The following is a 72,089-nucleotide window of genomic DNA, read 5'->3' as shown; positions in this document are numbered from 1 at the left end:
TAATGTTCTATTTGTAGAGTTTTGGGTACTACATGACTGGCTTCATTTCCGGAAAATGGTAAGATCAATTAGACATGGGAGAGTACAGGAAAATAATGGATTCACAAGCTTTGTTGCTGAAAGTAACCACCCACTGCACCAAATACAGAACAATCAAATGAAACCATTCAAAGGAGCCACCCACTGTATCGAATGTACTAAGCTGTCGATTTGAGAAAACTGAAGGAGAAGGAGTGGCCTTTTATGAGTATTACAATTCATGTTCACTAAATCTAAATCAAACCGAGGAACTGTGTTCCTTCAGAGAGAGAGAGAGGGATAGGCGCTGCAAAGAAGAAGGAAGAAAAAGAAAACGAAATACTCTGACCTAATTTTTCTATATATACCACCACAGATTAAACCCTTAAATCCAATGGTCCTTATTACTCGGTACAAACGGGACGGTATGGTATGGGACATGCATAGGACCGTGTACCTGTACCCCCTAGAGGTCGGTTCTCAATTTTTGGACCGGTACCTTTATCCCCTTCGTCGATTCGGGACAAAAATAGGCACGGTTTCATTGGTTTCGGGACGGTCTATCGGTCCGGCTCGGTTCCTATGCACCCTAAATTTTTCAAAATGCATTTGGTCTTCACTTTCTTTTCCCGACATCACAAAAATAAGACATACCAATGATATCAAACATTGGTTTTATATATGCATGTATGATAATGATATTAGAAAAGATATTACTAAAATTGTTGGTATTTGGAATTTCAGAAATGATGTTGTTTTCAATTATGTTAAGCCTGATCCTTTAGTCTTAATTAATAAGATTCTAAAGGAATATACGAGCATTCCTAAAAATAAGCCAGTTCTTAGAATCATAAACCATGATGATTGCTTAGATTCTGATGATTCAAGACATTATGATTGGACTGTTTGTTTTGATGCTTCCTTTAAAGAAAATAATAACACCATCGGATATGCTATATCACTTTTTGATGCTACATGGAACTACAGAGCAATCAGAGCATGCTCCAGCTGGACAGCAGTGCCTTAGATGCTGAAGCAAAGTCATTTCTTCAAGCTCTCAAGTGGATATTAGAAGAGAAGATTAACTCCTGCGAGTTCATAAACGACTGCAAAAACCTTGTGTCAACGATCAATGGAGATAATACTTATCAACCTCATTGGAGAGAGCTAAACAATATCAAGAAATGCAAAGAATTTTTTACTGCTTTAGTAATGTCTGGTTTAAATTTAGAAGTAGGAATTTACTCTTTTCAGTAGACAAGTTAGCAAACGAAGGTAGGATTTTTTGCATCAAGAAATTTTCATCAGATTGTTTAGAAAATTCTGTTAAGATGCAGATTTTGGACAAATTAAGAAGGAAATCCTTTCCTATCTTAAGCCTTGTAATTCCAACTTCTAGTTAATTAAATCGGCTTTGTCTATCAAAAAAAAAGAGGATTGGTACCTGAATTCGACGTTAACCGTCAAAAACCAGATTTGACCAAACAACTTTTCTGTTTTTTATTTTATGTATTTTTTTAAAATTAATATTCATTAATTATCTGGCTTCCGTAAATGCCCTCACTTTTGTAAATAATGCTACACTAGCAGTGGATATGAAGCCCCAATTTCACACATATCTTCCACAATTAGTCACGCAACTAGTGTGTAATCCGTGTTGTGCACCGGGACTGGTAGGAACTGTCATTTTGTGTGGCGGGGCTTCGCCCCGCGCCCGTTACCCAAATGCAGTTAAACAGCTGCAACAAAAATCTTGATTAGTCTGATTATTTTTAATGGATACCTGAAACTATATTTTGAGAAAGAATGCTATATGTATAGTTTAAAATGATTTGCACAAAGCGAAAGTATGAATTCTATATACGTCTATTATGTACACCTTTGACATATTGCAACAACCTAAAATTTTATTTGAAATGTAGTCAAGCCGGAAAGGATTTTCAAACATCGTTGGTTGATCAATTACCAATATGTTCACCATTGTCCATCCCGCACCATCAAAGAAATAAGAATTTAAAACACCAAATTTCTTTTAAATTGTTTGGGTCTGGTCTAAATTAACATGAGAACAAATCTTAAATTATAAACTACACAAGTATAATTGAGGCATAAATACCATCTAATAGTTTAATAATTGTAATGAAATCCATTTAATCAAAATTTGTCACAACTTAAGCCTAAAATTAATTCTCGTCCTTAAGTAATTACAATGAAATTCATTTAATTCAAAATTGGCACAACTTAAACCTGAATTTGATTATAATCCTTGAAGCCTAGATATCAAATTCCATATTTTTATATTTGTGTGTAATTTTTCTCATTGTGTGATAATTTCTTTTTGGTTGGATTAATCAGCGACGCTGTTTATTTGTGTTTCTTGTTGTACAATTAATAATTCTATTATTGCCTAAAAAGAAAAAAAACATCAAAATCTCATATACTAACCAAAAAAGATAAATAGATAATATAAAAATACATGGAGCGCAAATGCACAAAACTTTCACTTTCATAGATTAACCGCCAAATGAGGGGCAAATCTGATAACAGCTTGAGAAAAATTAAACTTTTATTCCTTTAAGTATAGTAAGTTTATTTTCATACATAAATTTTAATACGGTGTGGTGGTACTCAGAAACAACGCCAACCCACTTGAACTACATTGCCAAGAAATGAAGAAAAATAGCAACATAACCGGATGACCCTCTTCGTGGGTTTGTTTTCTATTGGTCCACCAACAATGTCGGCTGATGCACCTTGCTTGAACACTGCATGATCCACCAACAATGTTGGTTGATGCACCTTGCTCGAACACTGCATGATCAAAACACCTACATTTTCTAGAAAAGTTTAAATAGATCAGAGACAGTTGGGCTAGTTTAACAAATAACTATCTCCTTGGACGATGTTGCGCATAAATTTTCCTCGTACTTCTCAAAAAAATATATGCTAATTTGTTTTCCAAGTAGGTAAATTATTCTCAACCTAATGCAAAATATTTGCTCTATTACACACTTATCAGTTTCTTTGTTCATTTTCTCATCAATCTTGCAGCCAAAAATCCTTCCATATGTTGGATAAAAAAGAGCACATCCAAATTCATTGATCTAAATTAACATAAGAACCAAAATTTGTCAACAATAAGATAAAAACACATAGCTATACTCTATCAACTTCTTTGACCATTCAGTACCATCAACATGTAAGCTTTTCACCCAATACTGTGAATTGTTATAGCCTTGGTGATGTTGAATCAGTGAGTCAATTTGCTAGGAGATTAGATATATCTAATGACGGAAAATAGTTCAATTGTTTTTCATCTGAAATATCATGAGGCAAACTGAAAATATAGTCAAGAAATCTTAGATTTCCCTTGTAACTACGAATATATTTCATAGTTCTAAAATTAACACCAGGCCATGTCGAATCAGTATGTAGGATCCCACTATTTGCCGATGTTTGTAAGTCGTATTTTCAAGTAAATTGATTTTGCACTTTACAAACTATAGATGAGTATAGATGAGAACAATTTGGGGTTTAAGCATCTCAACAACCAACAACAGATACATAATCACAGAGTATTTTAATATCATTTACTTAGGCAAGAATTTTCCTTTTACTCCAAAGAAACATCATGACTCCACTATATTACATCTCTAGTTATTTAGGCAAAATCTCATGGACCATATATAGAAATCCAAAAGAACTAATAGAGCTCAATCCCCAACCGGTGTCATGACGTTAATCCTGGTAAACTGGGGGTCAATCACCAACCCGTGTTATGACATGATTCAGACTATCTATGATTAAAAATCTAAATACAAATAAAACTAAATGAGACTGTTGCAGAAGGAAAAGTTGTTGGTTCTGTTGAATGACTAATGTACAAAAAGAAATATATGTACAAAAAGAAATACGATGGTTCTAGACGTTTTAGAGTTTATATTGGTTATCAACCACGTATATCTGCATGTATTTCTGATGAACGACTACAACTGATTTTTTCAAATTTTCTTACCGTAACTTTCTTGCCCCAATAAAATCTTTCATAAGCAAGATGCACCACGTCAGTAGTAATACCTTTATAAGCAATAAACATATCATCATTGGTCAAATTAGCATGTTTAAGAGCTCGGAAAACAACTTCTCAACATATTAGTACATCCTATAACAAACAGAAAATAGAGCTTACTATATCTTTCGTCTAACCCGTGCTACGCACCGGTTCCGGTGAGAATTGTCGAATACTGCGACCGGGCTTCTCCCCGCTCCCGTTGCCTATATGTATTTAACCATCTCCAAAAAAATTCTTGATTAGTCCAGTTATTTCTAATGAATAGAAAGCTTGATGCCCTTTAGTATTTAAACTTTTTTTTTATATATAATAAAAGTTTGCTAAAATTTTTTTTTAGTATTTTGTGTTAGAAATACTTAAACCATAAAGGAATATCAATTCTAGACACATATAACCTTTACAATAGCAACTAAAAGGCACCAACCGAATATTTGTATATTTCTATAGCTAAATGATTTGCATATGATTTTAAACTAAAAAAAAAAAAACTCATACCGCTATACAAACAACTTCATTGTTATTGTTTGAATTGTAGTTAAGCTGGAAAATATTTTCAATATTGTTGGTTGATTAATTACCAAAATATTCACCCTTCATCCTAATAACCCTCAACACGTAAAATTTAAGACGGACTTTAAGTTTTCTTGGTCTGATCTAAATAAACATGGGAAACAAAAAATAAGCTTAAGTTAGAAACTATACACATTATAATTGAGACATAATTACAGTCTAAAATATTAATAATTATAATGAAATCCGTTTAATTCAAAACTGTCACGACTTGAACCTAAATTTGTTAGTGTCCTTATTGCAGTGAAATCCATTAATTCAAAATTAAATTTAAGTCTCATATCAGAAAAGGATTAACAAAAACCAAGATAGAAAGTCAAGTTATCATATTTTTCCATTCTTAAAGAAAGATTGGGCACAAAACAGATTTTCCACGCTTAAAAAGCAGTTTGAAAAATAAGAAGCCTTCTATCATACAAAGAGTCCCAATAAAGCAAAACACATATATAAAAGCTTTCATCAAGTCAAGATTATGGTATATTCCAGATGGTCCGTTTAGCATGTATCACATTGTCGAAAGGATAATATTTAACCGCATAATTAGTAACTGAACCTATAAAATGATCATTATTGACTACATATCTCGTATTAGTCTTCTAGCATGTTCCCGAACATATAATTTAACCAAATATGATAATATTTATACTCGTAACTAACTCATCAGAACCATAACTATCTTTAGTTTGACTAAACAAGTAAAAGTTAATCATCTGATCAGAACCATCATCAAAGATTACATTATTTTCTTAACGAATAGCAAGATCATCAAAAGTATATGCAATTAAGGTGAAACCAATCGGATTACAAAAAATGTAAACATCAAGCGCAAAAAAATTCCAAAAACTTCTTTTCAAAAAAAGAAAAAGAAAAATCCAAATTATGTTGCAACGTTTCAAATAAAAATCACATTTCTTAAAGTCGTGTTTGCGGCAGCAACAATTACGATGGAAAATGGAGCAATGACTGGAAGAACTTTCTGAATCCACACCACTTGAGAGTCCACGAAAACACAAATGAATTAATGCATAGAAGATAGTGATAATGCAAAAGACCAAAATGTTTCTCTATGAAAATTATAAAGAATTATGTATCGAACTTATATATCGTATAGAAAAGCATATAATTACAAATTTGAGGAGCCTATTAAAGTGTTGTCGAGGCTGAGGTACAAACAATGTATATTGCATCTCTAGCACAGACTTAAACTCCACCACTTACCACAAATTGCCCTTACAAAAATTCTAATATCACAAAAATAAATAAAATATTTTTAATCTTTTAAGAAATAAACTTGCAGGCCGAGATAGGACTCCTGGGGTGAAAATTACCACAACTTCGTCCAATTTACTACGTTTCTACTTGGTATTAGGACGAAAGTCGTACTAAGACATACAGTTTGATATACAAATTGTTCACAAAGGAAGAAAAAAAGAAACATTTTCCCGGCATGAGTTTAGTGCAGTAACACCACCTGAGATCAGTTATAATACCTATCACCCCACTAATACTGCCCTGAGCACCGGAAGCAAAAATGAATCTCCTCCCTACATAACACCTGTACCATTAATTTAAAATTTGAAATGGAAAACAAAATTTTAAATTACACCATTCGCTCAATACAAAATTTGAATTACATCAATTTACCTTCTAACATCATACCAAACCACCAAGCTATCTAAGTGTCCACAATATCTAAATCCCGCTGCATTCAAATGACTATATGGAACCAATCTAGCCAAACACTACGATAGCTGGCCAACACCGATGTTCATAGCATTATCTAAGAAATTTATAAATATAAAAGATTAGAACAAAAAAGATTATACGAACCAATTTTGCTTGTAATCGCACCTTGGTGTCTCTACGTACTACAAAGTTCAAAAGTGCATTAACCAAGTTAATCCATAATTTTAAGTTCATTTAGGCAAACAATTCGAGGGAAAGCAACTGCAATTGATGACTACTAACATATTTGAACCCGTGGGATAATTTCAAACTGAATTTTTTTTTTAATACCAACTTCCCATTTAAGAACCAAAAAATAAAAATAAAAATTAAGAACACCCCAAACCCTAGTTAGTAAGTTCGCGAATGATTCGCGAATCATTCGCGAATTTTTCCGTATCACGAATTTTACCGTCTTATTCGCGTACGTTTGCAACTCCGAACCCAAGTCGCGTATTATGTGGTCTTCCCGGATTATTCGCGAATCGTTCACGAATTTTACGTATCCCGAATGATACGTCCGCTTAATTCGTCATAAATTCTTTAGCTTTTACTTTTCAAAGACTCCACTTTTTGGGCTTTACTGCCTCCCGAACATACACGACCGAATATTAGACGTGTTGTAATTTTTATGAAACAAAAACGACTGAAGAGATTTGAAGGTGAAGGTGAGAGAGATCTCAAACTCACTAACCAAGCATCTAAACCACCATACGACGTCCTCTTGGATAACTAATGTTGTATATATTATTAATATCATCATATTGAGTTTGTTTTTTCCTTAAATAACTCACACATATGCATAAAAATTGGTCTATGACCTTATAAATACAAATTATTTGTTATATATAGATACCGAATTTTCAGAGCCGAACTCACATTTATAAATCGAATTATACACGTACGTATGCCGTTCCGAATTAATGACGAATCACGTCCCGTTGACCGAATTTTGGACCGAATCTGGATTTTACAAAACCGTATAATACTCGTACGTTTGTCGTTCCGTACGTTTGCCGAATCCCGAATTGCTAACTAGGCCCCAAACTAAGCCTCACTTATATAAGAATAGCTCATTAATACATAACACTACCCGAAGCGTCTTCTTCTGTACTTTGTATATAAGCAAGAGAAAGCGATAAAGCATGCTCTGCCACGCCGTATCTATCATTGTAAAAAGCAACAATTCTAGGTTGTAAGCAAGGTAGTCAATTTCGGATTTCGGATTGTCTCGGTCGACACCGAGATACTGGTACAACTTTGTCTTGGGGAAATTCCGTTTTAAAATCTCGGTTTCATATTTTATATCCTCGTATCCATAATCACTTAAAAGAAACATAGTATTAGTAAATCTGGTTGTTCACCTTCCTCATCATCAACACTAAATAATAATTTTAGCTCAAGAAATTCAAACACAGCAACAAGCAATAATACTAGTGAGTGAATTAATCTTTTTAATTTTTGTACGTGAGATTAGTCCACTCAATTTAAAAAGAAAAAAAAATCCGGCCAAGACAAATCAATTCCGACCGAAAAACGCGTTTCCGGCCGAAATTTTCGCAAAGATTTCGTACGGCCGAAATTAACAAAATCGTGTCTTCTTAGACCGAAATCCGGAATTTCACCCTAGGTGTGCAGAATCCTTCCACTCAACTAAAGTTTTTGTCCAGAATTCTCACAATTATTGGCGGGAAAGAAGCACATATCACATAATAGAGCAATACTTCTCCATTCGCATAATAGAGCATATATATACATATTTAATACCACAAATTAGAGAAGCGAGACAAAAAGACAAATCAAAAGCTTTTATAATAAACATTATGTAAAGGATTAGCAAGATTGAGGGATAGTACTAACATCAAGACAATCACATTATTCCTATATATTATATATATAAAGTCAAGCATCATATATTAGGGTACTCTTAGCTTTTTTTTGTCTCCCCATCCAATGTCCACTTATTTATACACATATAGAATACTCCCAGGCAAACCTTCTCTTTTTTAGTATTGGGCATTTTCATTTGCTGAATATTCTGATTCTGATCGCCTGATCGAGGTAGAATGTAACCTGTAAATCTAATTCAACAACATTTCAGACGTAAAGTAACGTAAACCGTCTATAAAATATATACATTTGCACTTTGATATGAATGGAACATCGACAAAATGACCATGTTTGTCGTCCTTTTTGACAGCTGCACACATATATTTAAGCCACTCTACGTAATGATTGGCAGCTCAAACAAAAATACAGAGTTGATATTACAATATAGCATTAAATCATTCATCTTGCACACGTCTGTGCCTTACACTATCCATAACAGAGACATGAAATTAACATAATGTCACTTCCATACACGAATAGACCATTATGTACGTACGATAGCACATGTTTTAAAAATAATGGCCATTCAGCTTTATTAAATATCAAGCTGGTAGAAGTTGTACAAATAGTTCCATGCCTAAAAATACCTTAGCACTTCTAAAAGCCACATAACTGACGTTAATATTTGTGCCTTTGTCTGATCCAACTCTCGCTCAAGGTCCTAAAACCAAATCTGTGAGGATTGTTATCCCAGGTTCGTAGGGACTTCATCTACCTGCAAATGATGTACTGACGAAATTATTTTACTATGCAGAAATCAAGCAGTTCGCCATTAATAAAACAAAAAAGACACTCACCATAAGCAAGTATCGGTTGTTTCCGCAACAAATAGATCTGAATATCTAACCTCGCAGAGCAGGGATTTAGGAAGCACTGTGCGGACTGCGGATATCATTACCTATAATACAAAAACAATTCGTTAATTAATTTATTAAACCTAGCGTTTTTAGGGGCCACTCAAAAGGAATTAGGGGCCAACAATAAAATAAAAAAGGTCACCCAATCTTAAATTGTGTTCACCCCTTATCTCCCATATTTCGTAATGACAAAATTACCCTTCGATATTCGGTAGTTTGAGCAGGATTCGGGTGATAAAAAAATTTGAGGGATTTTTTTTTGCTTTTTCGAACTTTGGTACAACCATAATCGGTAGTAAAGTGTGTTACTTTAACTTCCGAATGTATATTGGTCCCAAAATGAGATTTTTCCAAAATCCTTTAATTTTCGACTTTGGTACAACCATAATCGGTAGTAAAGTGTGTTACTTTAACTTCCGAATGTATATTTGCCCCAAAATGATATTTTGCCAAAATCCTTAAATTTTCGAACTTTGGTACAACCATAATCGGTAGTAAATTGTGTTACTTTAGCCTCCCAATATATTCATTTTTTGAATCTTAGTACTACCATAATCGGTAGTAAATTTGACTTCGGAATGTATATTGTCCCCAAAATGAGATTTTGCCAAAATCCTAAAATTTTCGAACTTTGGTACTACCATAATCGGTAGTAAAGTGTGTTACTTTAACCTCCGAATATACTAAATTTTCGAATTTTAGCACTACCGTAATCGGTAGTAAATTTAACTTCCGAACGTATATTGGCCCCAAAATGAGATTTTGCCAAAATCCTAAAATTTTCGAACTTTGGTACTACCATAATCGGTAGTAAAGTGTGTTACTTTAACCTCCGAATATACTCAATTTTCGAATATTAGTACTACCATAATCGGTAGTAAATTTGATTTCCGAATGTATATTGGCCCCAAAATGTGATTTTGCAAAATCTTAAAATTTTCGAATTTTGGTACTACCATAATCGGTAGTAAAGTGTGTTACTTTAACCTCCGAATATATTCAATTTTCGAATATTAGTACTACCATAATCGGTAGTAAATTTGACTTCCGAATGTATATTGGCCCCAAAATATGATTTTGCCAAAATCCTAAAATTTTCGAACTTTGGTACTACCATAATCGGTAGTAAAGTGTGTTACTTTAACCTCCGAATATACTAAATTTTCGTATTTTAGTACTACCATAATCGAAAGTGAATTGTGTTAATAAGTGATGCTTATTATCTGCCGATTGTGTTCATGGCCTCAAATTCAAATTTTCAAAACATAACAAAAGTTTCAAAATTTTCTACTTTCACAATCGGTAGTTAATGGTGTTCATTATCTATCGATTGTGCGTAACTTTTTGTACAGAGAAGTTTAATTTTTAGAATCAAGAATAATCGGTAGATATCGATCAATTTACCTACCGATTATGGTTGATGTTCTTAAGAAACGAAGAACATCAACCATAATCGGTAGGTAAAGTAGATTATTACCTACCGATTATGTTTCTGCTAGTGTAAATCCAAGAACATCAACCATAATCGGTAGGTAAAATAGATAGTTATCTACCGATTATGTTTCTGCTACTGTAAATCCAAGAAAATTTTCGGATCAAATTTTTGATTTCAAGTAATCAAATCCTAATTTTGAATCACAACTACTATCATCTATTCGTTTTGTTTGTTGAACTCCTTTTTTTCTTATGTTCTAAGTTTCAACTTTAAGGTTAATGAATTTTGAGTTTTAATTTTAAACAATCAATCATAACATTTGTTTGATCGATGATCTTTGTTTTCAATCAAAATTAAAATGATGGAAAAAAAATTCAATGGGTGGAAAAGAGAAGAAGAAGTGGAATGATATGATTATGAAAATAAAGGATATAGGTTTAGATTTAGTATAAAGGTGAAGGACAATATAGACAATTTTTTATTTTTAAGACATCCCTTAACCTCCTTCAATGGATGGGAATAAAAAGGTGGCCCCTAATTCCTTTTGAGTGGCCCCTAAAAACACTAGGTTATTAAATATCAAGCTGGTAGAAGTTGTACAAATAGTTTCATGCCTAAAAATACCTTAGCACTTCTAAAAGCCACATAACTGACGTTAATATTTGTGCCTTTGTCTGATCCAACTCTCGCTCAAGGTCCTAAAACCAAATCTGTGAGGATTGTTATCCCAGGTTCGTAGGGACTTCATCTACCTGCAAATGATGTACTGACGAAATTATTTTACTATGCAGAAATCAAGCAGTTCACCATTAATAAAACAAAAAAGACACTCACAATAAACAAGTATCGGTTGTTTCCGCAACAAATAGATCTAAATATCTAACCTCGCAGAGCAGGGATTTAGGAACCACTGTGCGGACTGCGGATGTCATTACCTATAATACAAAAACAATTCGTTAATTAATTTATTATTGGAAAACTGTATAAAAACTTTTTTATAATGTTAGTGATCTTGTGAATAATAAAACACAAAACTTAATACATCAGTTTATGCTTCTAAAGCTAATTTACCACATGCCATCCCTAGATCTCGAATTCAAACAGACCTTTGGAGTCTTCCTAGAACCAATGTTTTCACAACCTTTTGAGTCGCCTGTTCTGGTGAAAGACCATTGATGGTGTAATAAAAATCTGGAGGTGAATTTTTGAACCAAAAACAAAGACATTATTAAAGAACAATGTAAAGATTAGTAAAAGATAACGTTATTTATTGTGAACCAAAATACATACTCTAAAAATAAAATGCAATCGTCGAACTGCTTCTCAATTCTATCCACCTCCGTTTCCCATGTGCCTTATAACAAGTGTTGTCAAACCAGCACTTAGTGTTTGCTGCACGGAACAACTCAAGGGCTAAATACAACTCAAGGGCTAACATCCACTGCAGTACAAAATGGATTGAGCATCAGACACAATTTTTTAATATAACTATCAAAGGGAAAGAGTTTTAACATTCAATAATACACGCTGTAAAGCAAACAATATTAACTCAATTTTCTGGAACGTTTCCACTCTCTCACTTTTCTGGAACTTTTCTGGGGTGTTACACTTGATTTCTCATAACCACCACTCACCATTTGTTAGTACTCTAAATATACGTTGGTGTGCTATCTTCCCACACCTTCCTAACAGGACCCTTCTCCACCAATTGATCCAAAAACACTTGCAATTGGCGACCCAACATGACATACTTTATACAATGAAAAATGGAGACAAAATACTCGGAATTTCTGATTTTTTATTTTCTAACTGGTTGTGAGCCTGACAGAAAATAGAATCTTACATTAACTGGTTGTGAGCCTGATTTTTTAGAGTCATTGACATCGTATCATTAGTTAGGTTATAAACATTAACATCGTAACAAAATCTTACAAGAATCCCCACACTACCAGAATCTATTTAAGGATTCACAAATATCCAAAGCAAAAATTATAGGTGGTCATTGTCCAAATGTAGCGGTTGCGAACTTATTTTTTTAAGCTTTCGGCATGTAGTCGATTTGGATCTTAAAAAAAATAAAATAATTTGAGCAACACTTAAAATACAGAACACTCTATAGAGAAAAAAATGATAGTGATTTTTTTTATAACACGTAATAAAAACCTTTAGCTCGTTATATCATAAGAATTATTTCATCCAGCTCAAAAGTATTACCACTGTCCTTCGTAAATAAAATTAATTTACAATCCCATGCATTCAGTTAAACATGCAATTAACTATAACTATATAAATTGCTTATGTAGACTTTGGAAAGAACCTAACCTGAATAGAAGTCAAACAATGAGCATATTTTATTTCCCGAGATGCAAGCACCAGACCAAAGCTGTACACACCCTTTTCATTGTCACCGTAGATACAAAGATGTGAACATGCAACTGAATAGAGCATGCTCACAATCCTACCTCAACATAACAAATAGGAGAAGCGTGCGGGTGAAAATGCACAACCCAAAACGACCGCCTTGTCATCAAGATAAGGATTGGTACCTTCTTTTATTGTAGTGCAATATGTTCAGCTAGATCAAAAATTCAGATGTCAAATGCACAGAAATGTCGTTGTCATATACCTGTACAATCTAAAAATTTGGTTATATTGTCAATTTGAAAGTACGCGTACATATAGCAACAATAAAATTTGTGTTGTGGTATTTGAGAAATTCCAAATGGCTCATGAGTAAATATTTAGTAGGCTGATAAAAGAGAATTATCATATTCTTCACCAGTTGTTGCTCGTGGTGTTGCTATTGCTTCAGAGCTGTTAAGTTTAGATCGCTCGTGGTTAGGATCTACAAATAACCAGACAACAAAAATGAAAACCCTAATTATACCTGCTGATGTTTAGAAACCCTCACCCAAAAAATCCCAAAAGAAATATAATCAAAACATAATAACATTGAGAAGTAAATTAAAAGAAGCAAACCCTGATTTCTTTCTGATTCCAATTGAGAAACCGTTACCTACAAAAAAATAAATAAGAAGCGGAATAAGTAGAATCCAAGAATAGGATAATATCTGATCAGAAAAAGAAATAAAAAAAAACAGGATGATAACCAAATAAAGTAGACCAGAAATTTCAAAGAAAGCGAGAAAAGAACACCCTTTTTACCTGGCAGGCTTCTCCATTAGAGATGAAATTATTGATCGGTCATCTAGGATGCAGCAAAAGATCGGCTTCTCCATTAGAGATGAAATTATTGATCGGTCATTTAGGATGCAGCAAAAGATCGAAAGAAAATAAACATGAGCGATACTGGCAAGATAAGGACGATGTTCGATTAACCACAAACTGACCTCTTTACATATAGACTTAAACAACCAACAAACAGTTGGATCACGATGCTCTGTCTCAATTATATAACAAATGTGGTCGTGCGTATAAGCATAAATTCACCATATACATGGTAATCATTCATGTGTTACCAATGATCCTAGTAAAGGGGTTTGGTTTTTAACCTGCATGTATGGAACCCATTATAAACCATGAAAAAAAATACTCAATGGTCTTTAATTAAAAACCTCAGTAATTCTATGAACAAACCCTGGGTAGTCATTGGTGATCTAAACATCACTTTTTCCCCAAGTGATTGGAATTATAATGAAAACAATATTTCCCCTAGTGATGTCCTTGACATCATTAAAGACTATGACCTTTTCGATTTAGGTTTTTGTGGAACTCCCTATACTTGGACTAGTAACAAGCATGGAACTGGTCATAAAAAAAAGTAGATTAGATAGAGCTCTGGGTAACAGTGATTGGTTTTTAACTTACCCTGATTCTTGTGTTAGTCATCTTCATCAAAATGGATCTGACTATACTCCAATTTTGTTAGATTTATCTAAGCAACATAATGTCTCTGGAAGAAGTTGGAAATTTTTTGAGCACTGGCTCAAACATGATACTTGTTTAGAACACATTAAATCGGCTTGGTCTTCAAGCTATTCTGGTTCTCATGCTTTTATTCTTTCTAATAAACTATCTAACACCAGACACATACTATCTCTTTGGTGTAAAAGTTCTTTTGGAAATATTAACAAGCGGATCTCTGAACTCCAGAAAGATTTAAATGATCTTCAAGCTGCAGATGTGAACAGTTCAAGTACAGAAAGGGTTGTCAATCTGGAAGGAGAAATCAGACAGCTTAATGATATCCAAGCAAGTTCAAACAGATAGAAGGCCGGAGACCATTTCTATAATGATATGGATATGAACTCTAGATATTTTCACCTTCGAATGAATCGCAGGAAAAGTCGAAATAGGATTGATGCTTTACGTGCACCTGATGGCTCATGGTGTAATGACAGAAACTCATTAGCAGATCTTCTCAGCAATCATTTCAAGAACATCATGACATCCTCTAATCCTCCATATAACCATCAGTTCTTACAACACATTCCACAATGTATTTCGGCAGAAGATAACGAAGACCTAGTTGCAGTTCCATCAGAGCTCGAGATACACCAAGCGCTTATGACAATGCAGCCGTGGACTTCACCGGGCCCGGATGGCTTTCCCCCTGGATTTTATCAAACTCAATGGACTCTGGTGAAAGAACATGTTTGCAAAAGTGTGAAATCCTTTTTCCATTCTGGTTTTATTCTTCAGCAAATAAACAACACTAGAGTCTCACTAATCCCTAAAGTACAGATTGTAAGCAAACCAAAAGATCTTCGTCCAATCGCATTATGCAACACAATATACAAGATTATCTCAAAGATTATTTCCTTGAGGATGAAGAAACATCTGAAAAACATTATATCACCCATGCAATCTGCATATGTTCCAGGAAGGTTAATCTCGGAAAACATCTGTCTAGTTCAAGAGATTGTTCAAGCGATAAAAAGAAAAGAAGGAGTTAGTGGCCATCTTGCCCTTAAGATGGATATGTCGAAGGCATTCGACAGGTTGGAATGGAAATTCTTATTAGACGTTCTCAGAAAATTTGACTTCTCTCACAAGTTTGTTCAGCTTATTTCTCAATGCATCTCTACCACACATATTGAAGTTATGCTGAATGGATTACCAACTGCAGCTTTTAAACCCACACGTGGTATTCGAAAAGGTGATCCATTATCACCTTATCTATTCATACTAGCAATGGAGTCTTTTCCTAGATATCTAGCATACTGTGAGAAATCTGGGCAATTGACAGGTATGAAAATTTCTCGATCTGCACCCAAGATTAACGACTTTTTATTCGCAGACGACTGTCTCTTATTCTACAAAGCTAATGAGAGGCAAGTTCAGAAATTACTTCAAGTGATTGAACAGTTCTCTAGTTTTTCTGGACAACTGATTAACTTCAATAAATCAGCTGTTTATTTTAGTTCTAATCTCGAACCTGAAGTCTGCCAATCTATCAGTGGAAGTTTGCAGGTTAGATATCTCAATATCTCAGAGGAGAAATATCTTGGTCTCCCTTTTTTGTAGGAAGGAGAAAGCGCATTCCATTCTCTATTCTTTGTGATAAAATGGACCACAAAATCTCTAATTGGAGTGGTAGCAACATGTCTGAGACGGCTAGATCAGTAATGATCAAAAATGTATCTAATGCGATACCCATTCATCATATGACTAGTTTCAAGCTTCCAGACGTCACAATTAAGAGAATGAGCAGCAAACAACAACAATTTTGGAGAAACAAAAAATCGTGTAGAGGAAATCATATCATAACCTGGAGAAGAACTCAAAAACCAAAGGAAGAGGGTGGATTGGGCTTTCGTGATATGCATATTTTCAACAGAGCTTTACTTGCAAAGTCAGGATGGAAACTAAGTTCAGATACAGATTCCATGATGGTACAGTCTTTGTAAGATAAATACTTTCAAGATGGAAATCTCTTCAATCTAAAGAAGAACTACAATACAACCTGGTCATGGAGAAGTATGTCTTCAGAGCTGAAATTTGTTCAAGATAATAGCTGCTGGTGTGTGGGTAACGGGAAAAAGATTTTGATTTGGAAACATAAATGGATTCAAGAATTTTTTATTCCTCCAATTCCTAAAGATGGGTGTACTTCTTATTCTCAATTCACTTATGTTCATCAGCTTTTAAACCAATGCAACAATACCTGGAATCTCAGATTATTGGAGGAATTGTTTGAACCTAATACTGTCAGACTTATATGCAGTATTCAGATTCACTCATCTCAGGATGACAGACTAGTGTGGTTACTTGAGAAAAACAGTGTTTTCTCAGTAAAATCTGCATATAGAAAGATGTACGAAGATACTAATCCGACTGAAGCTGTGGGTCCGAGATTTACAAAGATCTACAAGACACTGTGGAAGCTGCCTTTATTTCCCAGAATTCGACACTTTCTATGGAAAGCGGTTTCTTCTCTACTTTCTATAAGAGATGTTCTAAGCACAAAAATCCCAGGCATAACAAACATCTGTCCTTTCTGTGAGCAACATCTAGAGACCCCAGCACATGTCCTCCGAGACTGTAATCTCCCCAGGGCAGTTTGGTTTTCCATTACGGGTTTATCATCAACTCAGTCTACTTCCTTCTCAGACTGGATATCAGGATGGTTTGATGATTTTCATGCTAGCAAGATTTCAACTGATGAAATTTATAAGAGGTCCATCACTGCCTGGTGTCTATGGAAAGACAAATGCGATAAGGTCTTTCAGAACATCATCCCCAATCCGGAAAGAACTATTTTGAAGTGCCACAGTTTCATCAATGACCACTCTGCACAACTGAGAATAACTCATAGTTCCAAAATTAGAGTTTGTCGTCAAAATGTGCATTGGTCTCCTCCTCCCATGAATTTTGTTTGTATTAATGTAGATGGCTCTTACTCAAATAATGTAGGTGGAGTTGGTCTAATAATTCGCAATTTTGCAGGTGAGCAGCAAGCCGCTAGATGCATCTACCTGACAAATATTCGAAGCGCCGAGCAAGCTGAATGTATGGGACTGAGGGAAGCGTTTTTTGGGCAAAAAGCTTAGGGCTGGAGAAAGTACATTTTCATCTTGACGCGCTGAGAGTGGTGGAAGCAGTTAACAACAATGCCTCTATAGACTGGCAACTTCTCAATATGATAAAAGATATTCAAATTCCATTTCGTAGTTTCTCCTCTTGGAAATGTTCTTATGTTCCTAAAGAGGGTAATAAAGTTGCTGACATTCTCTCTAGGTTAGCAAGAGAGAATGCTTTAACCGATTCTTGGTCTGACTCTTCTCCTGTTGAGATTAAAGCACAATTATGTGAAAACCAAACTCATGTACCAGTTTAATTTCATCAATGCAATTACTTCTTTTCGCTTCAAAAAAAAAAAGGAACTTAGGCTAAGAAACAAATATAGGCCTCCTAAAATTAGCTAATTAGGCTTACAATCGGTAATTTGCCATAACTTGCCAATGACTTAGTTGCTAAATTTAGAGCACACTCGAATCAACCAATCAACAGCCATATACAGAGCTCAACAAAAAAATTATGGCAATTCCTAGATTTGTTTTCAAAATTACAATATCATTCCCAATCCGCAATTAATCTAAATATAGATAATGAACAGATTTTTTTATAGTAATTAATAATATTTTCATATTGATTAATAAGATATTCGAGATTTTTTTTTATTTCACGACCAAGATATTTTTTATAGCATTTAATAAGATTTTCATATCAATTAAAAAGATTTTCGAGATTTATTTTTTCTTTTTATATTTCACATTCCGAAAATATCCTGGCCTTCTATTATTCTTTTGATTTTACGATCCGGATTTTATTAATATCATGTAGACGTGGTGTGAGAGCATTTTATAAATTTCAGCCAATCAGAATCAAGGGTTTCGTCTACCTACCACAAAAAAGAGGGTAGACGCAACCACTAAGTTTGGAGCTTCAGATTGAATCAATTTAATTAGAAATTGACAGTCACAAAATGTAAGGGGGCTAACTTTGATTTCAACCAATCAAGAACGAGGATTTTGTTCACCGGCCAATGAGAGGGGAGATAAACATAACTCTCGACGTGGTGTGAGAGATGTGATTGGTTGGTTGTTGATTCCATCCAAAATAATTACATGGCACACAGTTTCACTCTCTATTCCTATTCAATTTCATATGGATTTTGAATTGATTCATGATGTCAATCCAGTGTAATTTTTAGATCTAATGGATTATGTTTATCGTATAACCTAGGTTTTGATTGACGGTGTTTCATCTTGAAACTTTAAGGATTGTAACTATCGTGATCATAACCTAGATTTTGATTTACAGATTCATAACCTAGATTCAACTGGTTAGTTACTATTCATATTCGAGAATAAAGACTCGATGGAAGACCACAACTTGTAGCTATGGCGGCGGCGACAACAACTTCGGTAGAGTTTTTATTTGGGAATTTCGTTTACTTCTTTTGGTAATGGTGTAGTCGATGACGATGGTATAATACAGTGGTGTTTACGGTTGCATCTCTGTTTGGTTTGCTGATATTTAGAGAAGGGGGCAAAATCAATGATTACAGTGGTGGTACTGCCATTTTTTATAAGAAGAAATCGATGGTAGTGTTAATTGGAGATGAAATTGCGGTAATGCCATTGTTTTTTTAATTTTGTTTTCATCTTGTCAGTGAATCAAGACAAACTAATTATAAACAACAATTGACTTTTGTGAAAAGGTACATGGGTTTCTATTCATATGTTTCGGGGATTGTATTTGCTATGATTCAATCGTGTCGTACAAAACTTTAGTTGTCTCCCCAACTTCACAACGACGGCTGCAGACAGAGAGGAGATGGAGGAAGAAGATATGTTTATCTTTCAAAGGTAAAATCGTAAAATTAAATGATAGTTTATTATAAAATAGGTAAAATAAAATAAATTTTGGTCAAACATTGACTTTGACGGTCAACGTCGAATTCAGGTATCAACTCTTAATATTTTAAATGTTAGGTACCAAAGTAATGTGCTGGTTATTTGCTGGGTACCAAATATTAAATATCCCTTAAATCAATTACATTTTCTTTTTTAGAAAATAATGTCCTATATTCAACATCACATTACACCTTTTATAATTAGATTAATCCTGATTACAATTCCAATTTATTGATAAACTAGTTGTGCCTATACAACTACAATTCCTACCAAATTAACAAGCCATGATCATTGAAATTTAAAATCAAAATATTAAAGAAATCATTAGGCACAAGTCTACGGAGAATGAAATCAGACAACGGACGGTATGAAAAATCGAGTAGTATATGATTTCTTTATAGGGAAGCTCACAACAACAGTATGAGACAATGTAGTTTTCTCACCTATAAGTTCTAGTGTAGTACGAGACTTTATGGGCATAACATTCCTACGTATAATCTCATTTTAATTTAATAAATGCATGCATCAAAAAAAATATGAGTATTATTATTATTGTTCTAAATAATGTTAGTAACATAAAAAGATGAAAAATAAATAAAATTAGCTATCAATGTTTTCTTGGACGTAATATTGCAAAAACTTATTCTAGCCATTTGCATTAATTAAAGAAGAAGAAAAAGTACATGTTGCTATCCAAAATATACATGATATCCAAATATAAATCATTCCCAAAAATTAGAAAAAGAAAATCCTGAGAACTTCAGGTGTATCATTATAACCATATATCATTTAGGGGTAAACATTTCTCAAAAAGCATTCAGCGGGGAGATCTTCTATCTTCCTGTATTTTCATAATATGTGCAGAAATCCTTTCGACCAACATGAGCAATTTGGAATCCCAAAATCTTGTTAAAGGGCTAAACATTTTTCAAAGAGCTCCACCTATATTGCATCTAATGTATGCGTACGACCTCTTAATCACTTACAAGGCGACTCAGGAGGGTCATGCTCACCTCAAGAGACTACCTCAATCTTACAGCTCTTCAGCGAGTCAGGAAATCAACACAGCAAAATCAACAGTAGTTCACCATCCAAGACTGCAACAACATCAGTTGGATGATATTCAACACTTTTTGACCCCACCCCCACCCCCAAAAGCAATCTACGTGAGTGTTCATTTTAAATACGGGGAAACCTCTAGTCACATATTCGATCCACTACTTCAACGTTTGGCGAGGAAAGGTCAAGGATGGATGACCAAATGCCTTAATCAAGCAGGAAGGTTAGTACTCATTAAAACCTCTTTAACACCTACCTCAAACCACCTTATGCAAACACAATTATTCCCTACCCATATACACAAACAGATAAACCGGATGGTTAGGAATTTTTTATGGGGCCATGAATCTTCAGTTAAAAAAAACTACACCCACTAGGACGGACCAAACTAAACAAGCCAATAACAAAAGGAGATCTCGGCATAAGGAAAAGTAGTCATCAAAATAAAGCCTTACTTATGAAAAGAATATGGAACATATACGATGAACCTAATTCCATTTGCTCCGGATTATATAATGAAAAATATGTGCCTAATCAACCAATATTCAAAGAAAACACTCCAATGCATCCTCATCCAGCCCACAATGGAAATAAATGGCATCCTCATACCCACATTACAACAACACATTTTTCATCGCATCGAAAACGATTTAGACACACTTATCCAATCAAATTGGATACCTCACCATCAAAACCTTAACCCAGACCAATGCTACAAAATCCTATAAGTATCTGATCTCATTGACCCCTCCACCCATAACTGGAATCATGAAAAGCTGAATCACCTCCCACCTGATGCTATCCAAAACATCATAAACATCCACCTTCCTGTAGACATGCCTCAGGATCAGATCATATGTCCACACTCAAAGTCCGAAAAAAACGCTACTGCCACCGAGGTACAATTGTCTAATACATCAAGAAGGAAACCATCACCACCTAAACCCCCTCCCTCCCACTAAATTCTTGTGGAACTTACCTTGTCCACCAAAAATTCAGCTTTCTTTCTGGAAAGCTATAAATGAGGGTCTTTAGACTTTATCTATTTTACACCATATGAACATCACAAATTCCAATAAATCCCCCCGGTGCAACACTGCGCCAGAAACAGTAGAGCATATGCTTATTGAATGCCCAATATCATCAACTTCCTGGAACACTCTGTTCTCTCGTCTATCAACAAACCAAACCAACCTCAACTTACATATCACTATAAATAATTAAGCAACCATTATCCAAATTCTAGAAGACACTACCCATACCCCTTATGTATCAACTTTTTATTTTCTGTTCTAGAACATTGGGACGTCTAAAAATGATTTAATTTTCAAACAACACCACACATCCCCGGAAAACATCGTGGCACATACCCTGCACCAACAACATGAATTCGAATGGGGAAAAATGGTATTACCCCCGGTTTTACCCGGGGACACGCCAGCCACATCCCCCCCCTCTCCCAACAAATATCAGAGCAACAACAACGATATTAGCAGAATGGACCAGACCGAAACCGGATTGGATAAAGATCAACACAAATGGGGATACTAGGGGACATTTGGGAATGGAGAGAGCAGGTTTTATTTGCAGGGGTTCGACTGCTCAAATTATGATGGCTCCAGCGCAGCCTTTAGGAATAACTACGGCTTTAATTGCCGAAATATGGACAACTCTGCTAGCATCAAGGACAACAACAGAGGGACAATGACCAAAAGTTATCTTTGAGACAGATTCAGAAAATATAATGCGCTTCATTAAAAAGGAAGTTGAAGCTCCATGGTATGTTGCACAGATGATTACCGAAATAAAACAGAGAATTCGACAAATTCCTCATTATATTATACAACACAACTATAGGGAAGGGAATCATGCAGCAGACAGTCTGGCAAACTTTGCGGCAGTCGGAAGCCAGGCAGGAAACTTATCAACATTAGTATGGGATCGGGCAACCCCACATTTTATTAGCCAACCACTTTTTAACGACTCATTGGGTAAAAGATACCAACGTGTAATAGCTCCATAGGTTATTTTTCCTGTTTTTCATGCTTCAAAAATAAATATACAATTTAGGCAATTTCAAATCTAAAAGATCGTATTTATGGTGATTTTTATAAAATTGAAACAAAAAAAAAATAGTGGGGATTTCTCTCTCCATTTTTACTCTAATGACTAAATATTATTTACCTAAAAACCCTGATTTACCACCTTTATTAGCTTTGCTAACAATTTCAAGGACGCTTATGTCTGATCCCACACGATGTCACAAATGTTTGCAATATCTACATCCATTGCTTAAATTAAGAGCAACTTTGTATACTTTATCAATTGTTGATCAACATTTAACAACTTATTTGAACGTTGTATTCCACTTTTAAGCAACATATTTTATATTGTTGCTTCAACAACGATATAGTCACCAACATGTATAAACGTTGCAATTTTTTAATTAGGTTCCAAAAAAGGAATTGGGAATCTGTCGGTTATTGTTTTTTCAGATTTCAACCAGTCACCACTAATGATACCAACATTTAACATCAATAATGAAAGCAAGACAAATTAAACTACAAAGATTTATCAAAACCCTAATTATATGCTTCTACATTATATCCTGAATAGTTGCGGTGGATCCACCTGTTAGAGCACTGCTCGGTCAAACTCGCAAGCATTGCTATGTCAAGCTTGTTTGTCATTTTAGTTGTCAAAACTATAAGTCTTGATTTCTGGTATACTTATAGCTACGTATCGGACTAGGATCGAATGTGTAGTTGAGCTTTGGACTTCACAACGTTCATCGATTCAAGACGAAGAACTACTAAGGGGAGCTTGTGGAACTTCATCAACAAAAGGTTTCTAGAGACTTAAACTAGTATTACTCAGAAGTCTATTTCTACCCTATCTCCATTGAAACAAAAGTCGTATAGCTATATAGACTTTAATTTATACACATTTGATATTTCGAGCTGAGTTTAACTCGCTTACATATTTCTCGGAATATGTGATGGTAAGCTTTCGCTTTAACCAAGTTCATCTTATATTATTGACGAAAGTCGAAAGATGATCATATTAAAATCACCTGGTAACATCTTATATGATTTGTGTGAGACAATAATTTGATGTAGACTCGGAATGTTTCGTATTGATCATTCGATCACTAGAAAATTTCTTTGAAGCAAATAGCTTGTGTGAGACAGCTATTCTCGTCTTCTAAGAATGTTTCAATGATTGAAATGGAAGTTTAGAACGATTAACCATGATTGGACATAAGCATAAAATGCGTACTTGCATATGAGTATTCCAAGTCCGGGAATCTAGTATGCATACCCGTATGCGTACTGGTAAAGTCAGTTGAAGTCCGGAAACAATAGTATGCACACCTGTTTGCGTAATATATTCAACTGAGTTCGGATGTGTATGGCAGTATGCGTACCCGTTTGCATACTGGCGAACACTGTCCAAGTTCGGCTACTTAGTTATGTGTCCCGTTTGTATAATTGAGTAGGTTATGTTCTGAAATCGTCTAAGTCATGAACTAATACATTTATATAATAAGAAATGTAATCTTTTGCAAACTGTGGCTATAATGTTCATGAATTGATTCGAGTAAATCAAAACCGATTTTGCTTCAATTATGTCTTGTATACTTCTATGAGAATATAAACAATTGAACAACTCTATAACTAGTTTCATTTGAGTCTTTTGAACTAGTTGTGTTAAGATGAATAGGGTTGATATGAAAGTGTTCATATGGCTAACTTCGGTTAACTATTGTTGAGCCAACTAGGTGTACACGTTTAGGTACATTTACCCATATTTAAATGAAGGTACATTTCATTTTTTGTAACAAGCTAAGTTCGATCTAACGGTTGAAATATATTAGCTTGAGTATAATCAGGTTTTCATCTAACATTGAATATTGAATCCTTTGTTACCAAGGTAACATTGATTACAAACCCTGATAAGAAGACTATATAAAGGAAAACTCTATCAATTGGGAAAACTAATACCCACACCTCATGTGTGATACTAGTTGCGACTAAAGTCGATTCTCCTTTAACCTAGGTTTTTTCTAAAACCCTCATAGGTTAACGACTTAAAGAGTTCATTGGGATTTTGAAGCTAGACCCAACTATTTTCTCTGTAGTTGCGTGTTCTGATCTTACATTATACTATGGTATTGAGTACTATCTTCTCTAAGATTTGCTCGAGATTAATCTCCGATAAGTAAGATAAAAAGATGTTGCAAACATATTCGTCTCATCGTTTGTGATTCCACAATATCTTGTTCTGCTACCATACGGTTAAGATCATTGTAAGGTGATTGAAATTTCTAGGTTGTTCTTCGGGAATATAAGTCCGGTTTATCAATTGGTTCATGTGCACCTTGATTTATCAAAAGACGGAACAAAACTCGGAGGTATTTATGTGGGAGACAAATTTATCCATTCAATAGAATTTTCTGTGTGAGACAGATTTGTTTATCAAGTCTTCGACTTTGGGTCATATCAACTCTTAGTTGTGGGTGAGATCAGCTAAGGGAATCAAGTGCGTAGTGTTAGAGCATAGATCGGTTGAACCCACCAAGCGTTGGTATGTCAAGTTTGGTTGTCATATTTTAGTGAATCAAAACTCATTTTAAGAGTCGCTTGATTATGTACTAGAGTCAACTTCGTATAGGGTAGCTTGAAAGTATTAAGGTATGAGACATTACAAGTATTGGGAATACTTGAAGAAGTGAAGAAGTAAGAAGATACAACGACAACATCATCCTTCCACTTGAGGTTAGTGATGTTTGACTTGAACTGTTTCATTCTCTAACGTATCTTTCAAGTCGTGCATATTGAAATCAAAATTGCGAAGCATGAACACTCTAGATAGACATAGTATTAAGGAACACAATATGAAGTTTATTGCTTAACCATTAAACTTTGTAGATAAGACATCGACATAATCGTTTAAATGCTATTGTGATTATGTATGGGTATGAGATGAGGATTTCATCCTAGGAAACAATGTTTTACATATGTTTTAAGGAAGTAAGTTCATAAACTTGTTTATGAATCGAAAAGGAAATTTCCAGGCGTTATTGGTATTGTTATTCATTGCATATCTTGTGAACAACCAATATGTGTGATTTAGTAGAACCGCTCATGACTTGTTTGTGTTCTTGGTAAAACTATTCACAAAGGCTTGACTTATGTATTGGTATGACTTTTATTAGTGAAACCAATCTTAAGTAATCACCTGAGATGGTATGATCGAGTTTGTGATTTGTGTATGACCGAATCTGGGTAAACAGGAACCGATCCTAGTAAGAGGTGCAACACATCACAAAGGGGAATCGATCATTGTATGAGGTGCAACAAGTTTGTTGTAGAAAGGGGAACTGATCCTATGGACATGTGCAACACGTATAAGTTAGATACCATATATATGTGGGGAACCGATCCTAGTACCTAGTTAACCGAATTTTGGAAAGCTAGTATGACTATGCACAATACTCACATGGAGGTAGAACCGAAACTTGTTTTCATAGAACCGTTAAACCCATGATTTGTGGTTGAGTATTCTTGATCAATCACATAGTTTTTGAAAGTCAGATGAACCAATTCTAAACTTGTTTGGAAGTGTGGCAAATCAGTTTCAAGGTTGTAAGTATGAAAGACGACTTACAAAGAAATGATGTCGACATACTTTGAACACGTGCAGTAATGTTTATCTTTTATTGTTCAAAGTTATTCCTTAATAGCTAAAGGAAGAAAATCCCAGGATCGAAATATAAATAAGTTAAGAATCTTTTATTTAAGGTTGTTAATTTTATTTTAGGAAAAACGAGAATTAGTAATGTGCATTTACTAGTTAAATGTTTTCCAAAGATATTTTCGGTCAATATTTTGGACAGAGCATTTTCAGGAATTATGGGAACCGAACTTGGAATATATTGCATATCTTGAGAATATTTTCGGTTTTGGAAATCTCTTGGTGTCCAAACTTCCTTGTCTATAAATACTTGAAGTTTGCATTTCTAGCAAACTAATCCTTCGTGACAACAAACTTGAACATCTTTAATGAGTACTCAGATACATCAGTAACCCATTGAAGTTCCCCTTCTATATATATAAGATTTTGAGAAGTACAGATATGCGACCATCTGTGTAGCACTAAGTGCAGCAAGAAGCCAATAGAAGTAATCAAGATGTGCACAATTTAGATTGTCTGAAAACCAACTATGCTGACCATTCTTATTTGTTATTTTCTCAGTAACAAAGATGAGGAACCCACTGAGAAAGCTCCCTATGCCAAAGATTGTAGAGAAAAGCGAAATGCCTATGCTCCTTAAACCACCAGGAACTTGATCGTAAAAAAATTCTTGCAGGCCAACCATGGTGAAGGTATCAGCAAGACCGAACAAAATGTAATGAGGAACCAACCACCATATACTCATAGGAATTGTTGCTTTTGGCATATTAATCAACCCGAAGTCTAAAGCAGTTTGAAGTCTTTTCTTCTCAACAACAGCTGCTATTACCATAGAAAGTGTAGATAAAAACATGCCCGTACCGATTCTCTGAAGCATGGTTATACCATTGGGTTTAGCCGTAAAAGCTCGAGCAAGAGGAACAAACAGACGGTCGTAGATTATAATGAAGAAAACAATGGATAAACTAATGAAGATTTGAAGTGAAGCAGCTGGTATTGACAATGCACCTATTGATCTTTCCATGGTGTTTCCTTGCTTAGTGAAGAAGGTTGAGGACTGAGCATACGCAACTGCATATATTAAACATGTAAACCAGATCGGAACCAAACGTAGCAATGCTTTTGCATCCTCAACTTGGCTAATACTGCATGAGATTCCCGGTTTTATTGTGCCAACAAGATCATTTGACATAATCAACGCTTTGTCCAAAAACCTGCAAATTTGAAAAATTATGGAGATTGCAGCTATTAATTGGTCCAAACTTCATAACAAGATTCCTGACCAATACAATTATTAGCAACCAAATCGTCCATAGATTTCTCTAAAAAGGTTTCTGGACAAGAATCTTGTCAAAAAATTTGAATATTCACTTCCTAAACAAAGTATAGTTGATTACACACTTATCTTACTTGAATTGATGAGCATTGTTGGGTATGTGATCGAAATTCCCGGTTTCAGCCTCCTCAATACTTGTCAATGATGGTGATGAGCGACTTCTCCAATTCTTGGCAGCTAAGGTAAATACGCGAGCTATACTCATCACCGGATTTTCTTGATTCTCTTTCACACTGTATCTGTAACTCTTTGTTCCCAGTAAGAAAATAACCAAAGCTACTACCATAGAAATGCATGGAATGCCAAATCCAAGTCCCCAACTCAAGCTTTCTTGTATGTAATTCAAGGTCAAGTTAGAAAATACCACTACCAAGACATAATCCAAGAGCCCACCAATTGAAAAATGAGCTCAAAGATTTGCATTCTTGTGGGTTTCTTCCATCGAATTGGTTAGCTCCAAATGCTTCTGTACATGGCTTGTACCCAGCTCTACCAAGTGCAACTAGGTACAAAGAAAAGAAGAAAAAGAGGAGTTGAAATGAAGAAGAAGAAGTGGAAGATAGATTGTTGGTAGGGGAAACTGGTAGCCCAAGAGAAGGGATCGTAGCTGACAGCGTTAGCAATCCGAGTCCCTGAACACATCGCATCATTACTGTATAATTAGCAAGAGTTCATGAATTGATCTTATGAATTTTACTCCCTGGAGATGAACAGATGGTAAAAATCAAATCTGTGTGAGAGATAGATAGATAGAGAGAGAGAGAGACGAACCAGTATATAGATGAGAGAAGAGAAGAAGACGGTACGAAATCTGCCAAGATAAGAATCAGCAACGAAGGCTCCAAGAACAGGAAGCATCATAACAACACCATGCCAAACGTTGATATTCTCAGCAGAGGTGGTGGTGGATTGATGAAGAGGACCAGTAATATAAGTCATTAAGTTTGAAGCAATTCCATTGTAAGCAAACATTTCGCAGATTTCAACCCCAATTAGTAGAGAAGCACACTTCCATCCACCATACTTGGATCTATTCACCATCTTTTCTCCTCTGTAATTCACCACGCCTTCTACCTCGGCCTCATCTTCAGCTTCACTACTCTCTCCTCTGAAAACACCGTTTTTTAACAATAACGGTTCAAAACTCTCGTCAACAACCGCAAAACCTTTGGATGAAGCCACCATGTATTCTCTGTTTCAGAAAGAAGCTTACAGAACTCGTAATATAAGTATGAAGTGAGCCTTGAAATTGCCTTTAAATAGCAGAAATAAGAATAAAAATCAAACAAGATTGAATTCAAAGGTCCACATCTAAATTTATGCTTTCTTCACTTTATATATAAAATTGTATTATTTGAAGAATTTACTTGTCAAAGATACATTGAATAGGAACCATGAAATACTATAGTTGACACACAAGTGAGGGTTCTGGATGCTATACCATAATAGAGTACAAAAATAATTTAGAGATCTATGATTTTCTCCAGTCTTCCTGATACCCCAAGGTCCTCAACTGAGTAGGCTGAGTAGCCAACTTTGACCATGCCCATGTCTTGATTGCAGATCAGTCCAGGCCAGGGTATTTTATCATATGCTCCTCCTTTTGGTGATATAAGAAAGCGGGGCCTTGTCAACAAAAACTGATTTGCCATCGCTAGTTCTACCTTCATACGCCCATGCAGGTCCCACAAACCATGATATAGCTGCTCCACCCAACAGCCCTCCCAGCTGAAAAAAATTAAAGTAATCACATCTTTCCATGAGTAGAAGAAAGATTAGGACATAATTGACACACGCTGTACTCCCAGCTAAACAGAAACTCCATATACTACTCGTCAAATATAACCTACGAGGAGGAACCCCCCTCTAGTGGTATCTATAACATTACCTCATAAGGGAAGGTCTAGGGATTGATTCTCATTGCCCTCCCTGAATGAAGGGAGGTGGAGGGGGTCTTAAGTGGGGTACTAAGTAGGTTAAGGGGGTCTGGAGAGCTGAGCCAGCAGTGGAGCCAGCTCAGCAGGCGGGATCTGCTGCCCAGGGGCCGGCACAGCTTTACCTGTATCAATTTAAAAATAAACAATAAAAGACAGTTTCTAACTAGCATATATCAGTTGGTCTGCAGATCACACTTACATGGCCCCAGTTATCTATTCCTTTAGATAACAAACCGATAACCTGCAAAAACGTATAAAATAATCATGATTATTCATTTGATCTGAAGTTCCAGGTAAGTTGGCAAATATGACAAACTAAACAAACACAAACATTATTCGGACCAAATCAGAAACTGAAGATTTTTTTTTGTGCTTGTGATGTGTTGCTGCTTATTGACTACAAATGACAAATAATGCCTTGTCTTCCATATCGTTACTAGAGCTATGCGGGCCATAGCACATAAGACCATAAAAATGTTACTATACTGAGCTCTTAATTTGGCAAAGTACATGAACATATTTGACATGTCTTAGATGCCTCTGAGACTTAGAGAAACACAACCAGCTTGGTGAAATATCACTGCGCAACAGAATATGTATGCAGACTTGCATGTGTTTCGAATTAAAAGAAAAAACAAATCATACGTATTCTTTAGTTTTAAGTATATATTCTGAATGTAGTATAATAGCTAATTCAACTAAGTTTATTCAAGGATAATGTGATCAACTTCTTACTAAGCTAATTCAAGTTGAGAAACAGTTCATCACTCAGAAAAACTTTAGACAATAGAGCGTACCATGTTTAGGGCAATCACTTGTGCCACATGCTGCAACATTTCTTTCCTATTTCCAACAAGACTTTTATGCCTCAAGACAAACACAGCAAAGGACCCAACCTGATCATTGCATAAAAAGTTAACAACCACATAGTAGTTCGAGTATATGAGTCCTACATTAACTAATCAATATTATAACGCCGGAGACGTCAAACCTTTTTGACCAACTGTAGTCCCAGAGCAGACAAAAAAGGATCAGAAATACAAGAAATCTTAAGGACCAGCAACAGTTCGTCATAGTAACTAAGCAGGTGTCTCAAGAATTACTTAATAGCTAGCTTGTTACCCTTTAAGTGACATCATAACTGGTTTATAATAAATGAAAATATCTTATACAGTTAATATCTTATAAAATTGATAAGAACATGAAATAAACTTGAGAAAACTTACCAGTCCAAAGATGGCCCCAGAAGCACCAACCGCAGGTGCTGGACAGAACCAATAACTCATTGCAGAACCTAATTCTCTTAAAACTCACAAATCAGGGCACTAACAAAATAACAGATGCTGGTATAGACATAAATGAAAGCATCCACATTATACTATAGAAGGTATTGAGCTGTACTTGTCACTGCTGAAGTAAAATAAACTGACAGAAATCTTCCTGCGCCACTGATACTCTCGACTGTGGGACCAATGGAGTTCAAGGAATAGCAGTTAATCTGGTAAGGAGAAGAAAAGGCACTATTCAAGACAACCGAAGTACAGAGTAGCTGACTGTAATCTCAAGTTCGACAGTGCAAGTGGAGAAGCAAACCATCAGATGCCCAATATTTGCATGAAGCAACGATGACGTGGCGAACCTCCAAAATTGTCCTTTGTCTATGAGGCTGTTAATCTGTATAGGGTAAAATTCTGTAACTCAGATTGCCCCAACAAAATGAAATCTCATGACTCTAAAACAAGGAGTTGCAGTATTCCAACCTTCGCTCCCCACAACATGAGCTTCCCATGAGTTGCCATTTGTGCCACAAAAAATCTGAGTAAAAGAAGGGTGACGAACATCAACAAATAAAACACATGTCTGCTTACTAGTTTAAAAGAGTCCAAAAGGATAAATTGATGGTGATGCTGTGTAGGTGGGTGGTTTTGTGACGGCAATGGCGGCAGCTACACAGCCTACACCGCACAATTAGTGATTAGATATGTTGATTGGTGGTGATGTATGGTGAGGCAGATGGAGCAGATATATTTTTTCACATCTCAAATTGCAAGTGGTTGGTTCTGGAGGTAAAATGGTGATGGTATGGGCCGTATGGCAATGAAGGTTGATAAATAATGTACTGCTGATATGGATGGTGCTGGAGGTTGTAGCGAGTAACATTGAGATGAACAACTTATAATTATCAGGATATATAATTACGTTCAGGGATAAAACATCTCAAGTCGAAAGAATAATATTCTAAGCTTTCTGGCAAAGGGAACCATGAAGTGGTCCTTCAAACATTTCAATATGAGGATATCACAAGCCAACTTCTAAATTAACTAAGTCCAAAAGCTACTTCTAGAAAATCTGGCCTTGTTCCTGAATGCGCAACCAAAACAAGAAAATTGAGTACGCAAGAAACTATATTTAACATCAGGTGACATATGGACGTTCATCGTCAATCAAATGTCTATGGTTCTGAACTCAATATCCAAAGTCTAGGTCGTTTATGTTACAAGGACTTTGTACCAGATAACCTGTTAGCATTTTTGCATTTCCTGAGTAGTTACAAACGAATTGACACTATAACTCATGCCATGATTTTTTTCATCATTAAGTCGAGCATCGACGCCATAATAACAGGAATACAACACTTTACAGATAGGGAACTTACAAGACATGAAGTCCAAGCAGGACATTTGTCCATAGTCGTCCATTAAAGGAATTTCTTCTAGCTGTCTCCAAATCTGAATGCCCCTTACTTACACTGTGCTTTTCATTTTCTTTTCCGCTAAAAAAACTTATGCAAGATGAGCGTGTAGATGAGAAACTAGATAGTTCAAGAAAACCAGCACCTTCAAATAAGCTTTTCCTTCCACACCAGACTTCTTTGGATCCGAATACATGACTAAAATGAGAGAGTCCCTGTCGATAAGGACAAATAAGATGAGGACCAAAAATCTAAGCAAAGCCGGCAAGCAATAACATTGGAATCATTGTCATGCTGATCAATATTGTTTCCAAGGAAGCAATATGAGCAACTTCTAATTTGAGATATTATTTTAAAATTAATTTGGACCATATTGAGCCTATAACAACTATAATAAGTAAGACCAGTAAAGATAAGCTGTAGTTAAACAGATTGTTACATATATCTCCAACAAAAAACAAGTGTCCTACAAGTAGAAAATATATTTGGCTGTGTAACGACGCTTTGTTTTCCAAAAGTCCACCAAATGGACATAATACCGACATTCTCGTGACAGACACGCGTGGAAACTGTAGAAGCTCTGCTAGCTGTTAAACTTAAATATTTTAGCAATTTAGTTCTACAAAGCTTGAAACTTTAGAGGAAGCCTGAAATGAAAGAGAAGACAGAAAAATAAGGTTCCGTTTCTTCTATATATATAAGCCTGGAGGTAGCCATTTTATTTTCGTACGAAGAATACATAACCTAACCCTCTCTCTTGTGTCTGCATTTATTATTTTTGGGTCACTGTGTCAAAATACCTGTATTAATACCCGATACCTGCAGGCGTACCGGTATCATTGTTACACTGGTTTCATTCCATTCCCATGTAAGTTTATTATGTAATAGCTTAATATAAGATGAAAGAATAACTCAACCCTCTCAAACAAAGTGAATTATAAGAAAATTAATGGCTATCTATGTTCCTTAATAACTTTATGCAAATTCTTTGTGATTAAATTCAGAGTAAGAACGCGTACCTTGAAAGAGGAGCTAAGAATAGCACCTAAACGTAGATTATGTTTGCGACTGGAATGGTGAAGAACCTCACCAAGACGAAGAGCAGTAGCAGTGCCGATCAGGTAGACTGGTGTTGAACAATTATTGGATACTGGAAACTGGGAGAATGGCATTGGAAGAGCTCCCCCCATTTCTTCTCTCTTGTAAAGGATGTTTACACTGTAAACGGTGATAAAGAACCTTTTTTAGTTCCTCTTGCTGCTAACTAGTTTCAGTGAGGGCCGTGACTAGGGAGACGTTGCTAAAACCGGCTTGATAAATGGGTTTCAGATGGATAAGAAGACTAGACAGAGATGACAAAAACAATGGCTTTGATAGCTCTATGGTGAGTGTTGAGTACTTTTTGAATGCAAGATATCCAGTGAAAAATATGGTGAAGAATAATGACACCAAAACTGCATATCCGGCTTTTCACTGCAGCTTTAGCCCTGTAAATGAAAACAGATTGAGATGAAACAATAACTAACCTAAGAAGGTTCCTCAATATTAAATAATTACTCCAAACTTAAGAAGGAGAATAAAATACGGCTACTTCATCACAAGATCTAAGTACTGCAACTAATGTTTTAAACACAGATACTAAATTTCTTAAGAAGTCTCCGGGGTATTTTTCCCCCTCTCTTTTTCTCTTTCATTATATAAATATATATCTATTCTGTAAACTAAGGCATACCATACTCATAATTGTGTGATTCTATTTATTAACCCCATATACCATGAGACCTCTAAACCAAGATGCATGCTACCCTGGACAATCGTGAAACATGTGAATGAGTGAGGCAGGCGAGCCAGTTGCATATAAATTGTTAAGAAAAGTTTGATCCTGGAACGCATCCATTTTTCTGATCCATCTTTGCTCTTTCACCACAATAACCACCATGTCACTGTGGAAAAAACCTCATCGACTTAAACTCTGACGGGTTTGACCACACTCCAGAATTACGATGTAGTTCCACAGGTTTACCAGCAAGCGTATACCTGTTGTCCCTTCATATCCCCCTAGGTTGAGTGGGATAAAGGCTGCAACATACAGTGTTTCCTCGACAACTGCTAGGAAGCAGATAAGGTCATTGATGTCACCTCCTATACGTTTCTGTCGTTGCCACCTTTGGAGCAAGCTCACACTGAGCCTTTCTTAAGACACTGGGATTGGTGAGTAGGAGTGAAAGAGCCATGTACACGTCACTCAAGTGCTGTCTTAGGAAGCTAGGATGAGGTTCTGCAAAATTGACAAACTTAATTATATCAACTTTTTCTACAAAATCAACTCTGGCAAAAATGCTAAATTAAACCCAGAAAGCAAAAAAAAACTACAGATTTTGTCCAACCGAAGCTAAAGCTACTTGATTGTAAGTTAATTGTAATGTCCCTCTCTCCCTTAGTCCCTTCCAAATAGAGTTGGCACGACTGAACTTTGAGCAATGTACAACTCTTAACTCCTAGGCAAAGAATGGTAAAAAAAGCTTTTCCGTGAATCATTTCATATAACTTTTACCGATTTGTAATCCAGTCTAGTAACTATCCAAGTGCTAGATATGACCATCTTTCCATTTCAGCCTTCATTTTAGAGATTCAGATTTTTTTTTTTTTGGATGCATTCCAAGGACAGCGGAATCCCCAAGTTATAAAACCATGCTTTAGAAGGACCACATCATTACAACTTCAAAAGGACCAAACAACTGAACAGCATAGCTTAAAGATTTGAATGGATTATCCATACGACATTATCAACAAAAGCGTCAATTCAATTCCTAATAACTTACTCAGTCTCATTTCTTACTAGCTACAGAAAATGCTGCGAAGACTACTCTATAAAGCAGGGGGGCATAAGACTAAAGTATAGAATATAACTATGGGAACTGAAGATTTTAAACCAAAACTACTGGTGAAAATGCTTTGAGAAAATACTTAATGTGCTGCACAGCGCCTATTTTACAATAATTTACAGTAGCGACTTTTGACTTTTTATGTAATGTTGATGTTGCTATCATCTAATTCTATTTCTCTTCTATCTAATGTAAGCATGTCATTTGTCCTACTTGATCAATTACATAGATATCTCAGATTCAAAACTCTGCAACTGCCCTCCTTTTTTGGAAAAAAAAGAAGAGAGAAGTACACATTCATTTTAGGCAGAACTAAATAAGCATAGAGCTAAAATTGGAACATATTGAAATAATGCATGTTAAAACTTGTGAATTTTGAAAATATTCGACTGACCTTAGCATACTCTTCAGGCTCAGGAGCTTCCTTATCATACTTGTTCACAAACTTTTCCAAGAAAGACTTGTAAGATATTTCTACCATTATTGTAGTAGTTATTGAGTGAAGTTCCTTCTTAATCAGACCCTTTGGAAAGCAGAATACATATAACCAAACACCGTGATCTCCTCTTTTCCAACCCAATTGATCCATTAGGAAATACATTGTTGCCATTATCTTCTTCATACAGTAAGGAGTATCTCTAATTACTGTTTAAATTTAATTAAGTTGTATCCCAAGTTGATTTGATCATCACTATCAATAAATGAATAGTTAGGGTTCTGAGAGAAAAACAATGGACACTTTTGATGAGTTTTGAGATGTTGGGCAACTGAATGTTAAGATGAATTACCAAGACAAAGGTTATCCATAATCAAGACTATTGTAAAAACCAGAGGCAAATCCAGTAAACAATTGGAAAACATAATCTATTGCTAACACAATATAGATGCTGATTTCAGTGATACTATAAAGGGATTTCAGGGTATACCTCTTCTGGAATGATTGACACTGCTTCTCTTTCTTCAGGGACCAATTTCTTGTGGAGTGAGGTTTAGAAAATTAGGATTTTTTCGCTCAAATTTCTTGCTTTTATTGCTGGTGCAGGATGGGCCAAAAGAAGCCCTCTGTATTTAATTCGACGGTTCTTCTAGTTTTAGCGGATGCCCATGAGAGATTAACTTTCACCTCTCTCACCGGCAGTGAGCATTTGGGACAGAATCCGCGGATTCAATCCGACCCATCCGTTTTTTTTTTTGCAGACACGTATCCGCTATGTATATAAATGGACAGCACGCGGGTGCAGTATGTGCGATTCAACGGATTTTGGATTGATGCCGATGTTCTCTTAAAACTCTTTTGGACGCCCTCTCTTGTTACACTGAGAATACGAAGTTTTCGTAAAATATGGACGTAAAATATTTGTTTGAGCTGGCACTATGGAGGGGTTCATCCACTCCATATCCCTCAATTTCCCTAAAACCAAAAACGCAATTCATATGGTCTTCCAAATCCGTACTCATGTAGGGATATTAATCTCTTTCCCTACATGGATGATCACATCTGATCACGTTTGTAGGGAAGGGACACCACACGACTACTCAGTAGCCGTTTATATTTACGCTTTACGCATATAGAGTGGCCGTATTACTGTTGATACGGTTACTTGTTGATACATGAAAATAATTATCCTTAGAAAAGGAGTCCCCTTAACCTATTAGGGATCCCTTCTAGGATAAAGAAACTTGGGGACTAGACCTAACCGACAAGGTTGGGATATCTCTAGCCCATGAAAGAGCATGTTAGGTTAGTTGGACTTTGGTCCAAGGAAGAAAAAAAGCCTCTTAGGGTTTACTAATAACTTAAAAGAAAAAAAATGGTAGTTTCGTAATAAATTGATTTTATGGGTGCTTATCCATAAGAGGAGGAGGAGGGATTATTATAAAAGGGGAGAAAAGATATTTAGGAAGGCATTATTAACTCACCCATTCTCTCTCTCCATCTCTAAGGCTAACCCCTATGGGCTAGATTGGAGTGCTAGATTGACCAAAAAGTGTTGCAAAAAAAGTGTTGGAAAAAAGTTAACAGTGATAGTTGATAGTTCTCTCACCTAGCAAGTGCTCGCAGTCCAACTATCAGCGAGATTGAAACGTCTAACCGTTCGGCGCTCAAAAAGTGACATAAACGTCAAACCATTCGGCGCTCTATATATTTTACTAATTTTTGAGAGAGAATATGATGGAGAGAGAAGAAAAAGAGGGAGAGAGATAGGGAAAAAAGAGGAAGAACATGATGGAGGGAGGAAAAAAAGGGAGAAAGAGGAAAAAATTGGAGAGAAAAAGGAAAAAAAATGGAGAGAGAAAGATAATGATTAGTTTTTAAAAAAAATAAAATTATGTAGCGCCGAACCATCCGGCGTTTAGCGTTGTTATATTCAGCATTTCGCTGCTAGATTAGCAATACCATATGACTTAGGAGGTTGTCCAGACTGACGCGGATGGCCAATCTAACAGCTAGATATCTAGCCCATAAGACTAAGCCTAAGGGAGTGGACTTGTTATGGTTTGGATTTGCTTCTCTTTCCACTTTTACCCTATCAATATTGCGACCAAAATGGGAGAAGTTGAGTTTCTCGCGCAGCAAGACCCGTCCACCCGAACCCTCACAACTTCACACTTCTCTTACCTCATCTTTCCGCGTTTCAACTTCACCTCTCCACTCTCACATTTCATTACCCGCTCAACAACCCCCTTTTTCTTCTTTAACTTCTCTACCGGACCACAACTGCTCCACTACGTCAACACCGCTCAACCCCATCACCAGCGCGACCCAACTACATCAGCGCTTACCTACACATCTCATCTTCTAATCTTCCGAGCAGCCTTGTCTTATCCGCGGCGAGTCACACTAGCAGCCGCTTCATCCACTTCCGATGGCACCCAACTCAATCAACATCGCTTATCTCTTCTTCATGTCCGGATGACTGAATCGAGCACCAACCAGATCCAAATAGGAAATTGACTACCATCAACTCCGAGGAACAATATCCGATCGGTACAGCAAAGCTCCGCGCCAACCACCGCCGCTTCACCACATCAGCGTCGTCCGCTAAACAAGGCGGCTTCTTCTTCCTTCCTCTCGGATCAACCATCACTCCTTCTTTGCCCTTTCTGAGGAACAATACCAACAACAAATCAGAGATTCATCAACAAAAATCAATCAAACAGATAAGTTCAATTTACTTGTTATCATTTATTGCAATAATCAATTAATTTTGAAATTGTTTTCGAAAAAACATTTTAGGGTTTTCGTAAACTCAAACCCGAGTTTCCTTCTGTTTTTACGATCTAAATTGAAACCCAAGATCCAATTTGTTATCATTTTGAGTAAAAAAACCTTTAGAATCGCAAAATGTTATGGAGTTGCTCTTCGTTGAAGAGTTTGTATATATCAATCTTTCATCGTAATTGAAAATTAGACTTCAGTTTTGAAACAGCATTGCTGAACATTGAAAGCCCGTCAAACAATTTTGAATTTGATTCACTTTCGATTTTTTCGTCTAACCTGCACTTATACCGTGTCTGAAACGAATCGCTTCAGTTTTTGAATGTAACGAAGTAATAAGGCATTTAACTGTTAACTTTCAGTTACTAATTAAGAAAACGTGGTTCCCTGTTTCCAGAATCGGCTATGAAAGCATCTTATATCGGATCTCAATTGATGAAGAAGAAAGTCACAGGGTAGTAGCAGCGCAAGACTTAATCTCATCAGTGCTACTTGACCGCATCATCATCACCTCTTTTCCTCCTTCAAACCCTTAACGTAGCATACCTCCAGCAGAAAACGCTAGAACAAAGCCCTCAAGGCACCTGCCTTATCTCACAAAAGGCTAAGTATCATTTTATCTAACTCAGTTGCATGCTTCAAATGGTAACTTGCATATAATTTGTTGCCAGGAGCTGGGTGTTTGAATGTTTGCTTTGCTTGGGTGATTACTTCCCATGTTGCAGTCATGATATCGGTTTGTAGAAAGCTAGGAATACTCAGACCCTTATGCAGCTTGTACATATCGGTTATTAATTTAGAAATAAATCAAATTTCAAATCCAAAAGCAGTGTAGCTAGGTCTCTGTTACCCATCAACGGGACTTGCTTGAAATTATCGATTGCATTTAAGTTTAAATTATTCTTAATCGTTACTGTCAATTGAGAATTGTCTTAGCTACTTGGATATAACAGTAGGCGTAACCAAATTTCTGTTCCTGAACTGCAATTACTAATCAAATTATATTTTCTCGATCCCTGAGAAACATGCAAGTACGTAACAGCCAAGCAAGGCTTTCCGGAGAAGCATGGTGCATTGGACAAACTCAACAGTCGACATAATTGTGGAGTCAGAGACGCGCATGTAAGGCAGAAGAAGTTAATTGTGGAGTCAGAGACGCGCATGTAAGGCAGAAGAAGTTTAGTTCTAGCACGTGGTCATGGATCCTCTTACAAGCGTGAAAATCAGTAAAGTTGGGGGAGACAACAAGATCTGTTGAAGAATCCGCGACAATCTGAACCTATTGAGAGAATCCAGGCAACTTCAAATTTGTAAGATCGAGGGACTAACGCGAATAGGCGAGCTCTAGTCCCGACTGCAGCAGTAAAAGCTCAAAGGAAATCATGGCAAAACCATTTCTCTGCCGCAATATAGAGTCGATTCGCAATGAGTACGAGCTGAACTCTCAAAGAACAACACTCAACCTCAGAACCATCTGTGAATGGATACTGAGTCACAATAAACACACCAATAGGTCGATCGCCTGAACTCCACAGCTTTCTAGCACCATTTTTATCTACCAGCTTCCAGACAAGAATTATCCGCCAAACACTGGCAAATTCCCATAAGGCTAAATTCCTCTACAAACAATGAAGAATGAAGGTTTTGCTGATGGGAAACAATTGACAAGGGACAGAGCTCAAATTTGGTTCAAGCAGAAGGGTTTCCGCTTAACGAAGCTGTAAAGGAGATCGAGAGGAATTGGTGAATGTTGATAAAGAATCAGGACAAATTTACAGTTGAGAATTTGTGTATCAGATGGAGTTAGTGGTGTTGTTGAATTCTGCAGTTTGGAGCTGAAGCTGTGGTAATAAAGCGGATGGCATCGCAGGGATGTTGAAGATGTATGGTAGGATTGTAGGTACTGTGTTAGCCTCTGTTTGATGCTGAGTGTGATGGAGGATAACTCGAGTTACGCTTGAACTAAAGTGAAGAAGAGCTGATTATTACAGAGAAGTGCAAGAAGAGGATGAACGTCACAGCTGAAATCCTGGCAGTAAAGTGGGTATCGCAAGCGGAACTAGCGACACTGAGAATTCTAGAGTGAATTGCAAGTGGTTGAGAAGCATTGTTGGCTGGAACGCATGTGGTCTTGTTTGTGACGGGAGATGCAGAGCTGCAAGAATTGAACTAAAGAAAGTGGGCTATAATCGTTGGAAGTCGAGGATCCATGATGAAGATCAGTGAAGAAATCAAGAGTTAAGTTGATTGAGAAAGTTCAGTAGTTGTAGCTTGACCCCAACAATGATACTACACTGACTGCCGCTTCACAACACCAGCTTACCTCTGACATCCGCGGATACACAATACTACATCAGTAAAAGCTTGGTTTTGCATCCACGTTTCTTACCAGCCGCCAAGGGTCGAAGGCTAGATGAGCGCACCGCATCGACTCAGGACCTAATCCCATCAGCACTACTTGACTGCACCAGCGCTCCCTCCACATAACAGACCTCCAGCAGGAGGCGCCAGGCCAAAGCCCTCAAGACGCCCGTCTCATCTCATAAAAGGCTAAGTGTTATCTTGTTTAACTCAACTGCATTTCTCAAATGATAACTTGCACATGGTTTATCTCTTGGAACTACTAGTTACAGTGTTGGTCATTAGCGAGGATGCTTAGATGTATCCGCGTTCTATATTCCATTTCGTTGAGCAACTTTGTTAGGGCTCTAGTTAACTATACCCTATCCCTGTGAATGAGCATCTTTTCAAAATGTATACCTTATTATATTTTGCGGTCTTGAAGCCATGAATGCATTTACGTATTTAGGCGGTCATGGAGAGCAGTCGAGTTGTTGTAGGCTTTATTTAATGCATACTACGTATTCTGTCGCTTATGCTCATTGACACCGCTAGCTTGTTCTATTGCTTGTTGCTACTGATGATTTCAATCAGGAAAAGAGTCACACTAGAGGAGGTCATCACTCAGGATGTGTTAGATGGATGTCTATGGATACCGTCGTCACCATCGGGATTAGTGTTAGCAAACACCACAGTAACACAGCGCGTGATCTCACTAGCGTCGCTTCTCTCCTCATACCTTTAACGCATGATCCTGCCGCCACCAGCTCCGCTACTGACAACAGCACCGGCACCTTCCATTCATAGCTGTGACCAACTCAACTCGTGAGAGCACCACCAGCGCCTGTCCTCTCTATGAAACTACCAATCCGACTCTGAGAGCTGCAGGCGTCTATGTATGACTGCACCACTCGATTGCTTCAACACCACTTGGCTATACCAGCGCCACATAGTGCCAATTTCCTCTCAGGTGAGCCCCAAGCAATGACGAAGAGAAGTTATTAATGAGTACATGGTACAATATATCCAGAAATTTCGTAAAAGAACAAAGCCATCATCAAGATCCTTCATGCACTGGCGTCACAAAGGGCTCGACGCGTGACTTAATGCATAGCCGCAAAGCCGCTACCCATGCTCCGAGAATATGAAAAGCTTCAAACCTCTTCGAAAAGATAAGTACCTACTGTCTTTGCTTATTCTCACTTAGCATTTATCTTATGATCCTTGGTTGTTTTAGAATACAAACATGTGCATTTTGAGATTACTTAGACACATAACTGTTAGAACTGTCACTTAAACCCATAATTCTGGTATAGTTCTAAGTTAGCATTGCATCAATGCATATGTTGCTTTACACCATCGCGCGTACGTACCTTTAGCATTCTAGTCAGTAGCATAATTTCCTTGTACATCCGCTAAATGTGTTGACTGTTGCCTGCAGTAATTTAAGATGATTCTTGTTAGCTTCTACCAGTCACTCATAAAAATAGGTTGCCATTAAAGAGTTGATGATTCTAAGATGAGCTCATTTTGTTGTCTAGTAGTAGCTAATATCATCTAAAATGTCATACCGCTTTGCTTATGATAAGCGGATAACTGTTTAATACCCGCGTGAATGTATACCCTGCCTCGAACCCTTGAGCATGTATACATAAAAATTCACTTTTGAAGTTATGTGTATGAGCGCTTGAATCTTTTATACCACAGTCACTTTGGACAACCTATCCGGATGCGTGTTTGTTTAGCATGAAAAGTATTTATGGGAGACCTTGTCCCATCTCATATATTTAGTGCATTGATATCTGAGTTCCAATCTCATATGTTATCCAATCGCATATGTGAACTGCATGCATAGAATATCCGCTTCATATTGTATTGAACTTTAGAAATTTTAAATATGGTCACTATGAATTGAGAATAGCCATGAGCATGTCCGAGAAATGAGAAAAGGTGGCCTCGAATGCACCATGAGAAATGACAAAGGCTACGAGTACAGCCCATGAAATGAAAAAATAGTCCAAGAAAGGGCTAGGCTCCGTGCATGGCTCAATGAAGCGCATCAATAGTCCAAGAAAGGGCTAGGCTCCGTGCATGGCTTTAGATGAAGTGTACAAATAGTCCAAGAAAAGGCTAGGCTCCGTGCATGGCTTTAGATGAGTGCACCAATAATCCAAGAAAGGGCTAGGCTCCGTGCATGGCTTTAAATGAAGTGCACCAATAGTCCAAGAAAGGGCTAGGCTCCGTGCATGGCTTTAGATGAAGTGCACAAATAGTCCAAGAAAGGGCTAGGCTCCGTGCATGGCTTTAGATGAAGTGCACCAATAGTCCAAGAAAGGGCTAGGCTGCGTGCATGGCTTTAGATGAAGTGCACCAATATTCCAAGAAAGGGCTAGTCTCCGTGCGTGGCTTACTGAAGCGCACCAATAGTCCAAGAAAGGGCTAGTCTCCATGCGTGGCTTACTGAAGCGCACCAATAATCCAAGAAAGGGCTAGGATCCGTGCGTGGCTTACTGAAGCGCACCAATAGTCCAAGAAAAGACTAGGCTCTAGAAAAGGCTAAGGCTATGAGTACATCCCATAAAACGAATAAAAGCCCCGAGTATGACTAGATTGAATGATAACCCGGAGTATGGCTAGATTGAATGATAACCCGGAGTATCGCTGGAACGAATACAAGCTCCGAGTATGGTTAAATTGAATGAAAGCCCCGATCAATCCCCGAGTATGATAAATGAATAAAGCCCCAAACATGACTAGGCTGCGAGTACGACCGATAAAATGAAAGCAGTCGAGCGATGTGATAAAATGAAAGCAGCCTTGAATGACGGCTTTGATTGCACCATGATTCAATCCACCAAATAAATTAAAGGGTGATAACCACTCATAGTGCTGTTCATAGGCGCATATGACAAATACCCGGAAAATACAAAACATCATGAATCAAGAGGCGCGGATGGCGTTGCCAGAGACCTAAGAATGGTCCGGCATATGAAAAATACTCGGCAAATACAAAACATCATGAATCAAGAGGCGCGGATAGCGTTAGCAAAGACGTAAGAATGGTCCGGCGTATGACAAACATCCGGCAAATACAAAACATCATGAATCAAGAGGCGCGGATAGCGTTGGCAAATACATAAGAATGGTCCGGCGTGACGATTACAAAAATTAAATGCTCTAAGAAGTCATATCCACCATTGACTTAGATAATCATACTTGAATGATACGGATGGTTAGCTACTCGTGCATTCATGAACGATACCGCCTAGCGTACGAGAGAGCACGACAACAACTTTACCGCATCATTAAGCAATTGCCTAAGCGCCTGATAACCAAATGAATAATTACCATAACCAGCGCCAACAGTAGGCGCATATGCCAAATACCAAATATTTACACAAGCGCATACGTCAAACCCCGCTTGGCTACACCTTGATAATGTTTGCACAGGCGCATACATCAAACGCCGCTTGGATACCCCTTGATCGGTTTACAAGTTTCATGTTTCTGGAAAAAAAAAATAAATATGAGGGGGACTTGCCCCTAGAAATACATCATCACTCCTGAACCCATGCATGGGAGGCGAGCAAGTTAAACATCATACACTCGTCCGCCAACTTCACGAACTTAGGCGCGTATAGTAATCCCCATACTATCTAACCAAGCGATTATACAGACTCGTACATACAGATAGAACACCAAGCACTCGTCCGCCTACATATGCTCGAATGGTAAAAAATGTAAGTAGTCGCTGCTCTCAATAATAATAGCGCCGCTTAAGAAACAAAGTAAAAGGTAGTACTCCGCTCCTGTAAACTTCCATCATAAGCCGGCGACGTCCATCAATTGGAAATGGCAAAGCGAATTTTCACTATCAAAATGATCACATGTGAGATGGAGTAGGATCATTAGATAATTGAGATGCTTAATTCATCTTAAAAAAAAGAGAGAAGTAAACTCCGGTCATAATAACAAAATAATACTTTAACAAACGAAGGGTCTGATCAAAGAATAAACAGTTAGATTATACTTACACAATTTGCACGAATAGTCAAACCAGTCGAGTGCTCGTGGTAAACACCGCTCACAAGATAGGCATGCATGACAAATTTCCAGAGGATAATACTTGCATAACATGAGAATTCAACCAGTTAAGCGCTCATCCGGGATGCACTCATCCGCCTTCCACTTGAACACTTAAATAAAATTTCAGAATCATATGCTTAAGAGACGTGCAGGTTGCGCTCATCCGCCTTCCACTTGAACACTTAAATAAAATTTCAAAATCATATGCTTAAGAGGCGCGCAGGTTGCACTCATCCTCCTTCCACTTGAACACTTATATAAAATTTAAGAATCATATGCTTAAGAGGCGCGCAGGTTGCACTCATCCGCCTTCCACTTGAACACTTAAATAAAATTTCAGAATCATATGCTTAAGAGGCGCGCAGGTTGCACTCATCCGCCTTCCACTTGAACACTTAAATAAAAATTCAGAATCATATGCTTAGGAGGCGCGCAGGTTGCACTCACCCACCCTTCACTTGAACACGTATTATAGGAGGCTTGCAGGTTGCACTCATCCGCATTCCGCCTGAACACTTAAATAAAACTCTCATACTGAACATTCATCCACCCTACAGTTTTCAAAAGAGAGAGAGAGAGAGTTGAAAGCGACAAATTCATGAAACTTCAACGCTTACCCAAAGAGAGGATTCATCCGCCTTAGTATATCCTAAAGAATAGGAGTCGATACCTACACTTATCTATAAGTCTATTGATCATAAGAGTGATAACTAATCACAAACATGCCTACTAAATGAACAACTTACCATTTTCATGAGACAATGAAATACTTACATTTACGCGCACCTATTCTCTGTAAGAATATATGTCCGCTTAAGCTAACTGATCGATATGTAGCCACTCTGTGTAAGCCGCTTTTCATACATCGTGACTCTCATATACTTGCACCTCATTTGGAATAGCTACATATGCAAGTGCGTAAAGCATAATTTACCCGCCATATATGATTCAGAATCTGTTCGTTGTGGCACTCGGGGACTGCATTATAAAAATGTCAATAACCTCTCTATCGCCCGAACCTTTATCACATATTATGCTAATAATACCTTGAGCCTACTAGGATGCAAATGAGAAACCCATTACTGACATACAATAATCTTATTGTATTATTATTGGAACACGACAAACATTGATTTGAATGATAGTCCTGGGGACTTGGAATCGCGGATATAAACTATTCATCGTATTTTACTAACTTGCATAGAGGATGCCAACTGTTTCAGCGCGGAAGGACGCCTCATCTTCTTTGATTCGGAAAAGGGAGGCAAAGTCTAATAACTTTCTGACGAGGTTCGTCATCAGAAAACAGCTTTCGGCTCCTCTTTATCCTCCCTTTCCTCCAGAGCCTCGACTTTAACTTCGTCTAAAAGTTGGAAGTTTATCGACTTTTCCTTGGATAAAACCAAATGATCTCGAAGATCCTTATCACTCTTATTCATAGCTTTGAAGATACAAGACTCAGAATAACATGTGTTGCCATGAATGGGTAAACCATTAAGCGCGACCACGTCTTCCAGCACTGAAGTCTCCTTCCCCCAAGAAAATAAAACATGTAATGATCAATTATCCAACGAGCAAATAAACGCACCAAACTATCATGATCTCAGCGGATAGTTCTATACCGAGAGGATGCTATGACGCCATGTATGCCCCAAAAGCGGATCATTTCCCCATGACCGGGGTTGCAGTATATGTAATCCACCCAAGATTCCCAAGCGGGTAGAGATTCAGCGGACGAGCAAAGTGCGATTGTCGGGAAAACATAGTTTCCTTGTGAGCTGCTAGGCGAGATACCTCCTCTAAGGCGGTTATCAGGGACACATCCGCCTGAAAACAGATAAACCAACCATCATATGAGGATGGGGGTAACACGTGAGGGTTCAACATACACGGATGTGTTCGTTTGAAAATTCCATCAGTTGCATCCGCTAATTGACGAATCAACATGTGACTGTTGACCTGGCCTACGACCAGTCAACAGTCAGGGGACTAATGTTGATACATGAAAATAATTATCCTTAGAAAAGGAGTCCCCTTAACCTATTAGGGATCCCTTCCAGGATAAAGAGACTTGGGGACTAGACCTAAACCACAAGGTTGGGATATCTCTAGCCCATGAAAGAGCATGTTAGGTTAGTTGGTCTTTGGTCCAGGGAAGAAAGAAAGCCTCTTAGAGTTTACTAATAACTTAAAAGAAAGGAAATGGTAGTTTCGTAATATATTGATCTTATGGGTGCTTATCCATAAGAGGAGGAGGAGGGATTATTATAAAAGGGGAGAAAGGATATTTAGGAAGGCATTATTAACTCACCCGTTCTCTCTCTTCATCTCTAAGGGGGTGGGCTTGCTGTGGCTTGGACTTGCTTTTCTTTCCCACTTTTACCATATCAACATTACTCAGTAAACGTAGATTTTTACACGGCAACTCAGTAGCCGTCTCGAGAAAAATATTTGCTTGACCGTTTCTCGTTTACACCTCTCTCACACCCGATCCTAACCATCCATCATTAATAACGACTCTATCTTCTCCATCGTCAGATCCCAACAGTCATTTTTTCAAAATCCTCTATAAATACCACTCTAATTCTCTATTCAAACCACACCAAATCAATTTCTTCTTCTAACATCAATTGATTTCTTCAGTAAAATCTCTCCAATTTATTTTTTGTTTAAGTAATAGATTTAAATTTTGTTTTGCTCTATAATATCGGATACTCAGACGCAAAAAGGAAACATAGAACGAGATTTAGTACTTTGGAAGATCATCACATTCTTACTCAGTACATTGGTATCGGTTATAGCAGTTATCAAGATAAGGAAGAGTTTTGAGAAATCCTTTTTCAAAAATTTGTGGAAGCTTGTGGGGGAATAAACAAGAACGTACTGCAAAAAACATTTGTAGTCGGTATAGCAAAATCAAGACTGAAGTGGATAAGTTTTTTGATTGTGTTGCAAGAGATAATATAAGTAATCCGATCTTGGACTCTATTAACCGGGTATGTTATTTAACTATGTTTCATTATAGTAGTTGTATATGTTGTTTGTAAATAGTTTTATTTATGCGTATCTTATTTATGGTTTGTTTACATTGGTGTAGATGTTAATTGCGAAAAGCTTACATGTTGAAATACACAATAAAAACTTCGAGCGAGATGTCGAGTATGAACTGCTTAAAGATGTTCCTAATGTACAAGTGGGTGTAGATGAAGATATGGACCAAGATTGTAATCCTCCGTCATCTCAAATTCATGGTAATTTCTCTAATATCGTTTAGTTCTCCAAACCCATTTTCTCAAAATCCACCTACAAGCCAACTCATCGAGACTCCATTTGCAAATCAATTTCAAAACCTCTATAATGTCCTAGCGGTATCCCTATTCCATTAAGATATACCCCTGGTACGAACCCAAGTACAGTACCTGGAACGTCGTCAGGTGGATTTACAGGAGATAAACGCATTTCTAGAGCAGCGAAAAAATCCCAAATGAAAAAAAAAATCGCCGAGACAAGTAGACCCGCCACACCATCTTCGCAAGACTCTCAGATGAGCGACGCGGGCAGTAAACTTGTTAATTATCTAAAAGAATCCCGAACGACAGTCGCACCTCGTCAGCAACAACAAAACCAAATTATAAAAAGGTTGCTAGAGACAACAAAAAAACAAATTGAAGCCGCTCGAGACAAAGAAGAAAGGGAAATAATGCAATTGGATCTCGAAAAGATGGCTCCAAATGCAAAAAAGTATTTTGAATTAAAACAGAAGGCCATATTGGCCAGGCAGTTGGAGAGGCAACAACATAATATGTTTAATTTGTAGTAGCTTAGTTTAATTGTTTTTTTTTTATAAAAGTAAGGCCGTTTTTAAGTTCCAGTAATGTAGTTTCCCTTTTTCTCAATAACATTAATTTATATATTTCTAATTACGATAATTTGAATCAATCTTTTCTTATACCAATGGATCTTTAGTAACGGTTAATTTACAATGGTTAAATTCCAACGACAACTTTCAATGCCTATTATAAGTTGTCATAATCTTTGTCAACAAAAACAATCCAAAATAGTTGGCCTTAGTATCCTCAGTGTCTCCAAATAATTTTGTTTCTGAACATAACATGGTAATGGTTGGATATACCATTGAAGAAGCTGTTGCAATCACCACAGCGTATGTAAATGCTTCTACTCTGCCTACTGAAGAAATTAAAAACCTCTCCGCCCATGAACAATAGACATTGGTGTTCGACGGCTTTGTACAAGCATTTGGAAACGTTAATAACCGAACAAGACGACAAGTTCAACAAAGAATTTCTCTCATTGATATAATGGTTCGCAAGTAGGTTGCAATTCGAAAAAGGATTCATAGTTACACCCCAGAACACATGAGTGTTGCGATTACTGTAGGTCATGATAAACGGTTATGATAATTGAAATGTGGTTTACTTATACACACTAACCTATTGCTTTATGTTTGTTTTGCGTAGGAGGAGATGGCCAAATTTGTGTACCAACTAGATACTCGTAGAGAATTTACATGTTTTAAGTGTTACTTAATCTTTAAAGCTAACCTGGCTAACATGGATTATTACAATCAGGAAATGAATCTCGGCAGTCCTCCAGAAGACGGTCCGGACAATAGTAAATGCGGTTGTTGTTTAAGATTTTGTGGGTACATCTCCGTTAAACCCTCACGAGACTATTTTCAAACGACTATATCACAACGGCTACTTTATAACGCCTATTTTCAAACGACTATATCACAACAACTACTTTATAACGGCTAGTTAATAACGGCCACTTTGTAACGGCTACTTTATAACGGTTTATTTTGACGGATATTATAGATTGTGTTATCTATCTCCAAACAATATAGACAACTACTTTTATACACTTTGCAGAACTTCGCACATATTTCAATACCTCTCATAACTTCTTGATTTGAACACACCCATGGGATCATTTGATTCAATTGAATATTTGGAAATCACCAAAGCATGGTACAAAGAAACTCGAGTAGCCGATCTCTCCCCTGTAATGCCAGAGGCGGAAAGTTTTTGGGCGAAGATATATAACCAATATATACAAGATTTTGGGAATCCAAAGAGAATAAGTGTTCAACAAATTCATGATAGGTACCAGATAATCCAAAAAGTCGTTTGCGATTTTATAGCTATTCAACAACGGATCTTTAATGCAAGCCATATCAGGTTGTCCCCTCAACAATTTGTAAGTATTTTAGAATTGCTTTCATCCAAAGCTAAACTGATTGATTTTAAATTACAACAATAAGTATATTTCCTTGTGTTATTGTAGCACGAAGTCGTTAAAGCGCGTTATTTTGAGCAAAAGGGTGAAGCATTCACATTTGATGAAAGCTATAATTTCATGGTATCCAAAATCCCAAATTATCAATCGCCGGACAATTCATCTGCTTCATCCAGTGAAGATTGAAATTATAATAAATGTTTTTGTAGATTTTGTGGGTAAATCTCTGTGTAAACCCTCACGAGACTATAACTCGTCCAATAGGGTCACTTAGGGGTTTAAAGGCTTGTTGCACGTGCTAAGTGCAATCGTGATTACTACGACAAGTGATTTGGTTTTTTATTCAATAGGTCTGAACTTGTTCTCTATTTTTTTGGAATTTCAGTTTTATTTATGTTAACTTTAATTAAATAAAAGATAGAACATTAGGTCATATGTAAATTGCAAGAAGACTTTAAGATAAAATATTACATAAATATAGGATACAACATTCACATTTAATCATTCTTCAGGATTTTTATTCTGAAGACTTGATCAACATATGATGTAGGAACACACACACAAAGACAAAAAATTACATAAATATAAGATACAACATTCACATTTAATCATTCTTCAGGATTGTTATTCCGAAGACTTGATCAACATATGATGCAGGAACACACACACAAAGACAGAAAATTAAATAAATATAAAATAAAACATTCACATTTAATCATTCTTCAAGACTGTTATTCTGAAGACTTGATTAACGTATGATGCATGAACATCTCGGCAATAAACCTACATTTCGTCGGGATTGTAAGTCTCAAAGCTTGCTTTCAGTAGCTGATAACATCCATCATGCGAAAAATTGTCGCCTGTCTGGTTAAGATAGTCTAAACGAGCAGCACTTTTCTGAAATTTTTAAAAATAAACTGATCTTAAAATAGTTAATATTTTAGGAAATAAAATAAATTTGTCAATAATTTCTTACCTTTTGTTCATATGACATTCCAGGATTGCGCATGTTAACTTCCGCATGAATCGTGACAAAAGTGATGATATCCTTGTGGATCTTGCTCCATCTTGCTCTGAGACCTCCTTGGACTCTCGCATTTGGATTTCCGGTTATGTTATCAAAAAATTCAAGTACACTCTTCCAGAATTGGTTGGTAGTGTAATGAGTTGCATTCAGAAAATTTTGTTTTGCTTCAATCCATGCTTGCGTAAGAGAAACATCTTCTTCTTTGCTGAATCTCATTTTTATAAAACACAAATATGATAGAATGTTGGGATAACTTCACTTTGGAAAGTGATTTGTTATATATAGAGACATGATGAGAGGATATAGAATTCAAAATTAATAGAAACCGTTATATAGTAAATATTACCAGTACAAATAAAACAAAAAAAGTGGTTGTTATACAGTGAAACTGAGCAGCGCATAGGGATATAAAAATATCCGTTAAAAAGTTAAAAACCTAGTCGTTTACATTTAAAACCATGGATCATTTTCAGGACCCAAACCATGGATCATTTGTAGGACCCTGATATTGGTACGTGGTTGTACTTTGATTCAGTGGATCCGACGAATTATAAGGATGGTAGTCTTCTTGACTGTTTGGAACAAAAGAACCCGTCGACGGACCCGAATCATGAGACTGGCCCGGTGTAGAAGACTCACCTGTATGTGGTGGTAGATACATTCTCACACATCTGTGATTGTATTCTGCACCGTATTTGATTTTGTACTGAATTTCCTTTGTGTAGTCGTAAATTAAATGTTGTTGTGCCCTGAGTTGTTGTTGCGAATCCTGATATGCCTGACACCACATCTCTGTATACAGTAAAAACCGACATGAGTTTAAATTTTTTTTGACAAATAGAATATATAAGAAATAATGGACATATGATACTCACAGTTGTACCCAGATTGACATTATAATTGGGTTGTGGATACTCCCCCAAATACTCCATTCCAATAGGCATATGAATGGCTTCAAAATCAGGGCCGCATACTCGAGTTGTTAGATTTTTTGTTAGATATGAGAAGAGATGACGATGGACGGGCACCAACTCTTCTGTGTATGTGCTTTTTCGTGACGGTGTCGGCTTGCGTACATAAGCATCGTTATCTTGCGTAACGTACAAATACTTGTTTCTTTCATGTACAACTACACCTGAGTACTTACCAACTGACTTATGGTTCCAACACAACTTATACTCATGATCGGGTACTTCAACATAATGCAAGGAATTAAGTTGATTGTTGGCGTACAAATAGGCATTGTTGATTTCTACTGTTGAATCAGGAGGATTGCACGGTATTACTGTCAGACCAAGAACTTGTTTGAGACACCGTTCTCCCAGGTACAAGGAGTTGCGACCAAATGGATCATAAAAGACCTCCGTGTTACAGACATTTCTCTAGCCTCTACCACCTCGGGGTTAGTCTTCCATTCACTATCCTCACATGGCGACCATATTACATAATCAAATGGGGAGTTATCAATCTGGTAACGCACAAGAATCACTGAATGGGTACCTGTATCACTCTGTGCGCCTTTTTTCAAGTCTCTTTGGTCTCCATCATATAACCTACCCGCTGGCCATAGATCCGTATTTTCATTCTCCGCCTTTGTGTAAGGAAATGGACATCGGAAATAGGCCCAAAACCAAAGGTTGCAACAATATTAATTTTTATTAACAACTAATTGAAATATACGGACATGAATAAAAAATAATTAAGGAAAGTAAGATTATAAATGGGTATGAATTCTTACCATCAATGGATACGAAAAGGACCGGAATTCAAGCTTGTTGCACGTTACTCCAGTATTCAAACCCCATAGCATACTACCGAACAAAGCCGAACCCCAATAATGCCTCAACACATTTAAATCCCTCATTATACTAAGCCATATAATCTCAACAACATTGTTCTTGTTTGATAAAGGACATTCCCAAAACACCAAATCAAAAACCATCTTGCAATTTGCTCATGTTCAAGAACATTGTTTTCTATCCCGAGTCTATGGTCGAGAAACACTTTAATCAAACTCTTCTTGATCCCCTTGCATCTATCCACAACTTCAACTCTCTTGTCCACTAAGTTTTATTGCCTAACTTCTTCTATTCCAACAATCACCATAGTTTCATCTCCTTTCATTCTTCTTGTTGTAGCTTTCGCGTTAAGATATGGGACCAAACAATCTATGGTTTGGGGAGCAATCTCATGCAGTTGGTCCATCTAAATTTTTTCCAATAATATGTGATTTCCTCGGACAATTAGAATTCCGGTAATTTGAGTGAAGTTCTAATGGGGTAAACCCTATTTAAAAACTAGGGAAGTGAAATGTATTGGTGGTATGCCACCACCTTTCAATATACCGGTAGTTAGGTAGTTGTCTTGTAGTTTCAGATATTTTATTTTGAAAATTGAACCAAACCCACAATAGTCTACAAGTTGTTTAGAATGTGGAAATTTACTAACTGCGATATACATTTCATGAAGTTGGATTACACTACTTCGATGTTTCAGATCTTTCTGCCTCTCAGTTGTCGAGATTGGGATTTTCAATTTATGATTACTATGTTCTTTGGAAGAAACCAGAATTCTATCATTCATAATTCGTTCAAAATCATCATAGTACATCTACAACACACATGTACACAAAATCATCACAAAACAAGCCATTTTATACAAAAAGTCTACAATGTATACATATTGTACAAAATAATCTATCAAACTAGAACAAAATAATCAATCAATCTCAAATTATCCATCCAAATACAATATCTTCGCCAACAATCTTCCCTAGACTTAATACCTATTCATTTAATCATCCATCAATCAAAAATTATCAATAACAATACCATATCCATATTGTTAGAGCATAGCTCGGTCAACCTCGCATGCGTTGCTATATCAAGCATGTTTGTCAATGTTAGTGATCAAAACTATAAAGTCTTGATTTCTAGCTTATTAGCTAAGTCTCGGACTAGGATAGGAAAAGTGTAGTTGAGCTCAAGGACTTCATGGTGATTCAAAGACAACGACGAAGATCTACACCAAGGAACCGTGGAAGTTCATCAAAAAAAAGGTATGTGAAGACTTGACCTTATCTATCACTCGAAAGTCTATCTATTCTTCTCCTACTTCTTATGAGACAAAATTCGTATGCTATATATACTAGATCATATACACTTGATATTTCGAGCTGAGTATTCATTGCTTATCTTTTACTCGAAATCATGTTTTGGTAAAGCGTTTCGCTTTGATCAGGTTTATCTTCACCTAGTGACGAAAGTCATGAAAGTTCAATCACTTTGGAAATTTCTCTAACGAGAAAGGTCTGTTGTTCTTCACGACTGAATATCGCCCTCTGAGAATGTTTCCATGATTGAGATGAGAGTTTAGATTATATAACCATGTATTCCTTGAACAGAACTTTTCGAACTTTGTTGATCAAGAGAAATCGGTAGGATTGTGGAATTGGCTTGATATGTCCGCGAACCCAGTCCGCGAACTGACAAAAGTTCTCGACCGAGAATTTCTGCTGGCATTTTCAAAAATCGTTTGTGTGCTAAGTACGCGAACTCAGTCCGCGAACCCAGTCCGCGAACTGGCGGAAGTTCTCGACCCGAGAATTTCTGTTGAGTTTGGAAAACTCAACCAATTAACTTAAGTCCGCGAACTTGTTTGTGAGCTTAAGAGGTTATGATCTGAAGATGTGCTCTGAACATGGAACATTAATTATTAAGGAATGCTTTATGCAAACCGTGGCTATAATGTTCATCAGCCGATTCTAATCGAATCAAATCGTCTTTTCTTCAATTGTGTCTTGTGTAGTTACATAAGATCTCATAGCAATTGAACAACTTTTAACTAGTTCATTTGAGTCAATTGAACTAGTTATGGTGAAGAAGAACATGATTAATATGAGATGCTCATATAGTTGACCTTTTGGGTTATCATGTTGAACCAACATAAGTGTACTCATTTGGGCATGGTTTTTTCAAACCAAGTAAACGTGTACCCAATTGTGTGTGACAAGCTATGTCTTTTCATCTAACGGTTGAGAGATATTGGATTGAATCTAAATCAGGTTTTCATCTAACGGTGGATAGAGTTTGCTTTGTACCTAAGGCAAAACCCTGATTTGAAAGGCTATATATAGGAGACATCTAGCAAGAGCAAAACTTAATCCCCACACGTCTGTGTGATACTAGTGCGCTCGCTAGAGTCGATCTCCATTAACTCTTGAGTTTCTTCTCTAAACTCGAGTTAACGACTTAAAGACTTCATTGGGATTGTGAAGCCATGCCGATATTACTTTTATCGTAGTTGTGTGATCTGATCTTGCATCTTCTATCGTACGAGTACAATCGATTGATTGGCTTGAGATCGTGAGAGTTCTCCGATAGGCAAGATAAAGAAGTCACAAACATCTTCATCTCACTGTTTGTGATTCCTCGAAAATCCGCTTGTGTAGTCAGGAAGGATTGTAGAGAGGTGATTGATTAATCTAGGCTGTTCTTCGGGAATATAAGACCGGATTATCAATTGATTCCTGTTACCTTGATTTTATATATAAAGACGGAACAAAACCTAGGGTTTATCTGTGGGAGACAGATTTATACTTTCGATAGACTTTTCTGTGTGAAACAGATTCGTTTATTATCAATTTTGTGATTTTGGGTTGCAACAACTCTTAGTTTTGGGTGATATCAACTAAGGGAATCAAGTACGCAGTGTCCTGCTGGGATCAGAGGCGTAGGAGTACAACTGTATCTTGTATCAGTGGGAGATTGGTAGGGGTTCAACTATAGATCAGTCCGAAGTTAGTTTACAGTAGGATAGTGTCTGTAGCGGTTTAATACAGTGTATATTCAATGTGGACTAATTCCCAGGGTTTTTCTGCATTTGCGGTTTCCTCGTTAACAAAACTTCTGGTGTCTGTGTTATTTCTTTTCCGCATTATATTTTATATAATAGAAATAATACAGGTTGTGCATTCGTGATCATCAATTGGAAATCCAACCTTTGGTTGTTGATTGATATTGATTGATCCTTGGACATTGGTCTTTGGTACCGTCCAAGTTATCTCTCTTTGATAAAGACTCGCAGATTTCTATTTGCTTGAGTACAGATCAAATCGAGAGATTGAGATAATAACTCCTTGAGATACTTTTTTATCTGGATTGAGTCTGACTGTCTAGTTGATTCTCTAGAAAAGTATTTCGGAGTTAGACCATACAGATTGCTAAGTGAAATATTGGGTGGTGTTGTTAGACCCCCGTTTTTTCAATTGGTATCAGAGCAGGCTAACACGTTTAAGACCTTACAAGTCTATGTTTGTAGCGATCTGACTCTATGGACAGTAGTGCTATCTCAGTAAATGCACCACCAGATCCAAGGATTTCAGAATTCTCTTCCATGACTGATTTGATAAAATCTGTAGAAGAAATTCTATCTTAACCTTCACCAGGTTTAAAATCCATTGAAGTGTTTTCAGGGATTGAAAAGAAGCTTCAGAGCTTATCTCTTGATGTTGAGTTATACCTCCAGAAAGAGCAAGAATCTCTTGACAGGCTAAATCAAGTTATTATGAATAATATTCATGTTGAGGTTGATATTGATATTGATTTACTAATCAGTGAGAGCAATGCTCTTCCTCTGCGTAATCCAATTAGTTGTGATAAACTAAACGAATTACAAGAAGAGTTTAAATCTCAGTCATCGGAGTGTATCACCTCAAAGCATGAATTGTTTCGTTGCTCAATTCCTGATATTTCCTATCAAGATAGTAGTATTGTCTTCTTTTATGAAGAATCTAGGACGTCTCTTTTTATCAAAAGAGTTTCCCTTCGCAATACTAAAAACTATCTGCAGAAACTGTTTTTTATAAGTTGGAAAACAAGAAATCAGAAACACAAATCTTTTTGGGTTCTCTTGAAGTTCTTTGATAGACTTATAAAAACAGTTCCTTGGATGTTTCTCAACACTACAAGATTTAAGAGTTGTTGTAAAGAAACTCTTTCTTGGTGTCATGGTGAGCAAGAGATTGTTCACCTCAATGCAACTTGTTTGTGTTGAATGGGCATCCTCACCAAGAAATGCCCTGCTCTGTATACGGTGAGGGAAGCACAACAACTGGGGCACACAAATTATATTCGATAAGGATAAAGTCTATTATGTTGTTATGATGGAAAATAGAATAGATCCTTGTATATTATCCACAGTATTGATCTTCATTGATCCATTTCTTATGTTTTACCGTGAAGTCTCCATTGTGTGTCTTATGTTGAGCACGATACGACTAGGTCAATTTCTTATTGATTTGGTTGGTTGTTCCATGAGATGCTATATGTCGAGCATCAGAAACTAAACTAATCAACTAGTTTGGTTATTTAGTTTGTACTCCGTAAGTTTTCTTTCTTATGTCGAGTACATGTACGGTTAAGGTTGTCATATTCCATGATGAACTTAGTCGGGTTCCATAAGTTCTCTTATGTTGAGACCAAAAATAATTAAATTGATTACTTCGGTGATTAGTTTGGTTGTTTGTATTCCAGTTGGATTAATTATAGGTTCTCTTGTAATTAATCTAGTTGAGTTTTCATATATTCCACAAGTTTTTGTGTTGAGTATATGAACGGATACACCATCATTTTCTATTGGTTAATGTAGTCGTATATTCCGTAAGGTTCTCCTTATGTTAAGTATGTGAACGATTAGGTTAGTCATCTCCGTATGATTACCTTAGTCGTAGCTCTGTAAGTTTACTTATGTTGAGCACTTTCAATTAAATTGATCACTTTTGTGGTTTGATTTAGTTGCTATTCCAATTGAATTAATCATGGGTTTACTTGTGATTAATTTAGTTGAGTTTTGGATATAGAAAATCATTCCTATGGTTTTTGGTGTCCAAAGTAAAAATCCTTCTTTTCTTTCGAAATTAAGGTCGTTCTTGTTGTTTTTTCGGGAATGACATCAAATGGGGGAGAGTTCTTTTGAACTTGTGCTTAGTGGTAATATCTTGCGGCGAGTGCGGCTGTGGAATTTTATAGGGGTTATCTTGTATCTTAAAACTCCTTGATGAATGCATTTAGCTTCGGCTTTATGATTGCATCTAAATTAAGTTGGTATGTATTTCTCTTTTAGTCTTGAAATGTCTCTTGTGGAAATTTCATTATGATCCCGTTCTTGTACCTTTGCCAATTTTATTGACAAAAAGGGGGAGAAATATTGTAGTTCACACTACAAATACATATGGTTTTCAGATCATTATGTAAGGGTGAGTGGTTTCCATGATCGAGATGGAGTATTGACTAAGGGCGAGTGATACATATCACCATAGTATTATTGTTAAAGTCGTGATACAATTGGACTTTGATGTTTCAAAATAATACTATGACACTGTATAATGATGATCGAGAATCTTGATTTCTCTCATTGTTATAGCTACGGATCTTCAACAACGGTGATGCTAAACTTACAACCTTTGGTATCATTGGAGTACTTGGAAGGACGAAGATTTCAGGGAACGTTGAAGATTAAACTATGGAATAGGAGCCACTAAAGTTTATCTTTTTTGTATTCCATATGTATTAATAGTTTTGCCACTAAAATTGACAAAGGGGGAGATTGTTAGAGCATTGCTCGGTCAACCTCGCATGCGTTGCTATCTCAAGCATGTTTGTCAATGTTAGTGATCAAACCTATGAGTCTTGATTTTTAGCCTACATAGCTAAGTCTCGGACTAGGATAGAAAAGTGTAGTTGAGCTCAAGAACTTCATGGCGATTCAACGACAACGACGAAAATCTACACAAGGAACCGTGGAACTTCATCAACAAAAAGGTATGTGGATACTTGAACTTATCTATCACTCAAAAGTCTATCTATTCTATCTCCTACTTCTTATGAGACAAAATTCGTATGCTATATAGACTAGATGATACACACTTGACATTTCGAGTTGAGCATTCAATGCTTATCTTTTATCTCGAAATCGTGTGTTGGTAAAGCGTTTCGCTTTGATCAAGTTTATCTTCACCTAGTGACGAAAGTCATGAAAAGTTTCAATCACTTTGAGAATTGCTTTGACGTGAATCGGTCTGTGAATAACGGATACATAGCGTCCTGTGAGAATGTCTCAATGATTGAAATGAGAGTTTAGATTACATAACCGTGTATTCCTTGAACCGAAGTTTTCGAACTTTGTTGATCAAGAGAAATCGGGAGGATTGTGGAATTGGCTTGCCAAGTCCGCGAACCCAGTCCGCAGAAACTGTTTTTTATAAGTTGGAAAACAAGAAATCAGAAACACAAATCTTTTTGGGTTCTCTTGAAGTTCTTTGATAGACTTATAAAAACAGTTCCTTGGGTGTTTCTTAACACTACAAGATTTAAGAGTTGTTGGAAAAAAATTCTTTCTTGGTGCCATGGTGAGCAAGACATTGTTCACCTCAACAAAACTTGTTTGTGTTGAATGAGCATCCTCACCAAGAAATGCCCTGCTCTGTATACGGTGAGGGAAGCACAACAACTGGGGCACACAGATTATATTCGATAAGGCTGTAAAATTCAATTGGATGTTTCTAAAAAGGTTTGTCTATAAGCTTGAGAAAGTTTTATGTTTTCATTACTTGTTTGAGTACTTATAATGATCCATGTACCTTGATTATCGTTCATTTCTACCTAACTTGATCTGTGTTTAAGGTTCTTATATGTGTAGGTTTGAAAATAATAGTTCGGGATGTTTGGACTTCATGGTAGACATATCAAGTATGCATAACATCTTTAAAAATCAAAATCCATGGGTTTAAGTCCGCGAACCCAGTTTGCAAACTGCTCAAAGTCATGAAAATTCGTCTGCGAACCCGTATGCATACTTGCCTGTAGACGTCGATATTCGGTAAACATGTTTTGACCGTATTTTCTTCGTCCGAACTCGGAATGAACTCATTCTTTTTGCATTCTCTTTCTCTTTGAATTCTCTTAAAAATGGATGAGTTAAGATTGGTATTTGTCTTGTCTCTTGCTTTTGAGTGTTTTGCTCCATTTCGTCACTTGTTCCACTTCTCTTAGAATTGGGCACTTGAATTCTTGGAGTACTACTCTTATAAGCTAATTTGTAGCTTTTACAAGGATATTATTGGTGAATCACAAAGAAGGGAGTTCAAGAATGGGCAGTATTACGCATTATTATGGAATTCTTGAATGTTCACAATCATTTTATGTGAACTATGGTGCACGGTCGTTAATGACTTTGTATGATCTTATTTGTTAATAAAATCTTTTATACGCCTTTGGTAGCTATTACTGGTATAAATCCGAGCGAAAAAGATTGATTCTACCCTCTAAGGACAAATCATCTTATATGTGCATTACGAGTTTGTCTTGATGCCTAGGAAACTTCTTATGAGAATTTATTCTTGTGTTTTGAGAAGGATTACTATAGTTTGGAATAGCTCTTATTGCGACTATGCATAGCTATGTCCAATATTTTCATCTTCATGTTTTAGACTTATTGGTTTAAATTCTAAAAATATTTGGAAGATGATTATTATTGCAGTATTTTAATGGTTTGATGTATTGCAATATTTTTATGGAATATGTATTGTTTGCGTCCGTGAACTTGAAGATCCCATATTGCAGTAAAAAGTAAAGTCGTTCATGAAATCAGTATTCGTATTGATGAAAGGACGAATGGAATTTTGACATATACAAAAGTTATGCCTATGCAATCATGTGATGGAAAATAGGATTAAATCTTTTGGGTGACAAGGATAAAGTCTATTATGTTGTTATCCATATAATGATGCAAAGATAGAATAGATCCTTGTATGTTATCCACGGTATTGATCTTCACTGATACATTTTACTATGTTTTACCGTGAAGGCTCCATTGTGTGTCTTATGTTGAGCACCTTACAACTTAGTCGATTAACCTGGTTGTTCCGTAAGATGCTATATTATGAACTAAATTAATCATCCTTGGTTATTTAGTTTGTACTCCATAAGTTTTCTTTCTTATGTTGAGTACATGTTCAGTTAAGATGGTCATGTTCTATGATAATCTTAGTCGGGGTTCCATAAGTTCTCTTGTGTTGAGCCCAAAAATAATTAAATTGATTACTTCCGTGATTAGTTTGGTTGTTTGTATTCCAATTGGATTAATCATAGGTTCTTTTGTAATTAATCTAGTTGAGTTTTCATATATTCCACAAATTCTTGTGTTGAGTATATGAATGGCTACACTATCATGGTCTTTTGGTTAATGTAGTCACGTATTCCGTAAGGTTTTCCTTATGTTGAGTACTTGAACGGTTAAGTTAGTCACCTCCATATGATTAACTTAGTCGTAGCATGTTGCTCCGTGAGTTTACTTATGCTGAGCACTTTCAATTAAATTGATCACTTTTGTGGTTTTGATTTAATTGCGTATTCCAATTAAAATATTCATGGGTTTACTTGTGAGTATTTTGGTTGGGTTTTGGATATAAAAATCATTCACATGGTTTTTGGTGTCCAAATAAAAATCCTTCTTTTCTTTCGAAATTAAGGTCGCTCTTGTTGTTCCTTTGGGAATGACATAAAATGGGGGAGAGTTCTTTTGAACTTGTGCTTAATGGTAATATCTTGCGGGGAGTGCGGCTGTGGAATTTAAAGGGGTTATCTTGCGTCTTAAAACTCCTTGATGAATGTTGTTAGCTTCGGCTATAAGATTGCATATAAACTAAGATGATATGTTGTCTTTCTTTTGGTCATGAAATGTCTCTTGTGGAAATTTCATTATGAAACCATTCTTGTACCTTTGCCAATTTTTTTGACAAAAAGGGGGAGAAATATTGTAGGTCACACTACAAATACATATGGTTTTCGGATCATTGTGTAAGGGGGAGTGGTTTCCATGATCGAGATGGAGTATTGACTAAGGGGGAGTGATACATATCACCATAATATTATTGTTAAAGTCGTGATGCAATTGGACTTTTATGTTCATAATAATACTATGACACTGTATAATAATGATCGAGAATCTCGATTTCTCTCATTGTTATAGCTACGGATATTCAACAATGGTGATACTAAACTTACAACCTTTGGGATCATTGGAGTACTTGGAAGGACGAAGATTTCAAGGAACGTTGAAGATTAGACTATGGAATAGAAGCCACTAAGGTTTATCTTTTTTGTATTCCATATGTATTAATAGTTTTGTCACTAAATTTGACAAAGAGGGAGATTGTTAGATCATAACTCGGTCAACCTCGCATGCATTGCTATATCAAGCATGTTTGTCAATGTTAGTGATCAAAACTATAAAGTCTTGATTTCTAGCCTATTAGCTAAGTCTCGGACTAGGATAAGAAAAGTGTAGTTGAGCTCAAGGACTTCATGGTGATTCAACGACAACGACGAAGATCTAGACCAAGGAACTGTGGAACTTCATCAACAAAAAGGTATGTGAAGACTTGAACTTATCTATCACTCGAAAGTCTATTTATTCTTCTCCTACTTTTTATGAGACAAAAGTCGTATGCTATGTAGACTAGATCATATACACTTGATATTTCGAGCTGCGTATTCATTTCATATCTTTTACTCGAAATCATGTGTTGGTAAGGCGTTTCGCTTTGATCAGGTTTATCTTCACCTAGTGACGAAAGTCATGAAAGTTTCAATCACTTTGGAAATTGCTCTGACGAGAAAGGTTTGTTGTTCTTCACGACTGAATATCGCCCTCTAAGAATGTTTCAATGATTGAGGTGATAGTTTAGATTATATAACCATGTATTCCTTGAACCGAAGTTTTCGAACTTTGTTGATCAAGATAAATCGGTAGGATTGTGGATTTGGCTTGCCAAGTCCGCGAACTGACGGAAGTTCTCGACCGAGAATTTCTGCCGGGATTTCCAAAACTCGTTTGTGTGCTAAGTCCGTGAACTCAGTCCGCGAACTGGCGGAAGTTCTCGACCCGAGAATTTCAGCTGAGTTTGGAAAACTCAACCGATTAACTTAAGTCCGCGAACTTGTTTGTGAGCTTAAGAGGTTATGATCTGAAGATGTTCTCTAAACATGCAACATTAATTATTAAGGAATGCTTTATGCAAACCGTGGCTATAATGTTCATCAGCCGATTCTAATCGAATCGAATCATCTTTGCTTCAATTGTGTCTTGTGTAGTTACATAAGATCTCATAGAAATTGAACAACTCTTAACTAGTTCATTTGAGTCAATTGAACTAGTTATGGTGAAGAAGAACATGATTAATATGAGATGCTCATATGGTTGACCTTTTGGGTTGTCATGTTGAACCAACATACATGTACTCGTTTGGGCATGGTTTTCTCAAACCCAGTAAACGTGTACCCAAGTGTGTGTGAAAAGCTATGTCTTTCGATCTAACGGTTGAGAGATATTGGCTTGAATCTAAATCAGGTTTTTATCTAACGGTGGATAGAGTTTGCTTTGTACCTAAGAAAAAACCCTGGTTTGAAAGGATGTATATATGAGACATCTAGCAAGAGAAAAACTTAATCCCCACACGTCTGTGTGATACTAGTGCGCTCGCTAGAGTCGATCTCCATTAACTCTTGAGTTTCTTCTCTAAACTCGAGTTAACGACTTAAAGATTTCATTGGGATTGCGAAGCCAGACCGATACCACTTTTATCGTAGTTGTTTGATATGATCTTGCATCTTTTATCGTACGAATACAATCGATTGATTGGCTTGAGATCGTGAGAGTTCTCCGATAGGCAAGATAAAGAAGTCACAAACATCTTCGTCTCACTGTTTGTGATTCCTCGACAATCCGCTTGTGTAGTCAGGAAGGATTGTAGAGAGGTAATTGATTAATATAGGCTGTTCTTCGGGAATATAAGACCGGATTATCAATTGGTGTCTGTTACCTTGATTTTATATCTAAAGACGGAACAAAACCTAGGGTTTATCTGTGGGAGACAGATTTATCCTTTCGATAGACGTTTCTGTGTGAGACAGATTCGTTTATTATAAAGTCTGTGATTTTGGGTTGCAACAACTCTTAGTTGTGGGTGAGATCCACTAAGGGAATCAAGTACGCAGTGTCCTGCTAGGATCAGAGGCGTAGGAGTACAACTGTACCTTGTATCAGTGGGATATTGGTAGGGGTTCAACTATAAATCAGTCAGAAGTTAGTTTGCAGTAGGCTAGTGTCTGTAGCGGTTTAATACAGTGTGTATTCAATCTGGACTAGGTCCCGGGGTTTTTCTGCATTTGTGGTTTCCTCGTTAACAAAAATTCTGGTGTCTATGTTATTTCTTTTCCGCATTATATTTTATATAATAGAAATAATACAGGTTGTGCGTTCGTGATCATCAATTGGAAATCCAACCTTTGGTTGTTGATTGATATTGATTGATCCTTGGACATTGGTCTTTGGTACCGTCCAAGTTATGTCTCTTTGATAAAGACTCGCAGATTTCTATTTGCTTGAGTAAAGATCAAGTCGAGAGATTGAGATAATAACTCCTTGAGATAATTTTTGTCTAGATTGAGTCTGACTGTCTAGTTGATTCTCTAGCAAAGTATTTCGGAGTCAGTCCATACAGATTGCTAAGCGAAATATTGGGTGGTATTGTTAGACCCCCGTTTTTTCACATATCAATAATCATTCATAATCACCAACCACTTTAATTTAATCAACAATATATCATAAATTAAATCAACAAGGTGTCGAAAGATCAAACAACATACAAGGACACATTATAATGAACTAACATCTCCAATTTAATCATAATCAAACTCAAATTTAATTTAAACCCTAAAATTTGAAGCACTCACCTTGGACGATTTTGTTGATGAAACACGAAATTGGAAAAGGCAAATGCTTCACCGTATAGTGAGGAACAAACCCATTGAATCTTAGCTCCTGAATCGCACCAGAGGGTCTTCAAATCGAAAGGGGGTGTGGAGAGAAGAAAAATAGAGAATAAGAAGGAAGAAAAAGAACTGGGGAGCCCGAGATCGCTTCTAAAGACTTAAACCTAAAAAACGGCTACTCAGTAGCCGTATTGGTCAAGACAGCGAGTTGACTTATACGGCTACGGAGTAGCCATTTGGCACTATTCACACGACTACTGAGTATCCATGTGATGTAGGGAAGGGATAGCAAGCCCTCGTAGCGAGATTGACTTCCTTGTGCCATCCCTTCCCTACATATGATGGATAGGGAAGGGATATGGTGCACCATAGTTCTAGCTCTTACTGTTAGAGCATAGCTCGGTCGACCTCGCATGCGTTGCTATCTCAAGCATGTTTGTCAATGTTAGTGATCAAAACTATGAGTCTTGATTTCTAGCCTACATAGCTATGTCTCGGACTAGGATATAAAAGTGTAGTTGAGCTCAAGGACTTCATGGAGGTTCATCATACAACGAAGAATATATACTCAAGGAACCGTGGAACTTCATCAACAAAAAGGTATGTGGAGACTTGAACTTATCTATCACTCAAAGGTCTATCTCTTCTATCTCCTACTTCTTATGAGACAAAAGTCGTATGCTATATAGACTGGATCATACACACTTAATATTTCGAGCCGAGTATATCTCGCCTATCTATATCTTGAAATCATGTATTGTAAAGCGTTTCGCTTTGATCAAGTTTATCTTCACCTAGTGACGAAAGTCATGAAAAGTTTCAATTACTTTGAGAATTGCTCTGACGTGAAAGGGTCTGTGAATAACGACTATATAACGTCCTCTGAGAATGTCTCAATGATTGGAATGAGAGTTTAGATTACTTAACCATGTATTCCTTAATCTGAAGTTTTCGAACTTTGTTGATTGAGAGAAACCGAAAAAATTGGCTTTGCTCAGTCCGCGAACTGACGGAAGTTCTCTTACCGAGAATTTCTGCTGGGATTTTCCAAAAAACTCGTTTGCGTGTTAGTCCGCGAACTGGCAAAAGTCTCTTTGCCGAGATTTTCTGCTGAGTTTGGAAAACTCTGCCGGTTGTCTTATGTCTTTTTTGTGAGCTTAAGTGGTTATGATCTAAAGATGTGTTCTGAACATGAAACTTAAATTACTAAGGAATGCTTTATGCAAACCGTGACTATAAAGTTCATGAGCCGGTTCAATCGAATCGAATCATCTTTGTTTCAATTGTGTTTTGTGTAGTTACACAAGATCTCATAGCAATTGAACAAATCTCTAACTAGTTCATTTGAGTCAATTGAACTAGTTATGATGAAGAAGAACAAGGTTAATATGAAATGCTCATGTGGTTAACCTTTTGGGTTACTATGTTGAACCAACATACACGTACACGTTTGGGCATGGTTTTCGCAAACCCAGTAAACGTCTACCCAAGTGTGTGTGACAAGCTAAGTTTTCGATCTAACGGTTGAGAAATATTAGCTTGAATCTAAATCAGGTTTTCATCTAACGGTGAATATGGATTGCTTTGTAACTAATGCAAAACCCTGATTTGAAGGCTATATAAATGAGACATCTAGCATTGTGCAAAACTAATCCCCACACGTCTGTGCGATACTAGTGCGCTCGCTAGAGTCGATTCTCCTTTAACCTTTGGTTTTCTTCTCTAAAACCAGGTTAACGACTTAAAGACTTCATTGTGATTGTGAAGCCAGACCGATACTACTTTTATCGTAGTTGTGTGATCTGATCTTGCATCTTCTATCGTACGAGTACAATCTATTTATTGGCTTGAGATCGTGAGAGTTCTCCGATAGGAAAGATATATAAGTCACAAACATCTTCGTCTCACTGTTTGTGATTCCTCGACAAACCGCCTGTGTAGTCAGGAAGGATTGTAGAGAGGTGATTGATTAATCTAGGTTGTTCTTCGGGAATATAAGACCGGGTTATCAATTGGTTCCTGTCACCTTGATTTAATATCTTAAGACGGAACAAAACCTAGGGTTTTTCTATGGGTGACAGATTTATCCTTTGGCAGACTTTTCTGTGTGAGAAAGATTTGTTTATTATCAAGTCTGCGATTTTGGGTTGCAACAACTCTTGGTTGTGGGTGAGATCATCTAAGGGAATCAGGTGTGCAGTATCCTGCTGGGATCAGAGACGTAGGAGTACAACTGTACCTTGGATCAGTGGGAGACTGATTTGGGTTCAACAATAGTCCAGTCCGAAGTTAGCTTGAAGTAGGCTAGTGTATGTAGCCGTTTAATACAGTGTGTATTCAATCTGGACTAGGTCCCGTGGTTTTTCTGCATTTGCGGTTTCCTCGTTAACAAAATTTCTGGTGTGTGTGTTATTTCTTTTCCGCATTATATTTGTTATATAATTGAAATAATACAGGTTGTGCGTTCGTGATCATCAATTGGAAATCCGACCTTTGGTTGTTGATTGATATTGATTGATCCTTGGACATTGGTCTTTGGTACCGTCCAAGTATTCCTTGTGTTTGATTAGGACTCGCTGATCTATTAGCTTGAGTAATATCAAAAACAAGAGATAGATATTAACTCCTTGAGATACTTTTATCTAGATTGAGTCTGACTGTCTAGTTGATTCTCTAGCAAAGTATTTCAGAGTTAGTCCATACAGATTGCTAAGCGAAATATTGGGTGGTGTTGTTAGACCCCCGCTTTTTCACTTACATTTGATCCACAACATATTCATATTATTTCTTCATCATTTATTTCCACTTAATTTTTAGGGCTCGAAGATGTGAGGCATACATAGTTTTTAGGGCTTGAAGATGTGAGGCATACATAAAATAGGGAATAACTGTATTTTTCTCTTTGTAATTTATTATTGTGACTAGTTGTTGCACCGGTGCGTTGCACGGGCTTAGGCTGGTTGTCCTAAGTTTTAGATATAATTTTTTTTTTCGATACAATAGTTTAGTCTATGATATTTGCTTGCGAATAACCCAAAATCTATAATATTTGCCTGCGAATTACCCAAATATAGTTTAGTCTTTTTCATTATCGAGACTAAACTAAAATTATAGGAAGTGAATCAAAAATATATCTATATATGCCAAATATTCGCCTTGCAGTCCATGAAGATTCTCCTATATGCAAGTAGTGCAACCAAAGAAAGAATCTGCAGTATATTGTTGATTAATGATCCAGCTATCTCCTCAGCGTTCACATTAATGCTTTGTGCTTTTCTTATAGAATAATTTAAGCCGGGTACCTGATTGCAGGCAAGAAAAGTGATCAAATGTCGCACACCCAGTTGCTTAAACAATTTGCATCGCTCACTGGTTAACATTAATTAGATTCAAATTCCACGTGCAGCCAATAACTTAGAACATGGATACACTTTATGCTTTTATTAAGTTGGATATACAGAAAAATAGAGAATGTCCAACTTGCAATTGAAAAACACAAATGAATAACAATTATAGTTTTGGTACACGTTGAGAATACAAACATTCTTATATTGGTAGTTTAGAGAAAAATGATTCCATCAATCCGCAACCTTGTACAAATAGAGATCAATTTAGTGCACTGGAAAAGGCTTGGTAGCCTGTAGAAGTATTTTTGAACTGTGAAATGCTTAGTATTTAGTACCTTATAGACATTGCATGGAGATCATATGACTGAATCGTTTGACCATTCAAATTGGCATTGTCGAATGCTATCGTACATTTGGCCTTAATGTTACTGTCACAAATCAGCAAGGCCCCATCCATCCTACATGTGAAGCAACATTTCCTGAACATTAAATTCTTTCAACTTCATTAGTTCAATGTATCCCTGAAAAAGCATAGGTCATGGGATGTAAACTGGACAGTGAGAAATTCATGGCCAGAAACACCTGCTTATGCAATGATCTTATAACATTGCATGTCACTGCTAATCTCTTTATTCAGTAGCAATAATGCGTAGTTATGATCGAACTCTTTAAGAAATTAGACAATAATTTGTCCATGTGGTATGCACACAAAAGTCAGGGGAATACAGATGTTGGAAACATCTAAATGGCAAGAACCATAATCAGTTGCATATCAAACATATAATAAGTTAAACCTCATTTCACAACAAAGATATTATAAGCTAAATCTCATTGCATATAGAGTTCAGCGGAAAGATGATTCCGACAGTATGGCATGAGTTAGTAGCATCTGAAAATTAAAATATTATATAATAGACCCGTAATAAAAGACTAATATGCATTTATGGGGACATATATACCTCAATGAATATTTTAAATCCATTAGCTTTCAATATAGTTCCAATCTTTGATCGCGAAAATGTTGCCAGATATCACAGCTGTAAGATAAAGACAATAAATCAAGTAATATTACCAATCTGATCATAGGCTCTCTCATTAATGTTGTTTCTCCTGACCATTGTGCTATATGAGCTTGGAATCCTTTAAAAATTCCTCGAGATAGATTTTTAATCCAAAATATTTTCTTAATTATTTTTGCATTGATATCCTTAAGGTTATCCTTGGAGCTCACATGTTATTTTATAGTCATTGCACCAGAGTTTGCATGCTCAGGTTACATGTCTCACATAATAAACACCAAAAAAGTTTAATCAAAATGCATCCATACAAATTACCAACAAAAATAACTTTAAGGAAAATTCTCCTGCCGAAAGAAGCATCCCACTCCCACTGGAACATGGAGGTAAAAAATTCAAATTAAGCAAACCCAGTACCTAAAGCGAACAATCAACTCCAATTTTTAAATATGGATACCTTGATCTTCCACTCCTCTCATCTGTCAAAACTGAACATTACAGATGCGCCTGTGAGATAAACCATAAAACAAAACCATCAATTGATTATACCAAAAACGAAAGGAAAAAAAATCAAGAAGTATAAAAAGCTTACCCGACATAAAACCCTGGGATTTAACGAATAACTTCAAATAATGACTCCAAAAATATTAATAAAAAATATATTAAAAGAAACTGATGAGACTGGAACCCTTTGTGATTAAGTTTCTCCATGACTTGCATGTCTTCTCATGTAGCAGTTATTGCTGACAAGTTCTCCCATTGTGCCAGAACTTGAGCTACCTTTTGCTTGTTCTTCATAATCCATCTTGACTTTAGCACCTTGACATGAGCAACCTTCATTTCTCCTTCTTCAATCAGTGTCGATAGAGAGATATGTGTAGTATTCATACACCCAACTTTGGCTTTCAGTTGAGATACATGAAAGGTGAGATTGATCTTGGCTCTATGGGGTAGCTGAAGCTTCTAAGCTACTTGTCCTACCTTCTCTATTATCTTGTAAGTCCCAAATAATTTGGAAGCTAACTTCAAGTTCCTCTTCAATTGTATTATAGACTGCCTACAGGGTTGTGGTCTCAAATATACCCAATCTCCCACTTCAAAAGTCCTCTTCGCTCTTTTCCTATTATCAACTTGTTGCTTGACTCTGCGTTGATCTTCAATCAAAACTCCATGTAAGACTTGATTAACTTCTGAAAAAGTGGGAGTCTAACAACACCACCCAATATTTCGATTAGCAATCTGTATGGACTAACTCCGAAATACTTTGCTAGAGAATCAACTAGACAGTCAGACTCAATCTAGATAAAAGTATCTCAAGGAGTTAATATCTCTCTCTTGTTTGTGATATTACTCGAGCTAATGGAAATCAACGAGTCATAATCAAAATACAAGGAATACTTGGACAGTACGAAAGACCAATGTCCAAGGATCAATCAATATCAATCAACAACCAAAGGTTGGATTTCCAATTGATGATCACGAACGCACAACCTGTATTATTTCAATTATATAAAGTATAACGCGGAAAAGAAAAAATACAGACACCAGAAATTTTGTTAACGAGGAAACCGCAAATGCAGAAAAATCCCGGGACCTAGTCCAGATTGGATACACACTGTATTAAGCCGCTACAGACACTAGCCTACTGCAGACTTGGAACTTTGATAACTCTCTAAGCAACCCCGGTTTGATCTCGAATGTTGAGTTTGTATCAATACACCACCGTTGTGCATCAAGCCTATGAGAAGCCAAGTCCTTGAGTGTACGATTTGCATCACCCATTGCTTCTTCTTCTTCTTCTTCAACTAGTGGTTCTTCTACGAATGGAACCTCTTGTTCTTCTTCTAGTTGTAACTCTTCTTCCACTTCCAACTCTTGTTCTTCCGTCATGTCTTGACTTGGTTGGAGTATTGTGACTTTTCGAGTAGCTATCCCGCACCTTGGATAATTCCAATCTTTAGAAGCAAGGGATTAGGTACCTAAAAACAATTCTCGCAAACAAGTGAGAAACAAGACAAGAAACAAAAAGCAAATATGAAAGCAGAAAAGATGGTAAGAAACTAAAAACTTAATAACAAGTCGTATGCCTCCCCGGCAGCGGCGCCAAAATTTGATCGCTGTCGTATGAATCAAAAATAATATTACTTTCCCACAACTTAAAATATATAATATACCAAGGGTAAGAAAGGATCGTTCCCACAGAGAGGCTTTTGTTGTTATAAGATTTCAGTTTCTTAGTAATCAGGGGGGAGTTTTGTCTTTATCTAAGCAATAAAAGTAATTGAAAGCAATAAAATAATTGGAATAATCAATAGAAGAAGATATTGGTTACGAGATAGTATCATTCACAAACACGCATTTTCATCAATGACTAGAATTGGTATTTTAATCTCTCATTTACTAAAATTCCTAGGATATCTTGATCGCAAGTATATCCCGTTTATTTCCCGGTTTTATCACAAACAACATTAAAAGATGCTATTGTGAAATCTACCTAGAAAGCAACCTAGAGTGTAAAAGCACAATTAAGTTTAACTTCCTAAGAGCAATAAGTTCTATGGAATAAGACTAATCAATGCAAACAAACGTGTAAAAGCACTAATTCGTTTTAACAAAGGTTATGATTCATATGTGACTAATATGATATATCACTATAAGCACTACTCACATTTATGCTACTTGTAATCAGGAATTTATCACTTTTTCGTATAATAAAGCCTAATCTAGCAATAGATATGAAGACCAATCTAATTGATTCCGGACTCAATCAAACTAGCACCCAAATCATGCAACAATAAAAACCATGAATCATAAACAATAAAATTGAGGCAAAACTAATCCATTGATTTAAATATCATGCTTGAGAAATCAACTTTTATCCGTAACCAATAATTGTATTTAGCTACT

General features: G+C 36.6%; 1 protein-coding gene and 1 pseudogene across 4 annotated transcripts; both read right to left on the bottom strand.

The window, feature by feature from the left end:
• Positions 1 to 26,586: 26,586 nt before the first annotated feature.
• Positions 26,587 to 28,747, bottom strand: LOC113357448 (annotated as a pseudogene).
• A 98-nt stretch (positions 28,748 to 28,845) lies between these two features.
• Positions 28,846 to 36,224, bottom strand: LOC113357446 (RHOMBOID-like protein 10, chloroplastic). 4 transcript variants are annotated; one of them, XM_026600837.1, is made up of 13 exons: positions 35,982 to 36,224; positions 35,450 to 35,746; positions 34,208 to 34,448; positions 33,190 to 33,657; positions 32,135 to 32,385; positions 31,239 to 31,293; positions 31,072 to 31,152; positions 30,880 to 30,976; positions 30,705 to 30,772; positions 30,276 to 30,374; positions 29,678 to 29,719; positions 29,430 to 29,600; positions 29,132 to 29,269 (listed from the first exon to the last, which is right to left on the bottom strand). In XM_026600837.1, exons 4-12 carry the CDS (start codon positions 33,358 to 33,360, stop codon positions 29,445 to 29,447), a joined length of 1,020 nt encoding a protein of 339 aa, XP_026456622.1. In that variant the 5' UTR covers positions 33,361 to 33,657; positions 34,208 to 34,448; positions 35,450 to 35,746; positions 35,982 to 36,224; the 3' UTR covers positions 29,132 to 29,269; positions 29,430 to 29,444. The 4 variants fall into 4 exon arrangements, with proteins under 4 accessions (XP_026456624.1, XP_026456622.1, XP_026456621.1 ...); XM_026600836.1 differs by lacking the exons at positions 34,208 to 34,448; positions 35,450 to 35,746; XM_026600838.1 differs by lacking the exons at positions 34,208 to 34,448; positions 35,450 to 35,746; positions 35,982 to 36,224 and adding an exon at positions 33,903 to 34,178.
• Positions 36,225 to 72,089: the final 35,865 nt, after the last annotated feature.

This window comes from Papaver somniferum, chromosome 3 (assembly GCF_003573695.1).
Source record: "Papaver somniferum cultivar HN1 chromosome 3, ASM357369v1, whole genome shotgun sequence".
Taxonomy (NCBI): Eukaryota; Viridiplantae; Streptophyta; class Magnoliopsida; order Ranunculales; family Papaveraceae; genus Papaver; species Papaver somniferum.
This window is presented reverse-complemented; position numbering and strand designations above follow the sequence as displayed.

Bases quoted from the DNA above. Each gene is read 5' to 3' on its own strand.
- LOC113357446 (XM_026600837.1), bottom strand. From the start codon at position 33,360: ATGGGGGGAGCTCTTCCAATGCCATTCTCCCAGTTTCCAGTATCCAAT. The intron at 32,386-33,189 runs GTACGCGTTCTT...CCTTATCGACAG, and splicing joins TTCTTAGCTCCTCTTTCAAG to GGACTCTCTCATTTTAGTCA. The intron at 30,375-30,704 runs GTAAGTTTTCTC...TGCAATGATCAG, and splicing joins CTGGGGCCATCTTTGGACTG to GTTGGGTCCTTTGCTGTGTT.